Below are 60,326 nucleotides of genomic sequence, written 5' to 3'. Positions count from 1 at the left end.
TTTGATAAGGTAAATTTCTTCAATTTATGTACAAGTAAGCTAAGTATTCCAGTGGTAAGGGACTTAATTAAATTCCTTAAGATCCTAGGTTCAATTCCTATTACCTACATTTTTTTTTAGAATTTTGGCATCAAAAATCTTGGTCAACACCCCCTTAACATCCACCCAATGTTGCCATAGGGGAGAAGATTCTTTCCTCCCTTAAGTTGTACTTCTTTCCTTCAATAGCCCATATTTTGCTCCCCATGTTCCCTTACTTTCCTTTACTTCCCCTTGAACCACTCCTTTCCACATTTTCCCTGTCCTCCCATTGACTTGTCGTCCTATGCACCTAGACACCCAAAACACTCTCATTTGCTTTTTTATTTCAACTTTCTCTCTTCACTTTTCTCTTTTTTCCTCCACCTTCAACCACCATTTCTTTTACTATTTGCCACCAAATCACCACCATGGTCCACCACATTCTCACTGAACCACCACCATAACATCACAAAACTCTCCTTTCTTCAACGCCTCCTCTAGACCACATCACCATCGCACTACTGTTGTAGCACCGCTATACCACCATCGCTGTCAGTCACCATTCTTTGTCGATTTTCATTTCCACTTCATTTCTTTAGTTATAATTGAATTTTTATTCCTCCTATCCTATTTACATAGATTGTTTATATGTTCTAATCTATTCTTTAATTTTATTTTGGATGATGATTACTTCTAATAATTGATCTCTCCAACTCCATCTTGGTAATGTAAGTACCAATGGGAAAAACCTATATCAATTTTCCATTGTGTATAATCGAGTATAAAGACTAATTTTATTGTGATTACTTTTGAAGGGTTGATTTTATTATTTGGATTCTCTTCATCCATAAGAAATCAATCGGATTTCTTCATAGAAAGGAAATAAGAGTAAGTCCTCTTCTCAATCCCTTATGAAATAGAAATTGCATTCTTGGCCAAAACTAATAAACGCATGTGATGATAATCTTTATTCAAATCAGATCAAGTGGGAGATCTGTCTAATTTTGCCATCACTGAAGGTTGGGGATTTGATCTAGAGGCAAGGCTAATTATCAGGTATGGGTTTATCTTAATAGAAAAATGACATATGAGATTTATATTAAAAAATATATATTTATTTAAAATTGAAACCTTGTTAAAGATCTCCATAATGTGAAATATTGAGAATACATTATGTATTAAAAAATTGATGCTAAATCCATAAAAAGGGTGATACTCAAGTAAGTACTTCGAACTGTTCATTTTATGATTATGTGTGATAATTGATGTGATTTAATGCTTGATGAGATATTATGTGTATAATCTCGTTTCTCATGATGTCTGATATGATGACATTATATGATAGGCATGATATATAAATCATGCCACCAATATTGAAATTAAGATATGATTCAAATGTTAAGCATCCACTATACTGATTTTGATGAAAATCCAATTCGTATGTTAAGCATGCCCACTGAATATATATATTGTTTTATATGCCATATCACATGCATAGGTTGGGATGATTTGTAAGGAGCAAGACTTTGGCAGTTTTACTGCAAAATTCAGTGGCTTGGCCACAACATGGTGTGTTATTATGGACAAGTTCTGGGGAGCTCTTTATTGGTATGTAACGAAAAATGGGTAGGAATGTTTTCTAAAAGACTTGCACTAATTTTTGAAAAAGCTTGCATTGACATCCTCATGCACATTGCTTATTATGAAACATGTTGGAATGTAAATGTTGCTATATTCACGATATGTATGTCCTAAATTCTACTTCTTTTGAGTTGAATTCACACTGAGCTTTAAAAGCTCACTCCATTTAAATTCCTAACTTTTCAGATAACCTTCAAGGTTAGTACATGGGCGCGGTAGATGGAGGAGCACTTGGATGTTTTCGTATAAACATTTATACTTTATTTTTGGTATTTGGGCTGTTTAATTATTTTCTGTGGATTGTGGCATGGGACATTGATTTTTGGATTTTGGCTTGATTTTGCATGATTTGGTTTCAAAACAATTGTTAAAAATGGTTTATCAAATCGGTACAAAAAACTAGATTTTTCAACACAATTATGATTTCGACCTGATGATTTTATTTCAAATTCAGGAATATGTTTTTACTAAACTTCACTCTATTTTATTCAGATACTCAAATGAAATGTATCATATAATGATTTTAAATAAACAAATATGATTTTTTTTTCAATTTTCCACAGCGACATTTTCAAATTAAGGTGTTTACTTCAAATGTTCAAACTTGGACTTTTCAAAGTTATTCGATTTCTCAAAATATCTTTCCAAAGATGTTCACAGAGATTACTTTAGATTTTCCCAAGTAAATCAACATGTTGATTTTTGAAAGAAATTAGCTAAACGTTTTCTGCGCCATCATTATAGCCAATGTGATTTTCGAGATTTAACCATAACATCTAGGCCGAGTTTAGGGTGTTACAAAAACTTAAAAGGCATGTAAAAAGAGGCATTCAATAAGAAAATCTAAATCAATAAACATAAAAGCAATAAACTTTAACAAGTGCAAAGTAAAATAAACTTAAATACATTAAACTAAATTTGAAAATGTCTTACAACCAAGGTACAGGGGTTAAAAGTGCAAATAAACCTACAGCTAAGAACAGCTAAAATAAGAAGAAAAGTTGTTAGGAAATGTAAAATCTACAGGTAAGGAAATGAAAATAAGAAGCCCTAGAAAAAGAGGAAGAAAAGTTAAGATAAAACCTAAGGAAAACTAAGCCTAAACTAAGGTAATGTGGCCTCATTTTCTCTCTCAGCCAACTTTTGGCCGATAGCAGCTATATTGACCTAATTTGTGTGCCCAAAATACCCTTGAACGGGCCTTCAATGATTGGTGCTTTGGGTGGACAAAGACTACCTTTTATTCTTTAATTTTGTCCCCTCACAATATCGGTATCGCGATACCTCGAATAGTTTTTAATTTGGGAGTCTCCTTGGAGGGTGGATATCACGATACCACTAAAGGGTGGTCTCCAATCTCAAGTTTTTTGGAGGTATCGTGATTCGAAGGTTTTGATATCGCAATATCCTCTCCTTTGGTGTTGCTCTCACTAGTTTTCAGCCTCCAATACATTCTTACATCACTCAAGCATACGTTAGGGCTCTCAATGGCATAATTGGCCAATTTGGGTCCCAAAATGAGTAAAAATAAGTCATTTACACTTATTAACCTAAAATCTAAAAAAATTTAAAAAAACTACAAAAAAAGACGCTACTTTGCTTGAGAATAAACTCCTTAGGTATACCGGGAAAGCCTAATTTGCTATATAAAATTATGACAAATTAACAAGGGAGGTTAGAAGATGGGGTATTTTTTAAAGAAATAAGTCGAAACCCATTTCCTAATTTTATTCTAGTATGAAAAGCTCAGCTTCCACCCTCCAAATCACTCCTATCAACTTCACAATAAACCCTAAAACACAAGGGTGAAAAAAATAGAATCAACCCACAAATATACATACGTAATAGTAGAAAGGAAATATTATGATTATTTTTATGCTACTCTTACTTGTTCTCTTTTTTAAGTTTTTCACCTAATAAACTTTTTTTTATATGTGCTCACATGTGATGATGTATGTTAAAACGGTGTTATCCTAGATGTGTGTGTTAAGTCTCTTGATATAAATGAGATTTTGTACATGGTAGTTTTGTCTTTACTATGTGCTCCCCATGAAGTCATTAAATTTTTTGGAGTACTACACTTTCACACCTAGGCATTCAAATCTTCATTACGGAGGAAAAATTGTTTTATCTACTTTTTATCTGAATAAAAAGCTTATCGATATCATTCATATATTTGAAGCCAAGCTTTTTGTTAACAAAGGGAAAAAACAAGTTTGTGTTTGTTGAAAACAAAAAGCAAAGGGAGACAAGCTTATAGGGACTTCCTTTTTGCGTTTCCATTGGTTGGTTCTATATAAGATATAACAGTTGGATTTTTAGTGGTGTCACAAATAGCAGTTCTGGAACCCTATTTTTGTAGTCCAAGTTTGTAAATATTAATATTTAATGTTTACTAGACTATTATTGAAGTATATTAAAGTTAGCTCCAATAATTTTCTTGAATTACTAGTTAATTGAGGTTTAAGGAAATTATAAAAATCTTATCACTATAGATTTTAAAATATCCGAAGGACCAAATGAGTAATTAGACCAATTTATTTTAGTAAAAGTGATGGATGATATTAAATTCCATTATCTTTGATTAATTTTAATTAAAGTTTAAATTAATTAATTTCGATTAATTAAGTTAATAAAAGTATATATATTAAAATTAAAGAATGAGAAAAAGTCATTTCTCCATCATCTTCTTCTCCATTTAACCAAAAGAAAGAAAGAAAGAAACCTAATAAACTGTTCACTATTCGATCCTCAAATCCAAGGTAATTTCAAGTCATTTTCTTGTATTTTTTTTATGTTTTTGAGGTCACGGGAGCTTGATTTAGTTAGCCCATGTGCCAATTTTCAAAATTGTTAAAGTTTTTGAAAGTTTCATTAATGATTTCTTAATGAATTTGGTGTTAAATTGTTAGATTTTAAGCTTAGATGTCAAAAAGGACTAATTTGTAATGTTTAATTGATAGTTTTTGAACATAAGGACTAAAGTGTATAAATTTCAAAATTGAAGTGAAATTTATGTAACAATAGATAATATAGGTTCATAAAAGGATGTTATTGTAATCGCTTTGAAATCAATATATGACAATTTCGGTTTTAGGGACTAAATTGAATAAAATGAAAAATTTTAAAGGCATTCCAGAAAATGAAATTGAACTGATTCATGCATATTAGGGATATTATAAAATGATTGGTATTGATAAATTGAATTGAATAATTGTATAGATTGGGAATTGGATTAAATAAAAATAGTTGGCGAAAAGATAAAATTATTGAATAGTTCTTTAAGTTCCAACTTAATTGTTGGTTTTTCCAAGTAAGTTCATATGGTATGATTGTATTAAATTGTTATGCATTTGGATTATGAATATGTGTATTTTTTGTTGAAATTTGGATTGTTTTACAATTGGGTACAAAAAGTGAGATTTTGACTAAATTGTAAATTAATTAATATAAATGTGTTGAAAATGCCCGGGTGAACATAGTACTGGTTTTTTACACACTTGTACGGATTGTTTACCGGTGATTATAGAGATCCAACATTTGTTGTGGACTCGAAGATACATGTGACACAAGTTTAGCCTGGACTGGTAACTTGATGTCCTTTTAAATGTTTAGTCAGGACTGGTAACCTTACATGTATATTTTCAGCTTAGCTACGTAATTGAATGTGCCATTAAAGGTTTATCTTGGATGGGTAACTTAACATGAATATGTATTCAGCTCGGACGAGAAATTATTGTGTCAGAGATACCTGTGTAACTGAATCCATTTACTAGAGTTCATTGGGCTAGGTAGCTAATGGAAAGAAAAATTGAAATGAATTAACATAAGATTGATGTTTGAATGAATAAATGTGGAATTGAATAAAAGTATGATATTGATATATTGATATTGAAACGAATTGAATTGGTATATGTTCAAATGACATTATAGTTGATTTATATGTTAAGCTCATCTTGTTGTTATGTGGTTGCAATGTTTGGGCAAACTTGTCAAGTTAAATAGCTTGTTGTATTAAATGGTAAATTGAGGTAAGTTGTTGTTTCATACCTATGAACTTACTAAGCATCGTATATGCTTACCCAGTTTGTTTTCCCTTCCCTTGTAGATCGTCTCCTTGCGGAACGCGTCAAGTTTGATCATTCGAAGCTCACACTATCCTATCACCGGTTTTGTATATTATTGGACATTTTGAGTCAAGCAATGTGGCATGTATATGAGTGTCATCATACATATGTTTCAATATGTAAAATTTTTAGTAACTTTGGTAACTTGTGACTAATTTGGCATATGATGGTGTGAGAATAGTTTATGACATGAAATTGGTTGAATGCATGAATTAACCATGTATGATGACTATTGGGATGGTATGTTTGATAGGTTTGGTATGGTTGAAGTTAAGTTCTAGCATGAATTTGGTAGATATGTTTAAATGATATTGAAATGCTTAAGTTTAGTTGGTTTATATTGAGAATGACTTGTTGAGAAGTTAAGTTGTGTACAAGCCTAATTGGTATGATGCTTGGTATGTTTGGTACCATTTGAAATGGCTATTAGGTGCAAATGTTGTGACTATTGTGAGGTAGCATTGAAATAGGTACCAAATGACTCAATTTTTTTAACAAAAACAGAGTCCACGTCTCAACAAGCAATCTTCCTCATCGAAACATCGACCGAAAATGAGTCACTTCGCGAGGTCGAGTGGCCTGGGGTCATAATGTGACAAACTGTGACGTGGAGGAAGTGACGTCACAATGTTGGCTTTGAGATTTTGAAACTTTACAATTAGATCATATTTCATGCTCGAGTCAATGAAAGAGCTTCCGTAAGCTCGATTAAAACTCAGAATTGATTGTGTATCATGATGCAAATGTGTTTAACGTATAATTGTATGCTTTAATGATTGTTTTACTATGTAATTAACTGTAGTTGCTTCCGCAACGAATGTGGCCGCCTATAGCTCAGACCCAACAATCGGGTCAAGTGAGGGGTGTTACATAAGATATGTTCATGTCCTCTCTTTCAACCTTCTCCCTTATAATATATTACAATCATTAATCTTTAAAACCAAATATTATACTATTCTTTGATCGGATCACCATTATTGATCATGCATGACCCGATAGTAATTTCGACTTGTTTTCCACTTAGTGATCATCAGAGGCTAGCTGATGAGCCAACCAATGTAGGCATATCAGGGCAAAGCATTTTTAAGTTTGTGTATCGAACAAAGCTTGTGAGTGAGTGTCGCTTGATTTATTGTTACATGGTGCAAGAACCTTTTGTTGGACAAAATACGTTAGCAAACAAATATAAATATATAAATACTTATATTAAATATAAGATCTGAACAAATAATATAAACAAATATTTATATTTATGTAAAACAACATATCTAAACAAAACAAATTAAATAAATATTTATATTTATTTAAACATTATATTTGAAAATAATTAAATAAACAAGATTTTGAAAAACCAGAAATGGACTAAGGGAATCGAGTTTTACTAGATGTTGAGGTCTATTTTCATAGTTTCCTTAAGACAGATTCGGCCGCTACTATGGTACTTGGAGAAACGTTGGTCGTCTGTCTCCCAAGATACAACAACAAAATGATCGCGGCAACGGTACCTTTGTAGTGATCAACGAACAGACCTTGTCTTCTTCTATCACCAAAATATATTGAAAAATTTTGGAGAGAAAAAGAAAAGAATTTTTTAGAGTGAAAAATTCGTTGTGTGTCTCTAAAGAATTCTACAGTATTTTTTAGGTTTTTATAGGCATTTAATATGGAGGAATTTTGAAAATTTCCATGAATAAGTATATAAATTTACATTAAAAAAGCCTTTAAATCAATTTGAATAAAATCAAATCAAATTTATTGGAATCAAATCAAATCAAATCAAGATATTTATCATTTTAAAATAGATTCTCTATAATATCTGTTGAGAAAAATAAATTACGTGTTGGGCTTAAAATATTTATAGGCCCTTCTTGGGCCCGAATGATCGCTAATATTTTGCATTGCCCATGTCGTGCAAGTGCGCCCCAACCCCAATGGGTTTGTATCCTCCTTACACACGAAGCAAGATTTCAAACTTAATAATTTAATAATATTTTAAGTGGGTTCTCATATATATACATATCTCACACTTGGTATTTAAACAATGTGGGATCTAAGCTTCTCTTTTCCTCAACAAATATTTACAAGTAGCTTATTTTGAGTATCAATTTCTCATTTATCACTTAATCATTTTGAGCATATGATATACCGTTATAAAAGTCTCATGGAATAGAATATAAAGCTATAATTTTATTATTCAACTCTCCATCTTTACCAATCAAGAATATGCCTCAAAATTTCCAAAAATTACAATTTTTTCAGCACCTTTTACTTCATGGCCTATATGTTTCGGTTCAAGGACTGGCTGAAGCCATGGTATTTCTGGAGAAAACAAGGCTCCAAGTATTTCATCATTGATGGTACAACTCTTGATGTGGTTTGGGAATTCAAGGCAGGCAATTTCAATGGTGAGACCGAGCCGTGATCAGATTACTACGTTGCCATCGTTTGCGAAGACGAAGGCGTTTTACTTTTGGGTGATTAAAAGAAAGATGCTTATAGGAAGACTGGTTGTAGGCCATCTCTTATTGAACCAATGTTAGTGTTTAGAAGAGAAAATATATTTGGAAATAAGAAGTTTTCAATGAGGGTTAAGTTTAATGAAAAGGGAGCCTTTCATGATATATCAGTGGAATGCAGTTCTGATGGGATGGATCCAGTATTGGAGATAAGAGTGGATGGGAAACTAGCGATTGAGGTTAAGCATCTTCAATGAAAATTTAGAGGGAATGAGTCGATTAAGGTGGGGAAAAAGGGATTACAAGTATTCTGGGATATTCATGATTGGTTGTTCGGTTCGGGTCCAAGGCATGGGCTTTTCATATTTAACCCAATTCCATCATCCCCTTCAACCCAGTTCTGCAATAGCAAATTTTGATAATGCAATGAGTTCCTCCAAATTCTGCTTATTTCTATATGCTTGGAAGGTCGAATGAAAATCACAATCATGAGTGATTTTTTTGGTTCATCATGTATTCATTGAGAATCAAAAGTCCTTTGAAGAAGATGATTAAGAAGCAGAGAGAAGTGAAGAGATTAGGGTTTGGTAACCAACAACACAAGGGCCCAAAACAAAGTTGGAAGATGGCCATTACTAGACAGCATTTGACGAGCCAAATTGGACGACTTTTGAAGTTTTCCAATAATTCTCCAATCAACAACACTTTCCCGTTATTTGCTTTCGTAATTTTAAGTTATTATACATATAAAATTTTAGAATTTTTTTTATTTTGTGTGCAATGATGTGTGAATGTGTTATATAAACAGGTGAAATGTGGGATGAATGATATCATATGGAGTTTGGTTTGATAGTGATGAAATCACCAAATCTGTTTCCTCTTCTTTGGATGTATGGTTGTACTAGCTTTGCATGTGATTTGTTGTTACGAGTTTGGAAGATAAACAAAGGTGTAATTAGTTATCAAGTTAAGCTGTTAGATGTGAACATGCTTATATAAGCATACACTTCCACATCTAAACATCTACATGTGGATGTGATTAATCCAACAAGCAAGTAAAAATGCAAAATTAAGAGAAAAAAGAAAATATCTTACTGGCTCATGACAACTTGCTTGTCACAAGTAGATTTAGCACTATTTTAGCATAGCTTTGACTAAATAAATTAAAACAAATTTGAAGGAAATTTAAAAGGCAAAAAATCATATTTTAGATTAAATTGATGGCTTGACTTTTAAGGTAAAGAGGATGGTAATAATGGGCTTGGTGGTGGAGGTTAAGGTTGGTAGGGAAAAACCTAGCCCAATAACAAGTGTACTGGTTCTCACAGACCATGGCTATTGCTATTGTTATTGCTATGTAAAAGAAAAGGGTCGTCTGTCTGTCGGCCTTCCTTTCGAAACGGTTTGTTTTAGAAGATGAAAGAAAATCCATGGTCACATCGGAGAAAAGGAGTGGTCCTGCCCTATCACAACCCACTTTCAATTGGTTGGTCCGAACAATGCGCCATGCCATTGGCATATATATCCATTTAATATGAAATCAATTCTTTTAGCTCTCCATCCCCATTCACAGTAATGCCTTTAGCTTAAATGTAACAGTATTTTGTGAGGCGTCAGCTCCAACCTCAAAGTGAGAGTAATGTCATAAATGTGTGAAATGCAAAAGGGAAAACCTCATGGAATTAGGCATTTAGTTACTGGTTAGGGTTGCCATCCCATGTTGGCTCTCCTCAAAGGAATCTCTCGCATAATAGGCTTTCTTTTTTCTTTTTTCTTTTTCTAAAAAAAGGGGTAAATTATACCATTAAATTATGGATAAGTTTTTGTTTTGGTCATTTAACTAAAAAAAGTTACAATTTGATCTCTGAGCTATTTAGAAGTTTTCATTTAAGTCATTAGGCTATTAAAATCGAAGTTATATGGCTTTCTATGTTGGTATTGACTGCAACAATTGAAAGCTTTCTTTCCCCTTCTCTTTTACATTTCTATTTTCTTATTCATAAAATGGTTTTGATGTCATGAACCTGCGAATCAAAATTCAAACAGCTTTTTCTCCGGTCTCCAACATTGATTGTTAGATCGATTTGGATCTAAGGTATTTTCTTCTTCTCATTAATAGGTACTGATCCACTGTATCGATAATCGAATCATCGCTTGGAGTTCGCTGTCAAAACTTAAAAAAAAACACTTAACAGCCTAATGACTTCAATAAAAACTTTTAAATAGTTCAATGACTTAACTCTCGTTTAGTGACTAATAGTGTGGTTTACACAAAAAAAACAAATACCTTGCCCCTCCCTCTTAAATTCAATGAATAAATTGGTCTCTCTTAAAAAAATTAGAACAATTTGATTCATGTCAATTTTGAAAGTGACTAGGGGTGTTCATTCGGTTAACCGACCCGAAATAGCATTAACCGAATTAACTGACCTTTCAAAATTTTTAACCGTTAAACGAACCGAAATTTTTTTAAAAAAATTAGCCGAACCGAAATTTTTTCGGTTAATTCGGTCGGTTAACCGAATTAACTAAAAATTATATGTTTTTTATTTTTAGTTAACAATTAACCAAATTAACCGAATTACCCGAATTAACCGAATTACCCGAACTAACCGAATTAACCGAATTAACCGAATTACCCGACTTACCCTAATTAACCTAATTGAATCATACATAATTAAATTATTTTTAGACTTTTATACTTTAGTTTTAGTTTTAGTTTTAGAATTTTATTTTTATTTATTAAATTATTTGTAATTTTTATGATTGGGTTGGGTTGGGTAATTAGATTGGGTAATTGGATTGAATTGAATACTTGGGTTTGGATTGGGTTTAGGTGAATCGTGAGCCTATTTATATATTATAATTTTATTTATTAATTTTTTCGGTTAAACCGAAAAAATTCGGTTAACCGACCAGTTTCGAACCGAATTAACCGTTAACCGAAAAATCAAAAAATAATTAACCTTTAACCGAATTTTTTCGGTTTTACCCGAATTTTGCACACCCCTAAAAGTGACCAACTAACGATAATTAATCAAAACAATTAATGTTTTCTATAAGTTGTATATAATTTTGACTATATAATAATAAATTGAGCCTCAATGTTTACATATTTTGTCAATTTAGTCTTGATTCTAAAAATATTATTTTAAAATGTATAAAGTTACAATAAATCCAAAATATATTAAAAAATTTAGCTATATAAAATATACAAGTTGTGTAAAATTTGAAGGCTAAATTTATTATTATACCAATCAAAATTGTATAAAATTGAAGAAAAACATCAATACTACGATTAATTTTCCTTTGATGCTCACCTTGAAATTAATAATGATTAAATTGCTTCGTTTTTTTAGAGGGACCAATTTACTTAAAATCAAATTTGAAAGAAACCAAAGAGGTTTTTATTTTTACTTCTTTTCATCCATATTGACCCCAATCAAGATGTAAATAATAAAAATCATAAAATATTATAAACTATTTGATAAATCATAATTTTTATGTGTATAATTATTCTAGACATTTTTAAGGGCCAGACTACTTGTCCAAGCTTGAAGGCCCTCCCGAAATTTTGGAGGGTTTGGGCAAAAAAATAAATTTGTTTAAAATATGGGTTAGACTTGGGCCTTAAATGTTTAAGCCCGAGCTCGACCTATTTTCTAAGTTTGTAATATTTTATAGTATATTATTTTTATAGATTATATAATTTATAACACAAAAATTAAATCTATAGTAATATATAATACTACTATAATGTAAACATTAAGAATTGTTAAGATAATTATATATAAATATTTTAAAAATAAAAATGTTAAAATTTTAAATATTAAATTAAAATAATATAAATATATTTTTAACATTTAAAAAAAAATATGGGCTTGCTTAAAATAAGCTTGGATTAGCCATCTGCAAATATTAGTGGGCTTGAGCAAAATTTTAGATCCACATTTTGAGCATGAACAAATATAGAATGAATTATTCTCATGCTTAGACCTGACTCTACCCATGAACACCTTTAAATTATAGGTATTAAGTTTTACAAACAAATTTATGACTATGATAATCGCTATAACTTTGATAAGATTTAATACTTTGATTTTTTGAGAATTTTCTTAATTAGTTTGATACATGTATTTTCGAGAGAATTAGCTAAAAAAATCGTTTTTAAAGTTAATTAGCAAATTAGGTCGTTTCATGTTGTTTGATTCCTCTTCTAACCACATTTGTATATTTTATTTCATATTGTTTCAACTTTTTTATTTTTAAATAATATTTTAATTAATAAATATATTTTTTTCAAGTTTTTTATTTTTAATTTATTTTTTAATTAATAACTCTTTTTTTTGTAGAAAAGGACAGCATTAAGCGATTACATTAGATAAAACCATAATCAAGAGGAAATAGACATGTTACGATCTCTTCCCAACAAATTCATAACCAAAGCCGATGGGGATCTAAATAAACGTATCAAAGAACTACCTGTATCAGCACATTTAGTCATGTGATCAACAATACCATTAAGAGTTCTCGGGATATGTCGGATACGAATCTCCCATTTCCGACGCAAAGCTTGATGTAAGAGCCGCAGTTCAACTAAACTACTACTAGCCCCTTCACCAGAAAAATAATAAATATAAATAAAATAATAAATATGTAATTATATAATAAAAATATATATTATATATCATTATGTTTTTTCATAAACAACTCCTTTATTTATATAAATAAATTAATAATTATATAATTATATAATAAAAATATATATGTGTTAAATATATAGATTTTAAAAAACATCAATTAATTTTTTGATATATTTTTTGATATATAATATTTATATGTCAAATATTTATTTTATCCACCTACATTATGAGTATGGTGATTTTAATATTATAAAATCAAATAATTATTTCAAATATTATTATTATTTATATATATAAAATATTTCAAATATCCTCTGTGTTTCAAATAATATTTATTTTTATATGTAAAAATACTTGAAAAATATTTTTGGAATATTGAAAACATATATGGTAAATACAAAATAAACAGAAGAAAGGAAAAGTGAGTAGAAAAATTTACTTAAAATTGTTGTTGTATTGTTGTACTTATAAGACCTTTATAAAATCACAAATTATGCAATCAAGAATTTTGTTTGTACTGTGATGCAATCATTTAATTTTCATTCTTTTTTTTTTTACAATTTTTTTTTGTAAAAATAAAATTAGATTTGATAATTTTGACTATCATGTAATGTGAAGGATCTAACCGATATCATCGTAACATAGACAGATGAAAAACATTATGAATTCTGTCAAGCTCTGGGAATATGGCCAATTGGTACGCACCAGGTCCGATTTTTTCAATAATCTCATACAGCCCGATAAATCGTGGACTCAAGTTTCCTTTACGGCCAAACTGAAGAAATTTCTTCCAAGGTGAAACTTTCAAGAATACCTTGTCGCCAACTTGAAATTCTATTTCTTTACGTTTAAGATCCGCATAAGATTTCTGACGATTAGAAGTTGCTTTTAAACTATCTCGGATCACTTTCACTTTTTCTTCGGTTTCACAGATTAAAATTACCCCGTATATCTTTTTCTCACTGAGCTCAGTCCAATACAATAGAGTTCTACATTTACGACCATATAGAGCTTCATAAGGTGTCATCTTTATACTTGACTGATAACTGTTATTATATGCAAATTCGACTAATGGAAAATATTTTTCCCAATTACCTTTGAATTCTAATACACAGCACCGAAGCATATCTTCAAGAATCTGAATCACACGCTCTAATTGACCACCAGTTTGAGGATGGAATTCAGGACTGAATTGTAATTGTGTACCCAAAGCTTCTTGCAACTTGTTCCAAAATTGAGATGTAAACTGAGGATCTTTATCAAAAATAATGGAGATCGGCACTCCATGTAACCTAACAATCTCAGAAATATATAATTATGTTAATCTGTCTAGGGAGAAATTGATACGTATCAGAATAAAATGTGCAGACTTCATCAAACGGTCAAAGATTACCCAAATGACATATTTCTTTTTCGGAGATAGGGGTAACCTTGATACAAAGTCCATAGTAACTCTTTCCTATTTCCATTCTAGTATCGTCACTGGTTGTAACAATCCCGAAGGTACCTGATGTTCAGTTTTAACTTGCTGACATATCAAACATTTAGACACAAATTCAGAAATATCACGTTTCATTCTCGGCCACCAGTACATCTTTTCAAATCATTGTACATTTATTACTCCTCGGATGAACAGACATAATACCATTATGAGCTTCGTGCAAAATCTTTTGTATAAGCTCTGAATTTCTCGGTACACATACTTTGCCTCTGTACAACAGACAATCATCGATTCCAATCTGAAATTCTAAATCGAAAGTTGAATCACAATGTACTCGATTAGCCTGTAACTCATCATCATTTTTCTAAGCTTCATAGATCTGTGGCAAAAACATCGATTTAACTTTTAGCTCATCTAAGATTGAACCATCATTTGATAATGCCAATCGGGGATTCATTTCTCGTAAGGGAAACAGAGACTTTCTACTCAAAGCATCAGCAACCACATTTGCATTTCCCGGATGATAGTCAATAACCAAATCATAGTATTTTAGCAATTCAAGCCACCTGCGTTGTCTCATATTCAAATCTTTTTGCGACATCAAGTACTTTAAGCTTTTATGATCAGTGAATATATGACATATTTTACCGAATAAATAGTGTCGCCAAATTTTCAGAGCAAAGAAAATAACTGCCAATTTTAAATCATGTATCGGGTAATTCTTTTTATGTGGTTTTAGCTATCTAGAAGCATAGGCTATTAATTTAACTTCTTGCATCAAAACACAGCCTAAACCATTCAATGACTCATAACTGTAAATTACAAATTCCTTACCCGATTTAGGATGAACTAGAACTGATGTTTTAGTAGCAAGGCTTTCAATCTGTTAAAGCTTTGCTGACCTTTATCAATCCATTCAAATTTCACATATTTTTGCAATAGTTATGTCATCAGCGAAGCAATCATCGAGAATCCTTTTACAAACCTCCAATAGTAACTGGTTAATCTTAGAAAGCTTCTGACTTCAGACACATTTTTCGGTGGTTTCCAGTTAAAAATTGCTAAAATTTTATTCGAATCCACTCTGATGCCTTCAGTAGATACTATATGTCCAAGAAAACCAACTTCTCGAAGCCAAAATTCACATTTTCTAAATTTAACATACAACAGTTTTTCATGTAGAGTTTATAGAACGATTCTCAAATGATCAGCATGTTCATTTTCATCTTGGGAATATACCAGAATATCATCAATGAATACAACAACAAATCTATCTAGATACAGTCTGAAAATTCTATTCATTAAATCCATAAATACTGCAGGTGCATTTGTCAAGCCAAACGGCATCACAAAAAATTCATAATGCCCGTACCTGGTTCTGAAAGCTATTTTTGGTACATCCGAGTCTTTCAATCGTAACTGATAGTAGCCAGAATAGAGATCTATATTCAAAAATACTGTAGCACCTTTCAACTGGTCAAATAAGTCATCAATACGAGGCAGTTGATACTTATTCTTAATTGTAACTTTATTGAGTTGGCTGTAATCAATACATAACCTCAAGGATCCATCCTTCTTCTTAACAAATAGAATCGGAACACCCCAAGGTGAAGAACAAGGTTGAGCGAAACCTTTGTCAATTAATTCTTGTAACTGTGTTTTCAACTCTTTTAACTCTGTAAGGGTCATTCTGTATGGTGCTATAGATATCGGTTTTGTTCCCGAAAAATTCAACCTCTCTGACTAGTGGTAATCCAGGTACCTCCTCTGGAAATACATCAGGATACTCACAGACTACTGACACTGACTTAATGTTTGACTCAGATACTTTAGTGTCCAACATATAAGCAAGATAAGCATCATACCCTTTTTTGACATATTTCTGTGCTGACATGGCTAATATCACATTAGACAACCCGTCCACGTTATCATATTCAATACAGAGCATTTCACCATTTTGACATTTCAACACAATATGCTTTTGTTTACAATTTACCATGGCATCATGTTGAGTTAACCAGTCCATACCAAGAATCACATCAAACTCATCAAATGGTAATAACATCAAATTAGCCGAAAAACAGTAACCCTGTACCATTAACGGATAATTTTTACAAATTTTATCCACTATTACATACTGGCCTAGGGGGTTTGATACTTTAACCACAAATTCAGGAGACTCGACAAGTAAGTTTTTATTAGACACTAAATTCGTGTAGATGTATGAATGGGTAGAACCAGGATCAATTAAAGCAATTTATATCAGTATCAAGAAGAGAAAAAGTACCAGTAATAACGTCGGGTGCAAAGGCATCCTCACGTGCACGAATAGTAATGTCTGGCTGGTGCTCGTGCTTCAGATTTCACGATTGAATCTTTTGTCATACCCCGACTACCGATCATATTGTCAGAATTACGAGGTGGTCTACCTCTCGGGGCGGGGTTACTCGGCCTTGAAGCCTGTACGGTATCGTTCTCAGGCTTTTCCAGACAATCTCTGAGATAGTAGTTAAAGGAACCACATATAAAACATGCTCCGCTTCTCATGTGGCACTCACCAAAATGCAGTTTATTACAATGTTTGCATCTGGGTTTAGGATTTCCAACATTGCCTGCACTTACTACAGATGTAGCCTGAGATATCAGATTAGAGCGTTGAATATTTCTGTCTCTCCAAGAATACCCCGTAGAGCAGTAAAACAGTCATGATATTTCTTTGATTTCTTTGAATCCAACTGTTGTGACTTTCCCATAAATCTTTTACTTGAAGTTCTGGCTTCCATCTCAGCCTGTCTATTTTATTTACTCAATTCTTCAGGTTTATGAGTTCGTCCGACCAATACCACAAATACTTTTAATTCTAGAATCCCAATTAACAATTTGATATCTTCATTTAAACCCTTTTCAAACCATTTACACATGACGATTTCAGTCGGGATACACTCTCTGGCATATTTGCTCAGTCGGACAAATTCCTGTGCATACTTAGATACTGTCATATGCCCTTGTTTAAGCTCTAAAAATTCCTTCCATGTCTAATCAAGGAATCTCTAATTGATATACTTCTTTTTGAATTCAGTTTGGAAAAATTCTCATTTGACCCTTTCTTTCGGTACAACAGAAATCAGCGTATTCCATCATTGGTAAGCCGAATCTTTTAGCAAAGACACAACAAATTTCAGACATTCGGCCAGTGTGCAAGATAATTTATCCAAAACCCTGCTAGTGTTTTCTAGCCAGAATTTAGCCCTTTCAGGATCATCTTCAGTGGTAGCTCTGAATTCTTCTGCCCCCATATTTACAGATTTTATCAACAGATGGCTTACTAATTCTAACAAGTTCTGTAACTTGAGGCATTTAAGGAATCGATTGAGCAACAAGAGGGGGTGGAGGTTATTGTACAGCCGGATTTGTTCTTACAAATTCTGTAAACCATTTGTTCATCATTTGGAAGAAGGTTTCTTTAGCCTCTCCTCCTCGGCCCTCAAATACGAGCCTTCTACTACTTGAAGCTGCTTTTTAAATTGAAGTTTGAGCATTGCTCTTAACTTCTTCGAATTCAGCTCGGTTGTATGACATTACTATATGAAAAACATGCTTAAAATGGTCAGGAGATATCACACTATCACAGATTATATAATGGCATGTATAGCTAGACTCGTTCTTGCTACGTTAGTCCGAGAATAGGTTAAATCGTAGCTTTGATACCAATAAATTTACAGATCAAATATAGATATTTCATATCATTTAACATTCATATTAGAAGTCGGTCATATTCAATCATATTGTCCCTTATATGATCCCTCGAGGCCCAAAATATGCATTAGAAATAAGTCAAGACTACTTCGGGTACTCAGAAAATTTTTTGTGAAATTTCAAAATTTTTCCTAAGTTTAGGAGACACACGCCCGTGTGGCCAGACTATGTGGATCACACGGTCAAGAGACATGCTCGTGTCTCAAGCCGTGTGGGCATTCGAAGTAGGGCACATAGCTGTGTCCCAGCTTGTGTCCGTGCTCATGTAACTCACTGAGTTAGATCACACGGCCAAGCCCCTCGCCTATGTGCTAGACCATGTGAGCATATTGACTTGCATTAATTAGGTACAGGGGTCACACGGCCAAGTCACACTCCTGTGTGCTAGGCCGTGTGGATAATTTTGAGCATTTTGCTTCTTAATTTTTAAAATGCAGGGGACGCACGGCCAAGTCACATGCCCATGTGCTAGGCCGTGTGTCATACACGGATGAGACACATGCCCGTGTGCTAGGCCGTGTGTCACACACGACTGAGACACATGCCCGTATGGATGAAAATAAGTCATTTACAAGGCCCATTTTCTCACCCAATTTGTCTTTCACCTACATCAACACTTTAACACATTCACAAGGCAATACCAACAATTCAAATCAAACCAAAATCAAGTTTAATACATATTATTACACCCCATATGTCCAAGTATTCAAACTTACCTAATTGACACAATTCACATATATGGATATTTTACCAATTATGCTAACTCAAATCAATTAACAATGAGCCTATATGATTTACATCACTATACCAATTCAAAAATTCATCAAACAATTAAGACCATATATAAACACATCAAAACATGTCCATCACAAGCTATTCCAATGGCTAGTTACAACCAAACATTTACATTGCCATCATTGGTTACGTTTAGCCTGTTCATACCATTATAACCAAAATTTGTTTGCTTTATATATATATATATACCAAAAAGTCCGATAGATAGTGTGATGTGGCTCCAACCAGCTTCCAACCTTTACAAGCTTCTAAGTACTATAAAACAGAGGAAATAAAGCAGAGTAAGCATTTAATGCTTAGTAAGTTCATATAACAGAAAATTTACTTACCATGCATTTACATTTCTAGTAAACATACAAAGTACATCCAAAGCAAATTGACTAGTAGCCTAAACACATAATTTCACCAAACATGTTAGTTATTTATTTCACATGAATATACAGAAATAAGTATGAGCTCATCAACTATCAAATTTCCATGTATTTCGTGTATATATGGATAATGATTCACTTTACATTAATTTATTTTCTCATATCAGGATTCTGCCTGTTAAATAATTTAAAATATCGATGGATACCCGAGTAGTACACACAAAGTGTACAAATCTGTAATCCGTCAAATCATATTTGGGAATGCTTATATGAGCACATAAACGGGAAGCTCATGTGAGCCATGTAACGGGAAGTTCCGGCGAGCCATTAATGGGAAGCTCATATGAGCCAATATCGGGAAGGTTCAAGCGAGCCAATATTGGGAAGCTCTAGAGAGACAAATAATCGAGAAGCTCATGAAAGAGCCTTTAATCGGGAAGCTCCGAAGAGTCATATATCGGGACACTCATAAGAGTTACGGTGTGTCCACAACATATGCAGGATCACAACTAATCGGGATGCTCCGAAGAGCTATTAACGGAAAGCTCACAAGAACCATATAACAGGAAGCTCATGAGAGCTTATAACGGGACGCTCTTTCAAGCTATCGTGTGTTTGCAACACATGCAGGACCACAACCAATACGAGAACCCTGTATCAATCGAATTTCATTTATTCAAACGGGACTTAATACTTGTCAGGCATATTTGGATATGTGTTCAATACTTATACATGGCAATTATACATTTCACACACAACAATATTCAATTTAAAACATTTAAATACACAATTTAGTTACACGAACTTACCTCGACAAGTGTTCGTAGATTTGTAATCTACTAATCTGATACTTTTTCTTTTCCTCAATCTAACTCCGTATTTGGTCTATCCGGATCTATATGGATGAATTTAACATTAATTTAATACAATTTATACTCAATTCAATCCAATTCACATCTTAAATAAAATTACCATTTTACCCTTATACTTTTATTTAATTACGATTGTCCCTAGGCTCGGAAAATGAAATTCATACAATTTAATCCTTATTTCAAGCTTAGCCAATTTTTACATATAACATCAAGAGACATGTATTTCATAAAATTCAAATTTTTCCATAAATTTTTCATCTTTTCTATTTATTCCTTAAATCATAATTTCATCAAAATTCTCTTTACAAAAGTTGTTTATCTATAAACAAACTTTCATTTTATACCATAAAATTTCATAATTCAACTATACTCATCCACAAAAAAACCTTAATAATTTGATAACTTTACAAATTAATCCCCGAGATAGCTAGATTAAGCTATTACGATCTCGGAAACATGAAAATTATTAAAAACGGGACAAGATTCATACCTAATTAAGCCAAAATAGCTTCCTTGAACTCACCACCCATAACTAGGGTTTCCATGTCTTTAATTTTAGGAAAGATGATGAAAATGATGATATTTTGTTATTTAGTTAATTTATCATCTTTATTTTATCATCTTTCCAATTTAATCCTTTTCTTTTCTTAAATTTCCAATGATGAATCATCATAATTATCTACTAACTCCTCTAAATGGTCTATTTTCCATATAAGGACCTCCAATTTTGAATTCCATAGCTATTTGATCCTTTTAGCTACTAGAATTCAACTTTTGCTTGTTATGCAATTTGATCTTTTTATCAACTAAACATGTAATACGTAAAATTTTCTTAACAAAATTTTCATACAATATAACAATCATAATGCAGACCATGAAATAATATTAAAATAATTTTCCTTTCGGACTCAGATTTGTAGTCTCGAAACCACTATTTCGATTTCACTGAAAACGGGCTGTTACAGGTAAAAGTAGCACATATTTAATATATGCCAATATATCTATCATTTGAATCCTAAATTATGATTTATTGATTAGGTGTTTATTTTTTTTCAAACTAATATGAGTTTAAATCATAGTTGTAAAAACATATATATATATATATATATATATATATATAGGGTTCAATCATATTTGCCTGAAGACATTTCTCGAAGCAACTGCTCTTTCTTATGGAGTTCCCTCTCTAAAGTCTGGACTTTATTATAAGATAATTTATTCTGGTCAGTTGGAAATGGGTCAAAGATCAAGTGTTGGAAGGACCACTGAATTCGAAATGTGGGTCCTTTAATTTGTCAGATTCCATCCTACGGTAACATTGATTTGGATTGCACTATCAAGGATGTGACCACAAAGAATGGTTCTTGGAATCTTGATTTATTCCACTTATGGATACTGGAGGAAACTATTAGACGTATTGTAAGCATTCCAGCTCTACATCCTTCAGTGGGACCTGATAAGATAGATTGGTTGGGCACCTCCAGGGGCACATTCTCCCTTAACAGTGCTTATTGGAAGCTGAAGGAAAGTTCTTGGGATCCTAAAGATTCTAATTGGAATATTCCGTGCAAATTTCATGGACCTCAAAGAGTTAGACTTTTCATCTGGCTTATGCTTAAACAAATATTGCTTACCAATATGGAACAGGTAAGACGCAATATTGGAGTTGACGGTTCTTGTGCAGTGTGTGGAGTTGATTTAGAAGACATTTTACATGCCATTAAAGATTGTACTGCAGTAAAAGAAATCTAGTTGCAAATCATCCTCTCAAATAAAAGAATATGGTTTTTCTCAAGTAGTCTCCTCGACTGGCTTGCGGATAATTTACTCAATAAACAAAATTTGGAGTTGGAGAGGTGGAGTGAGCGACCCTCTTCAGCATCCTAGAGTGGCATATTTGGAAAAATAGGAATCTTTTTATTTTCTAAGGTAATACATGGAGTTCTAGTGAAGCTTTTAAGATCTCTTACAATAGGGCTAAGCAATTTGCTTCCTGGAACAAGAATAAATCGCACAAGTGGAGACAAGCAAATGAGACAATTCCTTGGAAAGATGTATGGGTTCAATTAAATACAGACAGTGCTATCAAGAAAGATACCAAAATCACTACGTTAGGAGGTGTCTTGTGGGATCAAGCAGGGAAGTGGATTATGGGATTCAACAGATCCTTAGGAGAATGCTCAATTTTTGAGGTTGAAATTTCGGGATTATTTGATGGTTTGATCATGTTGCAGAATTGAAATTACGATAGAGTATTTATCTAAACTGACAGTACGGAGGTTACGAAGGCTATTCAGGAATCATCCTTATCATCATCAAAATTTGTTTTAATCTTACTGTAACACCCCAAACCCGGCTTAAATGTTATAACCAGATCTGGAGATGTTATTGCAATTTATTTAAAAATATATGATTTATTTGATTTGTAAAATGTTTTTAGCTCTTGTTAAGATAGATTCGAGTTTGTTTGCAGAAAATACCTTTCTTAAATATTCTGATAAGTTTTTCAATTAGTTACTTGTAAAACACTTACCTTGCAGCGAAAATACTTAGTTGAGTCTAGTTTTGAAAATGTGATTTATTATTGATAAATTCAACGTTTTGGAGATCAAATTTAAACCTGCCAAAACATGTATCTAGCGAAAATTGAAAAATATCAATCCAAAAGTTAAAATAGTCCCAAAAACGTCCAAACAGTCCAACAAAATTAAAACGGTAAATTTTAAAAAAATTACAAAATTAACAGAAAAGTTTAACCGAGCTCCCATCACACTGACCCGTCCTAAGTCTGTGGGTTACCTGAGAATCAAACAAACTGAGAGTGAGCTTACAAGTTCAGTGTGTAACTTATATAAGTGGAAATATAATATATAATCTTTAATCATGCTTTCAGAAGTCAAACAGACATATATATATGTATCATATACAGAATCAGAACAGACCAGATGCAGATTTACATTCCTACCCCCATCCGCTACACACCATCTCTGACCATCCCATCACACCATATAGGGTATTAAATACCCATCCAGTCCTACACATCGCTTATTGTCGGCATGACACTTTTCAAAATACTTACAACTTAGTTGCCATTTATAGAAATATGTGTGGCTATGCCACCAAATACGACAAATAATTAAACTGCCTACACTTCGTCCATAATACAAATCACACCCCAATGCACATGCAAAATTATCAGATGTTAGAAACACATGTCATACATATTCACATGTTAGATACAGATTATGCTAACAAATAACAAATTTATACATATCATATTTAGAGCATACTGAGTGTATAACTTAATTTTCATGCATACTTTAATCGTACTTAACTCATCAAATACCACGTTATATAAGCTAATTCATATCTTACAGACCCTACAGAAGGCTTACATTCAACTTGTTCAACGAATACAGCTCAAGGGAAATTTTTCAGAGTTTAGGCCCACACACCCGTGTGGTTCACACGGCCTCAACGGCCAACCTGTGTGGCCCACACGACCCAAATAGCCCAAATCGTGTGTCTCACATGGCCCAGCACATAGCCGTGTATCACACATGGCCTGGCACACGACTGTGTTGCATCGACAATTCAAAATTTTGGCTTTCGCCACTCGCTATTTTCTCAGGTTTTTGTTACACACCTTGACCGTTTTTTAAGCAAATCCACCCACGCGACTTTCAAACCCTAAAAAGTCAATTAGATCACTAAAATCAGTAAGACAGCACAATTTTGAGAACATAGATCTCAAATTTCGTAAAACTACTAAACGAACCCACAATCGATTAACCACACAACCTCAAAACAGAACTAAACGCTTACCCAAGCACGCAACAGCAACACACGAACTTAAATCGTTGGAGAATCGTCTCTTCCCACTTGTTCTTCTCCTAGAAACGCATCAGAATAAATTAAAAACCCAATTACTTAACACATGTTTCCACAAAAAAAATCTTTACACAAAAAATATCCCAATCCTACAAGATTTTCCAATCTTACCTGACGATACAATTGCACACAATCACCACACTAGTTTGGAATCAAAAAAGAGGAAACAGGGGAAACGAAAACGTGAATTAAGAGCAATAAGTGTAAGTGGCAATAGAATAAACAAAGAAAGAATAGTAGAGGACAAAGAACAATAGAAACTAAAGGAAGAATGGCCAGTAAACGAAAGTAAATAAAAAATAAAAAAATAATCAAGAATCAAGAAAAACAAAAGGAACGGGCATGCTAAAAATAAAGGAAACGTGGGAATCAAGTTTTGGAAAAATAGAATTAATTAATTAAAACTTATTTATTTTCAAAATGAAATCAAATCCTACCCTCTACTAACTAATCATATTTGTAGGAGTTTAATTTTAATCCAAACTCATCCACCAAAGTGACACTAAAAATGACATAAAAGTATTTCATTTTGCTTACGCAAATATTTGAACATAAGACCTAAGGGTAAACTAACACTTTACTACTGAACTAGTAGACTCATTCTAACACCGATTTAACGAAAAGATAATTTAAATCATAAGGACGAAGATAGGAATAGGGACAAAAAAATAACAAAAATTCCCAATATTGATACTTGAACCCATGACCTTAAACACACACCCAAATCACTTAACCACTAAAGTAAAAACTCAATCATGGCCAAATTTAACAAGTCAGGAATTAAATTTTTTTTGGATGTTACACTCAAGGATCCGCTTTATTCTTTTGAGTAGGGGTGAGCAAAATTCGATTCGATTCGATTCAAAAAAATTGAAAAAAATTCAAATTTCGAGTTAATTGAATCGAGTTATTCGAATTATTCGAGTAAACTCGAATAAGAAATTTCAGATTTTGAGTTCGAGTGAGTTGAATTTTTACAATTCGAGTAACTCGAATAATTTGAATAACAGATTAGTATAAATACCGTTTTGGTCCCTGTTAATTTTAAAAATGAGCAAATTGGTCACTCTCTTAACAAAAATTACAAAAAAAAAATCAAACTAATTTTCAAATTTTGAAAATAATTTTTAAAATTCAAAATATTTATAGAAATTCTAAAATTTATACTATTAAAAAATTATAAAATTTTAAAAAATCTAAAAATATATTAAAATTTAATAAAATAATAATTTTGGAATCTAAAAGCGATTAATGATTCAAGCTTATCATACTAATATATATATATATATATTTTGCTTTAAAAAGTTTTCAAATATATATTGTCTCAAATTTTTGTGTTCTAATATGGAAATAGTTATTTTGTACAAGATTTTAATTTAACATTATTAATTTTTCTAATTTAACTCAAACAGTTTCACTCGATTCAATCGAACGCTCACCCCTAATTCGAGTTATCCAAAAATCTAAATAAAAAAAGGCAAAACTATGTCGCTTTGATAAATGTTTACTTCTTCTAAAGTTAAAAGTCAAAACTATAAAGTTAAACGGCAAAACTACGTTGTTTTGATAAATGTTTACCTTTTCTAATGTTAAAAGTCAAAACTATAAAGTTAAAAGGCTTTCTAAAGTTAAAAAAATGAAAACTATCAAGTTAAAAGGCAAAACTACGTTGTTTTGATAAATGATTACCCATTAGTCTTACTTTCCTTCCTGAATCGTCCCACTCTCCTTTTTTCCTTTACTGAAAATTAATCTAAAAGCTTGTACTTCGTCTACTAGTAAAATAATCGGTCCATGTAAACGGACCATTGAGTATAAATAATAAGATTCGTTAATTCGACTCGACTCAATTTGAAAAAAAATCAAATTATGGTTGCTAAAATAGGAATTGCCAACTCGACTAACTCGGAATTTTTTTACTCGATTTGACTCGACTCGATCGAATACTCACCCCTACTTTTGAGGATTGGTCAATGGCTGATACAATATATTCCTAGAGAAGAGAACAAGATCGTAGATCACATTACCAAAGTGTCTTTTGATAGAAAGGAGAGCTTGCTACTATTAGCAGATCCACCTAAAGAGTTTTCTTATGTTTTAAGTTAATGTAATTTTTGGTTTTCATTCACTAAAAAAAATTGTTATAGAACTTAAATAGTAGCTCTTAATTAGTGATATATATTTTAGGATAGATTACTCAATTGGTCACCCAACTTTTCGGGCGTTTTTATTTTGGTTTTCTAAAAGAAATCTTTGCAATTTTATCACCTAACTTTTAGGGTGCTTTTATTTTAGTCATGTAACGCCCCAAAAATCCCTTATATATTTGTTTTCATATGTTTGTGACACAAATATATGTCTACTTCAGTGGTTATGTGTTCTAGGAGTGTCTGAGAACTCTTGGGTTCAAGCCTTGGCTTAGGCAAAATTTTTGTTTTAATTGAATAAACCCCTATCTTTAGTCAGTAGGCTTAAAAATAAATATTAAAAAAAAGTATTAGAATAGGCTTGTTGGTTTGGTGGTTAAGTGATGTGTTGTGGTGTTAGGGGTCATGAGTTGAAATCCTTGTCCTTTTTTTCTTTTTCTCCCCAAGCCGAATGATAACTGCTTCTTTTCCAAATCTCAGTTGCTCCTAATCTTTGGACGATTTGAATTTATTCTCTTTGCTGCCAAAATTGCTACTGAAAGTTTTTTCCCCCTCATCTTATTTTCTTTTCCTATTTGCTTCATTGTGTTAATTCGTTCCGTGAGTAAGCGTACGTTTTCGTGGTACGATAAGTTTTATTTCTACTTCTTGATTAACTTTTGTTTCGTTAAGTGATTTAAGGGGATTTTCTATTGGTTGTTTAGGAGTTGACCAAAGGGCTGGAGGTCTCTGATTGACGTCTTAAGTGGACGAAACCTCCCTCCTTACTCTAGCGAAGGTATTGTTGTTGTGAGTTTAACACTTGGTCAACTTCTATATTTTTAATTGAGTAAATGTTTAAGTGAATAATTGGTGATTGATCGGTCAAATGTAGGTTTCAAAGACTTGGGGCAGTTTTCTCAGCAAATAGAAATCAGGTGTGTAAACCCTGCCCAAAACATAAACCGGCAATTATGGCAATTGACGCTACACGAGCGTGCACTTGCTCGTGTGGTAAACCGAATGCATAAAACGTGGGAATTAGACTATTGCGGCCACCATGGACGATTTCATGGTCCTAGGCCGTTTTGGGCCACATGGGCCAGCATTATGGGCTTTGGGCCCAATTTCACTGTTTGACTGTTAAGGTTGCACGGGTCGCCCGAGACGACTGTGGACCTACTGATGGGTCGGTAAGTAGACCTAGACCCCCAAACCAATAGGAAATGACTGTTATGCCCCCACGTAGTAAATTTATTGTTATGCCCCTATATTATAAAATGACTATATGCTTTATGTTATGTATGACTGTATATGAGCATGCCACGATATATGTATATGTTGCATACATGTATGATATGTTGCATGGGAATGAGATTATTATGATTGGAGGAAGTGTACTGTACTGGCAGCTCTGCTGCAAATAATGTTTAGTGCCGCAACCGGTGTTAATTTTGAAGTGTAAGGATGGGTGAGTGATTTTATCCCCACATGGAGTGTTGGGCTGGATGGAGTGGAGTGTAGATGCTGGTTGGGTAGGATTTCTGATTGCATTTCTGAATTGTTACTGTCACTATAATGGGCTAAGGCCCACACTGATACTGTTACTGTAATGGGCTAAAGCCCAACTGAACTGAACTGTTATTGAATTGGGCTTAGGCCCAGATTGTACTTGCCTAGGGCCTATTTGGCCATTTTGCTTATATGGGGTTACACACTAAGTGTTCGTAAACTCACCCTCTGTTTATTTTACAGGTAATCCCCAGTCTTAGGGACCGGTGCTACGAGAGACTCGGAGGTGGCCACACAACAGCACCTGATTCTATATTGGATTTTTATTGATAATAATTTAATTTCAGTATTTGATTGTAATAAGGCCTCTTTAAATCGTTAACGTTTAATTTGGGATTTTAATTGTTTAAAATCTTACTGATAGTAGTAGGACGCGGATTTTTCAAAAGATGTATGCTTTTCAAGACACCACGTTTTCGTAAAATACTGTAAAAGCTTCCGCATCAAACAATGTTTAAAATATAGTAACAAACTAATATGATCAACAAACTACTAAAGGCAACTTGAGTTTTCAATAAACGAGAATTAATATAGAACGAGTTTTTTCATTGAAACTATATTTTCGAAAAACACTTCAATGTGATATCGCCAGATTCGGTCATAACGTCTAGGCCAGGTTTGGGGTGTTACACGTCACCCAAGTGATAAATCTTTAATGACGGTTGACTGTACACGTTAAATCATGTCTAAATCATGTTTACACTTTCATTTTAGGGGTTTTTTACAAAAATATTATAAAAAAATAAAAATTTACCAAAATGTTATAACTTTTTTTTATTTACCAAAAAATATATAATTTTTTTATTTACCAAAATATATAAAAAAACAAAAAAAAACCTTCAAAAAAAATCAGATTGATGTGACGGGACCTTGGTCACGCCAATGGTATTGGCGGCACCAAAGGTGCCAAAACCATTGGCAGCACCAATGGTGTCAATACCATTGGCGGCACCAGTTAATAATAGGGGGGTCGGTGGTGGGGGGCAGAAGGAGAGGGAAAGAAAGAAAGAAAGAAAGAAAGAAAGAAAGAAAGAAAGAAAAGAAGGAAAGAAAAGGAAAGGAGAAGAAAAAAGAAAGAAAGAAGGAAAGAAAAGGAAATGAGAAGAGAAAAAAAAAGAAGAAGAAGATGGAAGGAAGGAAGGAAAAAAAAGAAAAAAAAGGCAATTTTATTTATAAATTTAATTTTTTTGTAATATTTGTGTATTTAAAATTTATGTTATGTACATTATAGTTATTTTATTATTTTATTTAGCATATATATTTTATGAAATATATTTAGAATGAAAAAATAATGGTATGTACATTGTATGTTGATTAGGAATTTTTTATGAAATTTACTTAGGAATTTGAAATTAAAATTTTAGGAAAATAGCATTAAAAGTAAAATGACAAAGAAGTATGTTTAAGAAAACATAAAATACGAAAAGAAAAAACGGAATTGTATATTTATCGAAAATAATAAAATGCGGAAAAATGTGAAAAATGCACATGTAATAGATTTCAAACATAATAAATTGAAATAATGTAAAATTATAAAATAAAAATTACGATATTTTAAAAAAATAAAATGCGAATAAAAAATACGAACAAATGGCAAGTAAGAGTGTATTAGTAAATTTTTTAAAAATTCAGAAATAATTTATACAAATAATTGAAACAAAATGTACTAAAATAATATAAAATAATAAAATACGAAAGTAATATAGTTTTATTGAAAGTAATAAAAATCGGGAAAATAATAATACGACCAAAGGGCAGGGGAAAGGGTTTATTGCGGGTTTTTTAGCAAAATATTACAAAAAAAAACCCAAAATATTATAAACTTTTTCTTTATTTACCAAAATAATAGAGGAAAAAAAAAGGGTGATAGAGGGGAAAAAAAGGCGGCACAAATATGTGGCTAATTACCTTTTAATCCCTCCTTATTTATTATTTTCTTTTATTCCCCCTTAACACACTAAATTAATAAATTTCAAACATGATGCACTGAAATAATGTAAAATTATAAAAGACTAAGTTTATGATATTTTTAAAGTAATAAAATGCGGAGAAAAAATAAGAACAAATGGTAGAAGTAAGAGTGTATTACTAACTTTTATAAAATTCAGAAATAATTATACAAAATATTTTAAAGAAAATGTACTGAAATAATATAAAACAATAAAATACGAGAATAATATATTTTTATTTAAAGTAATAAAAATCGAGAAAATAATACGAGCAAAGGGCAGGGGTAAGGGTTATTTTTTTACACCAAATTAATTTAAATAACACACTAGAGTAATAAATTTCAAACATTATGCACTGAAATAATAAAATGAGGAGAAAAAAATACGAATAAATGGCCGAAGTAAGATTTTTTTACTAACTTTTTTTTCAACTTGCAGGCATCGCAATGGCTCGATTGATACGAAGCGATATTAGACACATATCTGATGCGGCTAATAACGCAGTATGATTTATTATTTGTTAATCAGGAGTTCTATTTATTTAAAAATGATATACGCAGTATATACAAATAAATTATGTTATCGTAATATTTTTTCTGTAATTTTACATTATCAGGACTCGTTCCGAGTATTAAGGGGTCGTGTGAGTGTTTTAAAGATAGCTCCGGATGCACGATTTATGCCGTACCTAGAGCTAGCCGGATTTGGGTCAGTAGCATTGATCCAGTCCTCCGACTTGCGGTTTGATTTATTATCTGCGCTAGTGGAGCGGTGGCGTCCGGAGACCCATACTTTCCATTTTCCATGCGGGGAGTGCACGGTGACCTTGGAGGATGTTGCAGTGCAACTTGGGCTCCCAATTGACGGGAGTCCCGTAACGGGAGTATCTTCATTCACCGATCCGACTGCAGTTTGCTATCAACTCCTAGGAGAGTATCTCATTGCTATTTGTTGCCGACATTCAAATACACATCCAACACTTGTTGTCAAGATGACTCCATTGAAATAAACGCATACAAGAAACTTAGCATCCATCTTCAATATTTAATCTGTCAAAAAAATAAAATCTCATAAAAATTCTCGAACGGTAACTAAATTACTTAAAAAAAATTAATGTTTAACCACTAATCCTTATAACTAACACACTAATAATATTAATAATTTTATACAAAAAATAATACACACTAAAATTATTAATTTGGTAAATAAAAATAATAAGTAACCATAATAATAATACTAGTTTTTGCTAACAATAATATTACTAAGTTACATCTTAATACATTAATAACATCTTAATACTAACAACAACAACAACAACAACAACAACAACAATAATAATAATAATAATAATACTAACTAATACTATTATTTTGAGTTTTATTAATCTTAATAACTAAACTAAAACAAAAAAATATTACAAAATATACAAAATAATAACAACAATATAATCAAAAATTTTTAAAAAAATACATTCTTTTTCTCTCCTTTTCTCTTCTTTTTCGCAGAACCTCTTCTTCTTCTTCTTTTTTTTTGATTTTTCTCCCTTCAGCTGGACAGATCTCGGATTTATCATACGAATAGTGCCGCTAATCAATATGGCACCATTGGTGCCGCCAATGGCATTGGCACCATTGGTGCCGCCAATGGTTTTGGCACCTTTGGTGCCGCCAATGCCATTGGCGTGACCAAGGTGTCGTCACATCGGTCAGATTTTTTTTTTGCAGTTTTTTTTGATATATTTTGGTAAATAAAAAAATTTATAATATTTTGGTAATTTTTTAATTTTTTATAATATTTTTTGTAAAAAAAACCCTTCATTTTAGTCATGGAAATTTTTTTAAACTCGGATCCTAATAAAAATTAAAGATTAAAGTGAAAAAGGGTAGAAACTAAAATAATACGTTAAAATTTTGTCAAATTGTACTTGTTTATTCCATTGTTGAAATTTCTAAATTTCTTTTTCTCAATATTGAAATTTGAAATTTCAAAACATTGAATTCAATTAAAAAATTGTTGAAATCTTTTTACTCCTTTATAAGGCCAACCGGATTGTTACTATTATATTGAAATTAATTAGATTAATTAATCTTCTTCTAAATTTTAAATTATCCTTAATGAAATAACTCAAATAACTCATATTTAATAATTTCTTTTACGAAATTTAAATTTCTTTTATTATATAATCTTAAATCTTCCATGCTAAGTTAAAAGCAAAGAAAAAATATTACAATTAATTAAATTAATTGTTTGTTCTTCGCTTGGGTAAAGAAGTAATGAAAATAATTTTAGGGTTTGCTTATCATGGAAGATAAAAGTAATTAATTAAAGGATTTTTTTCATTTGGTTTCAGCTTGGAATGTAAGATTCAAGATCATATAAGTAAAAGAAATTTGAGTTTCTTAGACAATTATTAAAGATGAGTTATTTGATTTTATTTTAATTTGAAAACATAGAATAAAATCTAAACTTTTAGAAAGAGATTAAATTAATCAAATTAATTAATTTCAATATTTCAATAACAAATCGATTGACACTATTAAGGATACAAAATTTTAGTAATTTATTTAATTGATTTTGATGTTTTGAAATTTAAAATATTAATGTTGAAAAAAGTTAAAACTTTGATATGGGGCTAAACAAGTACGATATGACAATTTTAATACATTATTTTAGTTTATACGCTTTTCACTTTAATATTTTATGTTCTTTTACCCCAATCAATACTTAAAAAGTATATATATATTTGGATGACCAAAACGGAAGCAATCTAAAAGTTGGGTGACCAAAATAAAAGTGTAAACATGATGTGGTGTGTACAATCAACCACCATTAGAAATTCAACGTTTGCGTGACTAAAATAAGTAAATAAAAACTATATAAAAATTTAAATAATATCCGCACTGTTATGAATATCTTATTAAGTGGATGTCCATCATGATCAAGATAAAGTTTTGGTGTACTTTAAATTCTAATAGTTATTAGAATTAGATCTCTACTTCTTTTATACTTCTTATGCCTATAAATAGAGACTCTGATGAAGTATTGTAAATCATCCCTTTTGATCAATAAACTACATCCTTTATTGCTTTCATATTTTCTTTGTTCTTTATTCTCTTTATTTCTCTTTATTTTATAACACGTTATTAGCACGATGATTCTCTATTTTTTCAAAATCTTTCGAAGTTGTCCCACAAATCAAATTCTTTTTCATCTTAAACTTTCACCCTTCCAACTTCATCTTCGAGATGTTGAAAGATTCAATCTCAAAATGGATTATGGTTCTTATTCTCGATCTTTGATTTATTGTACAAGAATGGGTAAAGTATAGATTTGGTAAGAAACTTTTATATTTCGACCATATTTTCTTTTCCAATTAAGGTATGACTACTATTAATTTTTATTTGACATTTTGATGGTATTTGATTTTTGTCTTTTAGGTTAATTTTTTTATGTAAAAGACATAATTATTGATTAAATATGTTTGCTATTAATATGGTATGTTTTTTCTATTTATTTTGAAGTTTTTTAATTAAGTTATATTAAGCATAATATTTTTATGTTTAATTTTTTTCTTGTTATTTATTCTTGAATTTGATTAAAATTATGGTGGAAAGTGTTATTAACCTACCATTATTGATTAAAAGGAAATTTGATAGGATCTATTTAGTCTTATTAACTTTCTAATATTGAATGATTGTATTATATCTTTTAAATTGAACTTATAAATATTTTATTAGAGCAAGATAAGATTTTATAACATATATGTGGTATTGAAATTTGGTACAATGTGTATAAGATAATTTTCAAGCATCGTACATGAAAATTTTGATTATTTATTAAATAATTTTTACTATTAGATAGTAAATGTTATTACGAAAACAAAGTTGTTTTACTACTTGTAATAGTGCTCATGATAATAGTTAAGGTGATGACGATGATTTTAAAGATCTTGGTATATTTTACTATATTTTATTTATTATGTCATATTTATTATCATTGGAGACTAATCATGACAACATGAATAGATAGATTTTGATTTGAAATCTCACGCATGTTTGTGATGGTGATTATGAAATAAAGAATCTATTGGGATGTTTATAAGTTCGTCCTACTAGATTTGTTGCATTCCCAAGTGAATGTAAACATAAAGAAAATAAAAGATATAATCATGAACCACTAAAAGTAGGAACATAGTAATAAATAAGAGAACAATAAGAGTTCTCAAGATAACTCTTCAAAGGGTAAAGATAACTTATGTTATCAATATGATATAATTATTGGCCACATATGTGGCATATGCCTAAATACTTTGTTTCATTAATATTCTTTGAGGAAGGATATGAGAATGTAGTAATAAATTCTATCATTATAGATAGAAAGTATTTATCTTATTTGGTACTAAAACAAACAAATATTATTTCAATATTTGATAGTACAAAATTAGTCGAAAGCTCTAGAAGAGCTAATATATTAATATCTTTTGATGGTTAATTCATTGGTTTTAAAATATATTCGTAATGGATCTCATATTGAGATTGTGAATGATGAAAAGATTACATTTCATATGAATCAAAAGAGGATTGAGTTATTTATATTTTGAACCGAACTTGGGAACTCTCGCACTCTAAGCGAGAATCATACCACTAGACCAAATGCCTTATATTTGAAGATTTTGACATATTTCCTGAAGTAAATATTACATATAATTGTTTGAAAATTATATTTATTGACTTAGAGGCATTATAGACTTCATATTGATTTAGACATTTCCAGTAGTAAATGTCACAATAGTACTTATATGTGGATACAAATTAAAAAGAATGACAATAAAATTATCAATTTATTACAATTTAGTACAATTGAAACACATGTTAAAGTAAACTACAAGTTTACTAACACAAATGCATTTACTACTTGGCGTGACCAGTTAGACCATTCTAGATCATATATGATGCGAAAATTAATTGAGAATTCATATAGACATTCATTAAAGAACCAGAAGATTCTTTAATTTAAAGAATTCACATTTGTTGCTTATTCTCAATGAAAATTGATTCATAGAAACTCACTAGCTAAAGTTGAGATTTAATGTCTTGCATTTCTGAAATGAATATGGGCCCATTCATCCACCATGCGGATGGTTTTGATATTATATGATTTTGGTAGATGCATCTACAAAATAATACATGCGTTATCAACTTGCAACCTGACATTTGTCAGATTGCTTGTTTAAATGATTAATTTCAGATTATGCAATTAAAACAATTCATCTCTTGCTAATGTTGGTGAGTTTACATCACAAGCTTTCAATGATTATTGCATGTCAATTGGGATAAAAGTTGAACATCCTGTAGCTCATGTTCACACAAAAAATGAGTTAGCTGAATTGTTTATCAAATGTCTCCAACTAATAGCTAAATCATTACTTATGAGAACAAAACTTTCTATTTCGGCATGAGATTGTATTGATTTACATGTTGTCGCATCAAGCCAATAAATTATAAATATTCCCCATTACAATTGATTTTCGGTCAAGAGCCAAATATTTCCCATCTTACAATTTTTTGATGTGCGGTATATGTTCTAACTGCTTCACCACAACGCACAAAAATGGGTCATAATAAGAGATTGGAAATATATATTTATATGAGTCTTATTATAATATTTTTGAGCTATTAATTCGATATTTAGTTATGACATGAGTTGTCAGTTTTCCCAACATTAAGGGGAGAGAAATAATAACTTGTAATGAGTTAGGGGGAGAGTAATTTGAACCAGAAGTTCAATAAAGATAACTCATTACAAGTTAAATGTTAGATGTATTTACAAACTTAATAAGAATAACCAAATGTTATATACCATCTAATATTTTAATTTAAATCAAAGTTCCAGTAGGACAATCAGTTAGAATAAATAATATATTGATTGGTTCCAAAGATGAAAATTCTTCTAGATGGTCATATAGTGGAGGCGAGTGCTCTAGAAGAGAACCAAGACATAACTAATAAATAAAACTTCATAACAGATTCAAGTACCTGAAACTAAATTTTAAAATAATAAAAATAAGATATCTCGATAAGTTATGTCAATTCGAGAAAATGTGGAACCGAATAATTAAAGTGGTCGACAATGATTTTGCATGCAATATTATTACTGAAATAATTTGAACATATGTGGTAAATTTGACTTGGTGAATAGTAGTTGAAGGAGGATTATAAAGTGATCCAAAATACGTATTTGTGTTTTTATAAAAGAATCGTGATTAAATTTTATTATGATTATTGTTGAATCTCTGAAGAAATCAAAATATATTTCCCAAATTTCCCTCACTCATGACTTTTAAAAGAATGGTAATATAAATGTTTAGCAAATATAATCAAATAGTCATTTGAAAAACTAGTATTCAAGATTGAATATGTAGAATATGATAAAATATGTGATGTTTTCATAAGGGGGAGTAAATACGCGTTGCACTCTTTTTCTCTTAATCGAGGTTTTGTCCCATTGGGTTTTCCTGGTAAGGTTTTTAATGAGGCGGCATATTACGCGTATTATAGATTGTGTACTCTTTTTCCTTCATTAGGTGCCACGTCAGCTTACTGTTACACTGTTAACGGCAATTAACAACTTAGTGACTAAAATGTTACAACACGTTAACGTAAGTAAATAAAACATAACATTTCAAGCATAAGTGACTAAAATGTAACATAACGTAAACAAAAGTGATTATTTTAATATTTTACCATAAAAGAAGTTGAAACTTATTATATCACTTTCGCAACTTTTTCACCTGTGACTCTTGAGCATCATACTTTTGAGTGAACCTTCACTAAAAGTATTTAGAGTCTTTCAGTTATTAAGAGATAATCATTGATTATCAAGCCATTTTACTATGTCATATCACTATCAACAGAGTCGTTTTGTTGTCCTTATGAGAATATAAGGGTTTTTTTATAAAAATAAACTCAAAAAAATAATTAATTAATTAAATGACTTATTTTTTGATAAAATACGAAAATAACTCAAAATCTATTGTAAAAGTTGGTGGAGCTAAAGTGTCTGGCGCCATCAGCAATCTGCATTAAAAAATCAATTTTTTGGCGGAGCCATGTAGAATGGTGTCACTTGTATAAATACTAGGGAAATATTGTGATTTTTGAAAGTATGGGGGTTTAAGCAATTTTACTTTTTTGTATAAATACTCGAGTTACTGAATGAAGGGCCGTGAACATCTTCAACCTCCTTCGGGCCTTCATCATCGATATTGTCCAGAACCTCATCAACATCAGGGTCACTAAAATCTTCAATGTCCTGATCAGAATCTTCACCATTATTGGTCATTTCTCCGACATCTGCCTCTGTGCTTATTATCACCTCCGAATGTATTTGTAAATGGGGACCAAGGGTAGGGTTGTTATACGAACTCCCACCATAATTTGGATTTTCGAGTATTTGCGATGTCCCTCTGCATTCTAATTGGTCTGTCCATCCAACATTAAATTCAAAGTCAAATTCGCAATGTTGTTTTATTGGACTAACATTCTCAACAAGCTCTAAGTCTACTAATTCAGCAAATAACTTAATTGGTTGGGGGTTCTCACTCCCAGTCGACCACCATATTTCCATCATAGTGCCCAAGTAATCATCATCTAATAGTTGCATCTCACAAAATTTGAACGGATCTGTAGAGATTGAAAACTTGTAAAATAATCTGTACATCGCCCTTCCACAACGGATAGCTATTTTAGCACTGATCTTCCTTTTCATTTATGTCAGCTTCACATTTTTTTTTGAATCGCAACCCTACTCTTTGCCGACCTTAAAATACAAAACCAACACCACATTCTACAATTTCACTATAAAAAAGGACGTATACCAAAAACACCTCATTATTCATCTTCAACAGAATTTTTGAACTCTCCTCTAAATACAACAATTCCATCATTCTATATATGCTAGAGAACCAAGAGTTGGAGTCATTCTTAATGGCTCCACCAAAATAAAATTTTAAATTTTAAATTTTTATATTAAAAAATACTTTAAAAAATTACACTTGTAATAAAGTGGTGGAGCCCTTCTAAAAACATATTATTTTTAAAATTTTAAATATAATTAAAAAACATTTAAATATCTTTAAAAAGAATTTAAAAAATTATATTTAAATTTTAAAAAATATTTAAAATATACATTTAAAATATTATAAAACAAATAATAAATTTGAAAGGTCATATCTTTAAAAATAATATATTTTAAATATTTTATAATATTAAAAATAATATTTAAAATTTTAAAATAATATTTAAATTTTAAAAATATATATTTAAAATTTTAAAAATAATATTATAAAACATTTCAAATATACATTTCAAATTTTATAAAACCAATAATAAACAAATGAATAAAATAAATAAAGGACAAATTAAAAAATAAAAAAATTAAATAAATAAAAAACGTAAAAATAAAAACCGAAAAAATGAAAAAGGACAAAGAATAAGAAAAAGTAATGAATGAAAAAAAAATTAGGCTGTTTCAATAGGTAAATAGGCAGAACAGGCTAGTGTCTTGAAATCTGGTGGTGCCAATTTATTTAGCTCCACCAAAAAAGGTAAAATTGCTTAAACCCCATACTTTAAAAAATTATTATACAAGTAGCGCCATTCTACATGGCTCTATTAAAAAAATTGATTTTTTAATGCAGATTGCTGACATGGCATGTTACACTTTGGCTCCACCAACTTTTACTGTAGGTTTTAGGTTATTTTCGTATTTTTATCAAAAAAAATAGGTCATTTAAATAATTAATTATTTTTTTGAGATTAATTTTACAAAAAAGCCGAAGATAAGATGTGATCCGATTGGTCACATGTTTTTTTGTGAAGATATATTGGTGACCTTTTTAGTGCTTCATATGTAAGCTCTCTTACGATAGCAAGAAGAGGACACAACCTTACTCTTTCTCACTACTAATCCAATTTCCTCTCCTCTCTCCTCAATCCTCTTTCACTATCTTACAGCGACGATTCTCCACTCACCTCCACTGATCTTTTCTCCAACAATCACATTTCATTTCTCTTACATGAGTTAATCTTAATGCATTTTGCGTCCTATTTAATTTCTTTTTTCATATTAAGAGCTTACTTTCCCGAACATGGATGTAGGGTATCTAAGGGCCAATTACCAATCCCCACTTAATTTTGTCAAATCGAAGAGTAATACTAATATCTCTTTTGCTTACATCGAAAAAGAAAAAAGATTGAACATTGAATGACATCATCAAAGGCTTGTAATTTGGATGGAGAAAGCTAAACGAATAAATGTTGAGATGTTATTAAGCTAATGGACATTACCAAAGGCTCGCATTACTCTCCTTCCCGGAGTACAATCCTGATATGATATGCATGTATCAATCTGCCACTATTAAGGGTTTAAGGCCAAACTATCGTGCGTCAAAATGAACACTTACACATTGATTTCCTTCACCTGAATTTATTCATTGCTCCATCCTTTGACAAATGACAAGCCATTTTCAATGGAAGTGGTGGGTCAGAAAAGGAGCCACTGGTGATTTGTTGAAATATCCACTTGTTAGCTGCTTCTGTGAAATGAATGCCATCCCAGTTAACCCGAACCGAAGGATTTCCGCACGATTTTGCAATCAAAATCTCCTTGCCTTTCACTGTAATCTTTCCTCCACACCTTAATGAATTGTTGAAATTATACTTCCCACCATGCCCACAGCAAGCTATGAGAGGGAGCTCGAATCCTGCCCCCATATAAAACAAGTTATTTATCCGAAAGACATAAAACCGCTACACAAATACTTGTGCTGGAAATAGTTACCGAGTTTCTTGGCTTGGCTGACGAGAGTGTACTTCACCGAGTAGACATCGACATACGTAATCACCGCTAAAGGAAGTTGTTTCCTTAATTGAATAACAACATCTTTCAATCTCTGGTTGAAATACTGAGCCACCTCATTGAATGGACTGCCGCAGCCATATTTGTCTAGTTGAGTTGCACTGGTAAGAAATCTGTCCAGAACATACGGTAGGCAGCCTACCGGTCCAGTGTTGTGTATCCAAAATGTTCTTCCTCCTTGATCATATACTCGCTGCACAAAACATCAGATTATAATCATGTCATCGTCATTAAGTATACGGATTTGACCTATTAATTGTTCCCTCGGGACGAAAACGGTTCTTATCCAACCTTAACAGCTTCAGATAACTGAAGGAGCACATCTGGAACATATGCTTTAACTTGCTCTGTCGTCAGGTTAAGCTTATAGCCAGCAGTGAGATCGTTTTGACCAATGTCAAAGGTGTACAAGGCCTTTGAGAAATAATCCTCCTTTGGCAACAATTTATGAAATACCCCTGATATATTACAAAGTTAAGTTTTATGCAAAAGAAAACTTGGGGTAATATGCATGCATTAGGATTGCAGTACCTTGCTTGCTTATAATCTTAGATCTGGTATGGAATTCTGAGAATTGAACCAACTGTACATCTAATGAAATAGGACTGGCCCCACTTTGAAAAATTGTGGTATTTTGTCGCCTGATGGTTGATCCTGCAGTTGCAAAGTTGGCTCCATGGCTGAAGTTTGAACCCACCGAGTCCAGGTAAGCACTAAGATAAGGTAATCCGAAGCTTTCAGCTACAAGAAACCCCCAACGAAAAGCAGTATAATTATTAGGATATGCTGCAACTCTTCATTATCTTTTGTTGTGTATGCGTGTTAAGAGAAGCAATGCGGAAATTTGAAACAGAATTGATTAAAGCAAACAGTATAAAATAAAACTTAGAAGAATGAACTGAATTGGATGCAAAATAAATCTTACATTTATCTATAATCTATAATATCTATCCCTGTAGGCAATAACTTATATTAAGATGATTGTAAAATTAATATTTAACCTGATTGATTTAAAAAAAAGAAGATAAATATCAAATTTATATATGAATTTTGGTCAAATATACATTTTGATACATGAACTTTGATTTGATGCAATTATGTACATAAAATTTGAATTTTGATTCATAAGTATACAAAAACTTGATTTTGATTCAACTGCATACATTTTAAGAAATAAATATATTCATTTATTTTCATATTGAATTAATATAATTGTTTGTGTATGCAATATATCAAAGTAAAATGATGCTAATTTGATAATGTTGTCAATAATTTGTAAAAATTAAATCAAATCAAAATTCATGTATAAAATTACATAAAATTAAAGTTCACCTATGACATTACACATTAGACCAAAGTTTATATATAATTTTGATATTTATCCTTAAAAATAATAATGAATTAAAAGAAATTGGAATTTTTAGGTTTGCAAATTAAAAATCGTAAGTATTAAGGTAAAGTTTGGCATCCACAAACAGCATTATTTTTATTTTATTTTACACTCATAGTTGCTTCGATTCTATTATTTTAATCTGTTGTTGTTTTGAGAGTACTTTTACGATATTCGTGACTATTTTTTCGGAGAAGAGTGATTTAATTATATTCCATGTTTTTTAGTTTATATCCCATGAGATCTGATTCACTCATTTTTTAGTATCCCATTTATCGATTCAACTCGGGAGAGATGCTATTTGTTGACCATAAAAAATGGTTTATTCTCACTTACGAGTGCTTATTCTTTAGTGTTGTCCTGTGTTTGATAAGCGTTTGTCAGGGTTGAACCACAACTCTCATTTGTGGTCATATATTTGGAGATGTAGGCTACTTTCGAAATTGAAAATACTCTTTTTGAAAATGTAGACTCCAAGGTAGTCCCCATTAAATCTTTCCTCCGACATAAAAAAGTCATGGTGGAAGATTCATGTCCACTGTGCTTGAATGCACAGGAAGATATGCAACATCTACATAAGAATGACCAGTTTACTCAGAACATCTGGAGTTCTATTTCTACTTTTGCCAAAGTTTCCCACATTCCTGGTGTCAATTGGGAAGATTGGCTCATTGGTAATCTCCCTCCCAAGGTTTGGTCAATAAAGCCAAAAATTTCTTGAAGTATGTTATTTGTTTTCACCCGTGGGAAATTTGGTTTACTCACAACATACTAGTCTTTGAAAATGATCGCCATATAGAGCAGTTCCTTGATAAAGTCTATACTGCAGTGGTAGAGTTCTTTGCTCTTTCTTTAGTAGCGAATAGGAAAGATTTACCATGTTTTGATCTTATGTCTTGGAAACCACCTCCAATGGACTGGTTCAAACTTGTAGATCTTCAATAGGAAACCCATAAGAGTGGAGATTAGAGCTTTCATAAATAACCATTCTGGTGATTGGATAATTGGAGCTTATCAATTGTAACGACTCGGTTTTTAGTAGTATTATAAAATTTAGTTTCGAATAGAATTAATTGTATAGAGATATTAAATAATTAAAATAGAATAATTTATGAGTCAAGTATGGATATGAGAGGTCGAATAATTAAGTGTTGTTGAATTAAATTGATTAATAAAATAATACAGGAATTAAATTGAATAGTGACCTAAATGAAAGGAAATTGATTTCTAAATTGTTAGGTGCCTTAAGTGGCAATTAAGCAAAGGTTATATAACAATTAAACCATTTTAATTGTTGTTGTCACATCTCATAATTGGGTCTAGAAGTTTTGAGGGTAAATTAGGAATTTTTAGCTCGGAGTAGGTTTGGAAAATTCTAAATTGTGGTAACCCAAAATTATTTTTGATCATAGCTTTTGAAAAGTTAAATCAATTTTTAAAATTAAGGTTGAAAAGATCTTTGATTTTAAAATAAGGATTTTTTTGTAAAAGGGTTTGAATTAGGAGTACCATTAAGGTAAATATTCCAAAGTTTTAAAAATACCTTGTTTTCCCCTCCATCTTCATAAAACCCACATTAGTTTCTTCACATTTTTGTTATCGTCCCTTGCTCTCCCAAGCTTTTCCCATTCAATTTTATTTTACAACTCTTAATTCCTTTTATTTGTATCATCACCCAAGCCATAAAACTCCATATAACTTCAAGAAAAACACTTAAGAACACTATGGATTTCTCCATTATTGAACTTTTGGGTTTTTCAAATTTTCAATCAAAAGCTCGGTTCTTCATCAACTAAGATAACCATTCGATTCCTCATTAGTTTTTAATGTTATCTAGTTTTTAAAATTGAGTTTTTAGCCATTAAATTGAATGTTTTGAATAAAAGTCGAAAATTAGATCGTTAATGGTGGATTTCGAGATTTTGAATAAAAACGAGGTTTTAAAGTATTTTTTCCATTAGTTTTGATGTGATTATAAAGTTTCTAAACATTCCTTAAAGTTTTGTTAAAGAATTTCAACGTTTTAATGAATTTTCGTGAAAATTGTCATTGTATGTCAAAATTTCGGATCCATGAATCTGTATAGTTTTGAGTATTTTGAAGGTTGGGAATTATTCTTAGATGTATAATTAAATGGTTTGAATCAATTATAGGCTATGGAAATGAGTAAAGATTAAGCTCTTTGAGTTTCAAGTTTGTTAGTCGAAATTCCAGTTTCATGAGAAATATAGCTTAGGCTTGTGTTTTTAGTTGATTTTGATGAGTCTTTGGCTGAATGTTAATTGTGTTTATCATATGATTTAATTTGGTGAAGCTTTGGAATCGTTAGGACCTTCTTCGAGTAAGGTGAAAGGCAAGGAAAAGTTAGTTTAGGCTTTCGGCGGCTAAGCGAAAGCGTGAACAGTGAGTGTTTAGAATCACTACTTGTAAACACGACTTATAGTATTAATTGAGAGCTTAGGAATAGCCTAAACCCTATCCTAAGTTCTGAGTGTAAGCTTTCTATTTCCTTTATTTTATTTTAGCAAATTATGTGATTATGTGAATAATTGTAGATTGATTATTATAATGCAATATTGTGATATGAGACATGTGTGATGACTATTGGTGTAACGCCCCAAAAATATGAATTTATGATTGTTAAATTATGTCATTGATTAGTATCTGCTTCAATGTTTAAGGGCTTAGGATGTGTGTTTGAGGTTATGGGTTTAAATTTCATTCTTTGAAAATTTTGCTATTTTTTTTCCATATCCCTAACTCTAGTCTTTTGATTTAAATTTTATTTTCGGTCATCTCATGTTAGAATGAGTCTGTTGGTTGAGTGGGAAGGTGTTAGCTTGCCCTTTAGTCTTGTGTTTGAATCCTTGTGTAAGCAAATTGGAAATATTTTTGCTATTTTTGTTTGAGCCGACCATGTAGTCGTTGTGGTCTAGTGGAACTCTGTCTGTGGGAAAAATCTGATAAGTTATCAAAATATTGTGTTGGTTTTCTGTTAAAAATATATATTATTTTTATTCTTTTTTATTTTAAATTTCTTTTCTTTTCTTTTCTTTTCTTCTCTTTTCTCAAATTCCTCATTCCCACATTTCCCATTTTTTTCCATTCATTGTTTTATGTTCTTCCAGTATAAAGAATTTCAAGATCTGTTTTTCTTTTCTTCCCTTCTTTGATCTTTTTCTACGACTTACTCGGCCTTTGGGGTTTTTTTCCTTTTAATTCTATTATTTTCTTGCAGTGGTGGTGCTTCAATTTCTATTCTCTTGCAAATTTAGGTTTTGGATATTAGAGAGTAAGTGGTTTTGTTGATTTTTGTTAAGTTTATGAATGTTATAATTTTATCTTCTTAAAGTGAGGCTTAATCTTGTGAGATCTTTATGGTTAGGTGATAATTAAAAAACTCAGGATTTCCCTCCAGTGAATTAGTTGTGTTAGGAAACTGTTGCGAATTTTTGGGTGAGTTTTTGAATGCTCGAAGATTTAATTTTCGGTTTATTAACATGTTTGTTATCGTTGTTACCGAGTGTATTACTTTAGAATTAGTAAATTGTTTCAAAAATTAATCATATAAATGGTTATTTTAGGTTCTGGGAATATCTTGGTTGAATTCGCATCAGAAAATACCCAGGTGTGTAATGAAAACCTGAGAGAACAATGAACGGCGAAAGCCAAAAAATCTAAACTGTCGACGCCACATGAACATGTGCCAGGCCGTGTTGTAGGCCATGTGTGACACACGACCATGTGACTGGCCGTATGAGACAATTGGTCTAGACCAATTGGGTCGTCTGGGCCACATAGGCATGTGTGAAACTGTATGGGCTACACGAGCTGGCCAAGTAGGCTGTGTGGACTACACGATCGTGTAGGCCCAAAATTCTGAATTTTACCCTAGAGTCGTAAACATCGTTTGAGTCATATGTAGGCCTTCCGTAAGGTCCATATGGCATTAATTACGCTTAAAAATATGATTTCTGATGGTCTGTTAGCATAAAAATATTGATATGTGTTGTAAGATAAATATGATGTATGCACAGCATGAATTGTATTTATGGTAAGTCTGATTCATATCTGTTATGAGAGCATGTATGACATGTATATTTTGTAATCTGTTAATTTCTGTATGTGCATTGTAGTGGGATTTGTGTCTATGGAGGAAGTGTGGGTAGATATAACTTTGCCATATATGATGGTACAACCACACATATTTCTGTAAATGGTGATAAATCGCCTAATGATCAGGCAACTAAGTTGCGAATATTCTGAAAAATGCCATACCAACACTAAGCAATGTGTAGGACTGAATGGGTATTTAAATACCATATATGGCGTGTTGGGATGGTCGAAGATGGTGTGTAGCATATGGAGGCAGGATCGTAAATTTTGCATTTGTTATAATTTGATATGAATTTTGTCTATGATATATATGTCTGATTAATATCTGTTGATATTCTATTATGTTGCACACTGAGCTTGTAAGCTCACTCTCGGTTTGTCTGTTTATTTTCAAGTAACCTTCAGACTTAGGATGGGCCAATGCAATGCGAGCTAGATTAAACATTTTTGTTAATTACGCTATTTTTCATTATCTTATTGTTTTGGTTTTTATGGATTGTTCAGACATTTTTTAAACTGTTTTAACATTTGGATTTTATTTTTTTTATTTTAATTGTTTAAATGATTTTGGTGGTTGAAATTGATTTGCTAAACGGTAGATTTTACAATAAAAAATCGTGTTTTCAAAACTGAACTTGACTAAGTTTTTTCGTTGTAATCATAAGTGTTTTATGAGTAAATAACCAACAAACTTATCGAAATAGCTAAGAAAGATAAATTTTCCAACCAAACTTGAATTTTACTAAATATGAACAAGCATTGCTTTTAGAAAATGAACAGTTTTTAGATATTTAATTTGGCCATAACGTCTAAACCAGGTTTAGGGTGTTACAATTGGGAATTGTGTTGTGTTGTGGGCATGATGTATATGCCAAATGACAATGATAATGATATGTTAACAATGTAAATATGCAGCGAGAGTGAGTGGAATTTCGGTTAGTACATATGTGTTGAATTATGAAATGTGATATTATTATGATAGGTAATATACGAGGATACTTGTATGTGATATATGATGTACTGATTTTAATGCACACATATGCGGTTGGATATGTGATGGCTCAATGAGCATTATTGTGGCAATTAAAGTGCATTGTGTAAGAGACTGTGATGTAAATTAATGAATATGAAAAGAGATGATGTGCATTAAATTAGTAATTAAAATTGTGTAATTGTGGATATTTTGGCCTTATGATCTCTTGAAACTGTTGGATATAGTTGGCATGTCATATAAGTCATTTGGTCTGTTGGAGATCCGTGTATCCAATGTGTGGTGATAGAACCCACTTTTATGTTTCATAACCTCAAGTGACAAATTATCGTTTAAATGTGATCTTATATATTGTGATAATATGATGTGAGATGGATGCATAAACATGTGAATAATATGTTAAATGAGTTGATTTAAGTTTCATGAAAATGTTAGTATGTTCTTATGGTAAATTGTGTATGTAATTGTAGTTTGGATCATTATCATTTAACTTGTGAATGCATGTGAATATATAAGCTAGACTTATGAGTTATTAAAGCATGTGTACATTGTTTAGTCTTGATGAATTATTGTAAAATGAGTTATTTAAATATGAGTTTAGTGTAGCTGTACGTGAGAGTATATGCTAGTTTTATGGTTTAATGAAGTGTGAATATGTTATTGTGGCATGGTTAGAATATGATTGTCAATGTGTTAATAGCATGCTTTTGTCTAACCTTTGATGTTGTGTATACATTGTGGTTACTCTGACATTCACTGAGCTTGTTTAAACTCACCCACTCTCTCAAACCATTGTAGATATTTAGCGTTTACGGTGTGAGTGGTGTAGGGATACCAAGGAAGTGATCCAAGTTAGGCTTTAGTATTTACATAGGTGATATTAATATTATTCTTTAAACTGTGGGGATAAGGCAATATGGTTAGACTTTGATCGATTATTATTATGGTCCTCGTGATATTTTACGGGTTTAGTTTTCTAGCACTTTTGATGGATGTTATAATTATTTCATTGGTATTGTTTTGGTTTGAATATTTGCTATGTTGAAGTGCCATGAATTGTATGTATGGTCAATAGGCGTTGAATAATGTGGTTGAATTGTTGCATGAACTTTGCCATAATGTTTTGATTACTTTCATAGCTTATTTGTTCTTAGTATTTATGGATATTGTTCTTGTTATATCGTTTGATTACTCGGACATGTTTTCAATGATTGAATCGTTATTGTGGTTGTTTTGGTGATTACTTGATCACGTAAAAGTTGCATGTTGAGTAGTTATTATTTTGAATAGATTATATGCCTTAAGCTGTTGAATTTTTGTGGTCTGGAGCAGAGGTATCGATATTTGTGTTTTAAAGTGATACCTCTATATTTTTGAAAGTGCAGGAAGTCAGTAACGTAATTTGGTCTCGATACCATATCACAAGTATCGATACTTGAGATAGAATAATCGATACTTTTTGAAAGGTATCAATATTTTCTTGTGTTTTGGTTTTAAGCGAGAAACAAAATGTTGTTTTAGTATCAATTTTCCAAGCGGTATCGATACCATATAAGAAAATTATCGATACCCCAGTTTCAGTATCGATACCTACGTGAATTGTATTGAAATTTTGTTGAATAATTCAGTTGCATGTGGTAATTGCGTAATAAGCTCGATTAATGTTTGTATGGCTTAATTTAACGCTGTTTTGAGTATTCGTGGCTTAGGAACTCTATATATGTTTAAAATTAACAATGTGGCATTAGTCGCATGTTCGATGAGATGTTTAGCTATGATTGTTGATGAAACGGTGGTGTGACATCCTAATATTCGAGCTCGGTGTCCAGGCCAGGTATAGGGTGTTACAGTTGTGGTAATGCTTTGTTAATGGTGTTTTCATCACCTTTTATTAATTAATATTATAACTTAATAAAGTATTAGATTAAGTGATTAATTAAGCTAATTGTTATGCTAGTTGTTAGTATATCTGTATAGTGGGAGAGAGGAAATGAAAACAAAACATCATCTTTCTCCTTACTTCACCACCATCCATTGACAAAGAAAGAACAACAAAAATTTTCCTCTATTCTTTCATTGTTGTGGCTTCAATTGGGAAAATAGGTAATTTTAACTTTATTTTTAATTGAATTATTAATGATTGATACTAGATAATGTAAGCCCAAATGATAAAATTTAGAATTATTAAGTTTTGGTTTAGTTTCATTGTTGGAAAATTTTAAAAGCTTTTGATGTTAATAGTTTAAATCCATGGATGTTAGTAGTAGTCAAGATCATAGTTATTTATGTTGAAATTTTGGTGAAAAGTATTGAATTAGGTTAGAACTAAGTAAAGATTATATAATTAAATTGTGTGTAATTAAGGACCTAATTGTAAGAAATAAAAACTTGAAGTTTGATAATAAATAATGGTTGTGTGAAGTCCTTATACTATATTTATTAAGTCAAATTTAAATTCAATTGGGTAAGTTGTGGAAAATGAGTGTTTTGGGTATTAATAATGTAAAGACTAAATCGAATAAAATGCATTCATGTGTATAATGTATTGAATTGTATTTGTGTTGTGTGATTAATGAATTTTTCGTAGTCAGATTTAATTTCGTAGCTAAAGAAGATGTAGGACCATCCCGAGATAAAGGGAACTTCAGAGCTGTCGACAAATAGATATTTTGATATGTGCTTTCATAACTCGAGCTTATTAAATAATTAAATATATATATGTTTGATCCGATATATGTTCAGGAACGGTTAACTATTAATACGAATGTGTTCGACAGGTACATATATACTTGACGATATGATATGATTAATAATGACGATATTTTTCCTATTACCGTTGCTCAATATAGAGTCACAAGTATAGTTGGCATGTCATAAAGTCCATATTGGTTGGTGGGAGATTCAGCACTATATGCATACATATTGTTATATTTCTTTAATACCATGGGGTCGAGAATATATCACTAGCTCAAATATCCTAGGGGTACAAGCGTATCCAGGTGTAGTTCGTGGGATCGGTGCATTTATATCTGATTAGCACTTTGGTGCATATGTAGTGGTGGATTGATTCAAGTATTCGTTATTATATTTGATTTGGTTAATAGGGATTATAATATAAAAATGATATTTTGAACATGTATTGTATTGAAACGGGACCTTGATGTTAATATGAGACATGATTTAAATATGTTAAGTTAATTGCAAATACCTTGAGGGTGTATCGGGATTTATATCGAAAACGTGAGTAAAGCATCATTGAGAATAAGATAGAATGATATATAAACTATCTGTATATGTGTATCTTTGATTTTAACATAAAATGGTTAATTGGTTAACTTGAATTATTATGATTATTTATGTTATTTAAATTTGGTTATGTTTTTAATTGAATTCAAGTTTGTAGCACTACTGAAGATAATTTACTCAGTGTACAGATTTGTTTGTAGCTTAAGTGACCTCGCAATCAAGCATCCAGTCCTTAAGCTCAATCCAGAAGCCATTGTGACCCTATTTTGTACGTATTTATATGTTTTGAAGTTATATGGCATTAACCTAGGTTGGTTGGTTAATAATTTAAATTAGTGTTGGCACTTTTAGTAAGTGACCTGTAATGTTATTTTGGTTGAATTTCATCTTTTAATTACTAGTTAATTATGTTTGATTATGTGAGATTGAATGTGCAAATTGGTTTGTTTAATAATGATGTATTGAATGTTAAAATTTGGAATTATTTGAATGTGTATAAATAAGCCAATCAGATAAATATGATCTGTGGTACATTTTAGGTATGTTTAGGTTCATTTGGTTAAGGCTTTGGAGATTTAAAGTGCAGGATTTTGACCATTTGGTCATTGAGTCTCAAGACATGTTAGCTTAAGGTCTCAAGACATACTTGTATAGTCTTGAGATTATCTCAAGACAGAAGAACATCGAAACTAAATAGATTTTGCCCTGCACCAGGTCTCGAGATAGGAACCCATTGTCTCAGTACATTCAAACATCGAAGCAAAAATAGAAAAAAAAAAAGGAGGTTGGTCTAAAGGCCTAGTCTCTAGACATGAAAGACATTATACTAGGTCGAGTGTGGGATGTTACATCAACATGTCCTAAGAGCCACCATTGTTAAGGCAAAACTATGGGCCTTGAGAGAGGATTTATCTTTGACTAGGTATCCTCACATTACAAATCTAGAAATAAAAATGGATGGTACAACCATTATACATTTTATGTTTACTAATAAAGTCTTTAATATTTATTTACCCTCTTTAATTAATTAGTGCAAGATGTTACTCCGCAGTATTGCATTAGGTTACTTAAGCATGTCAATGCCTTAACTCGACTTGGAAGCAATTTCCAACCTAATTAATCTATAGTTGAAGACATTGCAATTCAAAATTTATTTTGGTTATGGAGGACTCCTCCTAATTATTTAATTTCTTTATTAGCTAGTGATATACAAGGTAGTTTTGTATCGAACAATTTCTTAATTTTGGTTTAATGATAATTAATTCCTTATTTGAAAAAATTAAATTATTGGATAATTAAAATTATATTTTTGTTGTTTTATTTATTTATTTATTTGAGTGGAAGCATTTTTATTGTAAAGCTGGTTATTTTAGAAAAAAAATAGTAAACTTTTAAGACGAAATTTTGTCTCTAAAATGAATAATTTTTTATAAGATATTTTATAGATATATATTTGATTGGTTCTTTTTAAAAATATATTTTTATCTTTTAATTATAGCACGAATTCAAGCTTTTCCACAAATTAATTTATTGGAAAAGGAAAACGGAATTAAAATTTTAAATATTTTAAAGAATGTTAAATTCTATCATTAGTCATTGTATTATATGTGAGTTGTGAATTTAATTTTGTATTTTAATTTAATAATTTTAGTTTTTACACTTTTCGAATTTTAAAATTTCAATCAAAATAGTAATAGCTATTAAATTCATTAAGTTCTACAACAAATATATTATTATATGTGTAATAACATGTTAGTTTGTTATTTTTCAGATTTTTCACAAAAATCATTTAATAGATTTAATGATTATTGTTTGTATCAAGACTAGAATTTAAAATAAAAATAAAAATAAAAACTAAGAATGATCCTATTAGAAAACATTGGCTAAATCTATAACTTTACATAGATGTGACTAATATCAAAATTTAACCAAATGAATTTAACTACGATTGTGTAATCAGGATTAAAATTTCAAAATTCAAAAGTATAAGAACTAAAATTGATCAAATTTATGCAGAGTCAGGGAGTAATAGTAAAATTTGACCTTTAAAGAATCACATGTTTCACCTACTGTGTTCTTTTTTGTTCAAACTTGACTCTGTAACTGAATCATCACTCGTTTTGGTCTTTATAACTCCAAATCAGTGTCATCAATAAACTTCCAAATTTTAAAACGTAAAGCGACAAACAGTAAGACTTATATGAATATTCTCTCAACGGAAAAAAAAACTAAATTATCCGATAAATTTTAAAATTTCAAATTCAAGTTGCTAAAGAAAATTGTTAATGGATTTTAAAATAATGTTTAAGCAAGAAAAAAACGATTAATAAAAATTTCTTGAAGTTAATAAAAACAATACCTTAAATTCAAAAAAAAAGACTAATTAAAATTCTATAAAGACTAATTAACTAAAATTCTTCTTAAAAAATTAAATTTCACCGCAAAAGAAATTTATCAAAAGTTAAAAATTCAAATATTTATGGTGTTCCGTTGAATCATCAGGTAAGGGATTTCATGCTATTAATCCTGATTTCTGAAAGGAGGAAGTGAATCGTATGATTTGGGAATCATTAGTACGAAGCAGATGGTACTTATTGGAAGCAAGCAAAATCATGCCAAGTAAGATGGATGATGAACAGAAGGGAAACTCAGAGTAAGATATAAATAAATAAATACCTATGAAATCGATTAAGAGTCGGCCATCGCAATACCGACCTGCCGGCGCATGGAAATAGGTCTCTCCGTTAGGGGCAGGGGTTTGTCCAAATGCAGCTGATAGACCGCCGGTGTCGGAATTTGAGTCACCGAAGTTGAAGATGGCTGGAAGGTTGCAAGGCGCTGAAGAACTGCTGGAACTTGGCAGCAATGTCATTGAAAATATAAGGCCAATGACAACTTTTTTGAAACTGTGAGGTTCCATGACTGAGAGAGAGAGAGAGCGCGCGCTCGAAATTTAAGAAATTATAAAATTACTTAGCTTTACACTTATTTAAATCCGTCTATCCCTATATTTAGCAATGATAACCGGATCCTGTAAAGAAAAGCCATCGTCTTTTTTTCTTTTGTCCTTAATATAGCCATTGGTCTTTCGTTATTTTATAAAAGTTTGGTAGTAGTTTTTCTTTTTTACCACGACACATACATGTAATACGAGTACTAAATCTCATCTTTGGTTGAGGCGGGTCAAGTTTGAGTCGGGCGGGTGTTAAATTTTACATCTAATTTTTAATTTTAGGTTTGACTTAAAAAATGAGTCTAAATTTTATCTAAGTCCAATCTAGATAAAAAATATTAAACTCGAGTTCGGTCAGCTTGTATTAAAAAATTACATATTATTATTTTTATATAAAAATAATTTTAAAAAATATAATACATCAAATATACTAAAAATATTAAAATAAATGTTTCTCAATAAATTAAAAATATATTAAAATTTTATATACTTAAATATACTAATATAGTTGCAACTGAGCAAGCAAATATCTATAAAATAGTAACAAAATTAATAATAATAATAAAATTATGTAATATCCAAATAATAACAACAAAATAGTAAAAATATAATAGCAAAATGGTAGCAAAACAACAACAAAATGGTAGCAGGAAAAAAAATATAAGCAGTTTGAGTCGGGCCTAGGCCAAAAAATTATTACTCGAGGCTTAGTCTGTTTAGAAAACAGACCTTATTTTTTGTTAAAACACATTTTCCGAGCCTATATTTTGCCCAAACCCTCCTACTTTTCAGGCAGGCCTTCGAGCCTGGACGAGTGGACCGACCTATGATTAAATCTAAGTATGACATAGTACAAATACCACACGATAATTTAAAAAAAAAAAAGAAGAAGATGAATACGACAAGACAACCGTAAAAAAATATTTTTATATTAAGATTCCTAAAATATATTAAATTATTGATACTTATGATTTTAATTTGGGATAATAGAATTTTTGGTCTTTAAACTTGGAAATTAGATCTATTTAGGACCTATTTTTTTCCCAATTTAATTTGATACTTAAACTTGACAACTAAATTCATTTTATTCCTGAACTTAAAAATATAAAAATATAATGACGTGACATTTTGAGATTGTGTCATATCATCACTTTAAAATTAAAATTTTATATATTTTTTTCTATTAGCGATACAATCTTAGAATGTCCCATCAATATTTTCAAAATCGAACCAATGGTTGAATAGTTCAGACCACTGGTTCTCGATTTGATTGATTTAATCAGTTCAACTGTTAGACCAACAATAATTAAATAATTAATTGAAAATTCATAAAAAAATTATTAAACATGTTCAACTATTGGTTTTATCCCAATTTTTTTATTTTATCGATTTCAAACGACTTTCAATTTAATCCTTTTTGGAGCAATATATCAACTAGTTGTCGACCAATTCAATTAGACCAGCCAATCTAATCATGTTTCAAAAATACTGATAAAATCATATCTTGACAAAATCTAAATCTAAATTTAGGGATTAAAATGGACTTATTTATCAAATTCATGTACTAAAGTAAAAAAAAATACCAAAGTCGATCTAATTGTAAAGTTTAGACTTATATTTTCCTTTTAACTTTAACTAAAATTTACATTTAATTGAGCTAAATCTCACTTCATTAACGGCATCGATTTTGAAATTGGAATTGAGTTAGTATATTTCTTTTTCCATGCAATGAGACAAGAGCATGCTTGTCACGTGACTAGTTACGGAAAAAAATTACTTTTTTCTTTTTACTTCCATTTGTTTATCTTCTTTTCTCGTCTCCCCCTCTTTCAGAATAGACCTGTCCATGGGTCGCTGTCCGAAATATGGGAGAGTTCGGGTAAAAATATAGGCCCGAAATATGGGCTTGGGCAAAAAAAGGAGGCCCGTTTAAAAAATGGGCTGGGCTCGGGCTCAACTTTTTTGGCCTGAGCCCGGCCTGGCCCGAATATAATAAATATATTTTTTATTTTTATTTTTTAATTTTAAAATACTTTAAAAGTTTTTTTATTTTTTTATTTTTAAAATATTTTTTTGTGTTTATTAAAAATCGGTCGGGTAGGGCTGGCTCGGCTTATTTTTTTTCTCGGGCGGGCTGGGCAAAATTTTAGGCCCATATTTGGGCCGGGCAGGCCCGAGCCTAAGAGTCGGCCGAAATTTTTTCAGGCCCGCCGAACCCACTTGACCCATGGACAGGTCTATTCTTTTTCTAAATTTCAGGAGTTTTACTTGGATTTGATTTTTTTAAGATGGAAATGTTGATATAACATTAAACTATTAGAAAAAGAAATATAAATAACGTGACATCACTATTTCATACAATCATTTTCTTAAAACTCAAATATCATATTTTATAAGGTAAAGTATCAAAGTGGTCACTAAGCTATTTATTTCATTCTATTTTGGTCATTTAATTATTTTTATTTTTATTTAATCACTAAATTTTTTGAAATTAAATATTTTAGTCACACTCCCATTAATTGATGTTAAACAGACTTTTATTTTAGGATAAACTACACCCATGGTCACTTTTGTTTACCTTAGGTTACATTTTAGTCACTTATGTTTGAAATGTTACGTTTTTGTCACTTATGTTATCGTGTTGTAACATTTTAGTCACTGAGCTATTAATTGTCACTAACTATGTAACGGTAAGTTGACGTCGCACGTTAAATTATCATTTCAAACAAAAATTTTAGGGTAAATTATACAATCGTTCCTCATATTTTTTCATTTTGAGCAATTTAATTTTTTTTATGTTCATGTTTAATTTTTTAATTATTTCCCATTATTTTATGTTTCTCCTTATATTTTACTACATTCTCCATTTCTTTTAACATATCAAGAAGTCGAATTGGCAGTGAAGAAATAAGTAGGAAGCCGAAAACCATCATTGCCTATAACCAAAACCCATTAAACCCATACCATGCATGCTTTTTTCTTCACTGCCAATTCGACTTCCTGATATGTTGAAAGAAATGGAGAAGGTAGGAAAATAGAGGGAAAAGCAGAAGAGAATGGAAAATAATGAAAAAAAAAAGTTAAAAGAACATAAAAGAAAAAATTAAATTGCTCAAAATGAAAAATATGGTGACCAATTGTATAATTTAACCTAATTTTTTTGTTTGAAATGATGATTTAACGCGCCACATTAGCTTATCGTTATACTGTTAACGACAATTAATGGCTCAATGACTAAAATGTTACAACACGATAACATAAGTGACTAAAACGTAACCTAAGGTAAACAAAAGTGACCATGGGTGTAATTTACCCTTTATTTTATTGATCTACTAATAAATTTAGTCATATAATATTTACATATTCTATCCATTTGATCCTAAATATAAAAAAATTTAACAAATTTAACCCTCTATATTCATTTTAGTTCACATTTAATAAATTTAATCAACATTAACAAATTTTTATTTTTTAAAAATAGTGTAAATTTAACCTTAAATCTGAAACAGAAAAAATCTCTATTTGGTAAAGCGCCTTTTTTTTTTCTTTTGCAATTTTTGGTTTCCTTTCTGGCAACCTTCTTCGACAAGCCGTGCGGAAACCTTAGGGCTAACCTTCAGCATCTCCCCATCTTCTCTCTTTCCTCCCCCTTCCTTCTTTCCCCTTTTTCCCCATTTTGTCTTCCTGTTGGTTTTCCTTTCACTGCCGTCAACATGTCTGTCTATACTCTATAGGTGTGTCTGTTGACACCACCCCTCTGCCGGTAGTAATGTCACCACCCTTCACTCTTTCCTATCTCCCTTCCCTTGTCTTTGCTATTTCCTTCCTCATTCTCCTTTTTATGGTTGTTGTATCAGCTCCCCAGAACCATTTAACTTCTTTTGTTTTGAATAAAATCAACTGAGTTTGTTAATTTCTTCTTTCTTTCTTCTCTTTCCACTAGGTGCAGGTGAGTAAGCTTTGAAAATAGAGTATTCAAACTTATAGGATATTAGATTTAATTAAAAGGCAATTTACCAATAAAAGCCTTTTTTTTCAAAAATTACTGAAATGGGCCCATTATTTTATTATTTACCGGAATGGTCTTTTTTCGAGAAATCGTGTCCACGTCAACGCGATGTCAGAGTACGCGTCAAGACATCGCGTCCACGTCAGCGCAAGTTGCTGATGTGGACGCGATGTCCTAGCGCGTACACTGACATCGTGCTGACATGGATGCGGTTTCGCGATTTTTCCCACGTTAGGTTTTTTTGGCTTTTAGGGTTTAGGGTTTGGGCTTTTAAGGGTTTTTAGGTCCTGGAAGAAATAATTTTAAGTTGACGTTTCTGATAAAACAATATAAAATCGCTTCTAGCAGGATGGTATTTGAGAAGAATTTGTGAAATCGCGCCCTCGTGGACGCGCTTTTGCTACAATAGGTCACGGAAGAAATAATTATTTTTTTGATGTTTCTGAGTAAATAGTATAAAATCACTTCTAGCAGGATGCTATTTGAGAAGAATTTGTGAAATCGCTGACCTCGTCGGTAGCGCTTTTGCTCTGATGGGTCATGTAAGAAATAATTTTTTGACGTTTCGAGCAAATAATATAAAATCGCTTCTAGCAGGATGCTATTTGAGAAGAATTTGTGAAATCGCGCCCTCGTGGACGCGCTTTTACTACTGATAGCATGTTTAATGAGGCTATAAATTAGGCGAAAATTTTCTCGAATGCATAAGTCACAGCAGAAACAATTTAGAGAGGCTAAGAAGGTTAGAGTTTCAAATATGAGTGAACGTATTAGTCTTTGTTATTTACTACGATGGTGAGGTTTGCCACACCGAGAATAGTGTTGTTTTTTTGAGAGAATACGGTGCATTGGTTTTAACGAACATAGATTTGATGAACTTCGTAAAAGGATTAGGCGTAAAATTTTTGGAACGACGCCAATGAAAGTTCTATCTATCACGTATCGATTTTGTTCTTCTGTTGATCCGGTGACATATGACTTGTTCGACATAAAAGGTGCTCGTAGCTTGGAGGCAATGGTGCAGACTCATCTTGCTAGTGAAGCACCTTATATTGAGTTATATGTACAATTTACATCGCCAACTGATGTACCAGCGACCGGTGTTCGAGATGTATACACCACCCCTGGCCGACACTCGGTCAGTGGGTTACAAAATACGGAACAACCCATGTTCGGTAGCGGTGTCGATTGCACATCCCCTACAAGACACTCTATCGGTGGATGGGACATGTACGTCGATGGCTCGATGGTTGATGCTGGAAATACGTACTGGGGAGTGGCATCAAGTTCTAGCGGGTGACAATCTACATTCAATTGGGGACGTTATCAAATGCCCAGAAGAAGGGATGATGTTTTCCCTACGACGTCAACCGGTGAGGGGACCTCGTACACTGCAGATGATTGTGGGTTAGAAGATGACTCGGATGTGGATCCACCTCGAGAGCTCGGGCCGGATGGTGCAGAAGTTGGCTTATTTTTTGAACCGGAGCCTATTCCAACAGAAGCTGAAGATGCTGACAAGAGTTCAGATGAGGAAGAAAATCCACGATTCAGAGCATACTCACCTTCAACCCACATGCATAATGTCGATCTGTCTGCAGATGATGCGTTAGAGTTTCCAGATCTACCACACCGATTGCGTGATCGTACAAGTTCGGGGGTAGATTTTGGTGAACTTGAAGTTGGTAATCAGTTTACCAACAAGGATAGTTTTATTGGTGCTTTGAAACAACATAGCATCAAAAACGGCGTTAACTACCACGTCGTTAAATCAATATCTGATAAGTCTGAGGCGAAGTGTTCGGTGCAAGACGGTACATGTTCATGGAAAATCTACGCCTCGTTAAGGAAAATGACAGGGTTGTGGGAGATAAAAAAGTACAAAGGTCCACATACATGTCTTGCGGTACAATATTGGTATGTCTGAATAATACTTTTATTATGCAATGTTGCATTATTTAATGTACTCCCTTTGTAGGTGTTTCAGAAGATCATCCCAAAATGGATTCAACTATGTTAGTTAGCTTGATACTGACCATGATAAAAGCAGATCCTAGGACTTCAGTGCCGGTGTTAATTGCCAATATCCGTAGCCAAATAGGGTACATGCCCTCTTACTGCAAAGCTTGGATAGCTAAGCAAAAGGCGTTGGAGAAGATGCATAGTGGGTGGGACGCCTCATATAATGAAATATGGCAGTGGTGTCAGGTGCTAGAGAGATACGTCCCCGGTGCCATCACAGACCTTAAAACGGAACATGCGTACTACAACGGCCGATTGCTACGTGGATACCAAGTGTTCAAACGGCTGTTTTGGACCTTTAAGCAATGCCGAGATGCATTTCCATACTGCAAGCCGTTGGTACAAATTGACGGTACCTTCATGTTCGGTAGGTATACTCATCGGCTATTGCTTGCAGTGGCACAGGATGGCGATGGGAGAATTCTTCCAATTACATTTGCAATAACACCGGGAGAGTCGTCTGATGACTGGGATTTCTTTCTCTTTAGGTTAAGGTGGCATGTATGCCCCCACCTGATATTTGTGTTATTTCAGATCGGGGCGCCGGTATACTAGCTACATTTGATCGAGAAGGAAGCTTATGGCAGCGCACACACCATAGATATTGCCTAAGAAACGTTGCTTCGAACTACTACAGGCAATATCCATCTAAGAGCGAATGACGACAAGTGACCAACATGGGTATTTAGTCTATATCTGTGTTATTTCGTTTGTCAATTTGAATTATTTTTATTGGTAGAAGTGGTATAAATTATTCGCTATGATATTATATTGGCAGGGTATGAAATAAATAAAGATCATTTTCACGAGATGTTGGTAATTTTACGATCCCAAAACGGCGAAGGGGCGGACTACCTTTGTAACATACGTTTCGAACAGTGGGCACAAGCATACGACGGCGGCCTACGATATGGTCATATGACGTCAAACCTGGCAGAATGCATAAATTCTATTCTTAAAGAAACAAGTCATCTACAGATAACATCGGTTGTGCGAGAGACATATTTTTGTTTGGCGGCGCTATTTCCAAAGCAAACAGCAAGTTATGCAGGCCAGATGCGGGGAGGCCATGTATGGTGCAGTAAGGTAGTTCAAGAAATTAACAAGGCCAAGGCGAGGGCAAACACCATGCACACAGTGTGTCACGATCGAGACAATTTATGGTTTCGCGTGACAGATTTTGACAGACCGCACCAAGGTGTTGTTGGCGGGCAATATCGTGTACACTTGCGAAATAGGACTTGTGACTGTGAGATGTGGGATGCACTTCGGTATCCATGCGCTCATGTTATTGCAGCTTGTCAGAAACTCCGTCTGGATCCGATGAGTTATGTGGACGAAGTGTACAAATTAGAAAACAAGTACAACGTATGGAGACACGTTTTCCCACCGGTCCCAGATGAAGGTAAGTGGCCGCCCGTATCTCTTGCTCCTTTTAAGTTGTTACCGGATAGAGAATTACGTCGCAAACTGAAGGGTCAACCTTGCTCGACTAGAATACGTAACAATATGGATATCCAAGAAACAGCCAGTCAAACGAAGTTGTGCGGATGGTGTAGGAATCCAGGCCATACAAGTCGATCATGCCCTAATCGCAATAGTTGAATGTAATTGTAAAAAAATTAAGTTTGTGAAATTATTAATTGATAAATTGTATTAAGTCAAAAAATTGTATTAATGGTTAGTAAAATTATCAAATTATATACAATTATTAATTGTTAGTGCCGATCAAAATATTTTTCCAAATCTAACATTATGTGAATGTAAAATTATTAAGTCAAAAATTGTATTAATGGTTAGTAAAATTATCAAATTATGTAAAATTATTATTTGTTAGTACCGGTCAAAACATTTTTCCAAATCTAACATTACGTTAAGGTTAGAGTTTTTAAAGTTAAGGGTTTAGAGTTTTTAAGTTAAGGGTTTAGGGTTTTTAATTAAATTAGGTTAGGGTTAGGGTTTTTAATTAAGGGTTTAGGGTTTTAATTAAATTAGGCTAGGGTTTTTAATTAAATTAGGT

At 31.8% G+C, this 60,326-nt stretch overlaps 1 protein-coding gene and 1 long non-coding RNA gene across 2 annotated transcripts; both read right to left on the bottom strand.

Annotated features, from left to right (window-relative positions):
• Positions 1-23,689: 23,689 nt before the first annotated feature.
• On the bottom strand, positions 23,690-24,231 carry LOC128039770 (uncharacterized). Its single transcript, XR_008194347.1, has 3 exons — positions 24,126-24,231; positions 23,949-24,016; positions 23,690-23,813 (listed from the first exon to the last, which is right to left on the bottom strand). It is a non-coding gene; the product is annotated as an uncharacterized LOC128039770 (long non-coding RNA).
• Positions 24,232-38,914: 14,683 nt separating this feature from the next.
• Positions 38,915-52,345, bottom strand: LOC105794601 (GDSL esterase/lipase At3g26430). The gene is made up of 5 exons (XM_012623850.2): positions 51,999-52,345; positions 40,111-40,320; positions 39,871-40,037; positions 39,502-39,772; positions 38,915-39,424 (listed from the first exon to the last, which is right to left on the bottom strand). The coding sequence occupies exons 1-5, from the start codon at positions 52,240-52,242 to the stop codon at positions 39,138-39,140; spliced, it is 1,179 nt and encodes a 392-aa protein (XP_012479304.1). The 5' UTR covers positions 52,243-52,345; the 3' UTR covers positions 38,915-39,137.
• Positions 52,346-60,326: the final 7,981 nt, after the last annotated feature.

Source organism: Gossypium raimondii, chromosome 3 (assembly GCF_025698545.1).
Source record: "Gossypium raimondii isolate GPD5lz chromosome 3, ASM2569854v1, whole genome shotgun sequence".
Classification (NCBI taxonomy): Eukaryota; Viridiplantae; Streptophyta; class Magnoliopsida; order Malvales; family Malvaceae; genus Gossypium; species Gossypium raimondii.
The sequence above is the reverse complement of the archived record's forward strand: the minus strand, read 5'-3'. Positions and strand labels throughout refer to the sequence as shown.

Bases quoted from the DNA above. Each gene is read 5' to 3' on its own strand.
- LOC105794601 (XM_012623850.2), bottom strand. From the start codon at position 52,242: ATGGAACCTCACAGTTTCAAAAAAGTTGTCATTGGCCTTATATTTTCA. The intron at 40,038-40,110 runs GTACTGCAATCC...GTAATATATCAG, and splicing joins TAAGATTATAAGCAAGCAAG to GGGTATTTCATAAATTGTTG. The intron at 39,773-39,870 runs GTTGGATAAGAA...TGTTTTGTGCAG, and splicing joins AGTTATCTGAAGCTGTTAAG to CGAGTATATGATCAAGGAGG.